The sequence below is a fragment of the Equus caballus genome, chromosome X (genome assembly GCF_041296265.1).
Source record: "Equus caballus isolate H_3958 breed thoroughbred chromosome X, TB-T2T, whole genome shotgun sequence".
In the NCBI taxonomy this organism is placed as follows: Eukaryota; Metazoa; Chordata; class Mammalia; order Perissodactyla; family Equidae; genus Equus; species Equus caballus.
In genome coordinates this window covers 1344503-1416591 of record NC_091715.1, presented here as the reverse complement: position 1 = coordinate 1416591, position 72089 = coordinate 1344503, and the positions used below count along the sequence as shown (strand labels likewise).

At 44.5% G+C, this 72089-nt stretch overlaps 1 protein-coding gene across 2 annotated transcripts; it reads left to right on the top strand.

The window, feature by feature from the left end:
- Window positions 1–30136: 30136 nt before the first annotated feature.
- On the top strand, window positions 30137–58673 carry MXRA5 (matrix remodeling associated 5). 2 transcript variants are annotated; one of them, XM_001500228.5, is made up of 7 exons: window positions 30137–30891; window positions 33142–33357; window positions 40386–40515; window positions 40736–41126; window positions 43490–48451; window positions 51242–52142; window positions 55663–58673. In XM_001500228.5, exons 1-7 carry the CDS (start codon window positions 30845–30847, stop codon window positions 57569–57571), a joined length of 8556 nt encoding a protein of 2851 aa, XP_001500278.2. In that variant the 5' UTR covers window positions 30137–30844; the 3' UTR covers window positions 57572–58673. The 2 variants fall into 2 exon arrangements, with proteins under 2 accessions (XP_001500278.2, XP_023489962.1); XM_023634194.2 differs by having other exon boundaries at window positions 30246–30414.
- Window positions 58674–72089: the final 13416 nt, after the last annotated feature.

The window sequence follows — 72089 nt, the reverse complement described above, 5'->3', positions numbered from 1 at the left end:
ATTTCGGCTCCATTCAACACAGAACAACTTGGGGTGTTATTAATGCCCACCGGCCAAAGCAAGGATTTTCAGTCTGGTGGACTTCGATTCTTGAGCAATTATTTTTATTAAACATCTTTGGATTTTGTTGGGCTTCAGACAGGATTCACTAAGATGCTGTATGCCAAGGACTGGCCCAAGTTATGCAGACAAATTATCCTCATATCTGTGTTTCCTAGGGTTGAGATGGTGCCCATTGCTGGATGCACTGAGTCTATCCTCATGTCACGGAGTTATATCCAAACCAAATATAGAGACGCCAGATGTTGATGGAATTCTGTACGCAAGTATAAATACACAAACCCTTTTTCACGTAGTGTGTCTTACCGGAGTCTTTAAAGCACTACCGTTGCAGCAACTGGGAAAATAAAACAGTAGTAACACATGACTTAGAGATGGAACCAGAAGGCAATGGTTGATCCAAGTATTTGCCTTTTCAAATTAATTATTTCACCCAAGGGGAGAAAGAATGCAGTTAGTGTTCGTTAACTGCCTCCCTCCCTACTAGGCATCTTGAGCCTGAGTCTTGGCATATTGAGAAAACAGATCAGAACAAGCTGCACAGCCTGAGGTCACAGACCAGAGAAAGCAGTTACTAGGATTAATACAATTTGAGACAAGAAATGCATCGAGAAGAGTCCTTATGCTTAGAATTCCGATGTTTGGAAATGAAACAAACATGAAGAGTAGAACATCATTACATTAAACGTGTTCCCAAGAGCTAAATAAAGACCATCTTTAGACATATTTATGAAAGGTACTGTGTGAGCTGCCCGAGGACAGTCTTTGCTTTTTAGAATCATCAGAAGGAGACAGAACTACGGCTCCTGAGGGATAGAGTTTCCTGTTTGACTTCCTCAGCCAAGACAGGCTCCCTGGTAGCTAACTCTTTAGATAGCTCGGTAGTGCAGTATTCATATCCCTTTGTGCATGGGTACTTGTTACTAGATGCAAGACACAGAGCTGGCGACGGGGATTGAGGAATGAACACAACCAGACAAACATGCTCGTGGAAGTCAGTGGAAGCAGATAGTAGTAAAAAGAAATCAAATAGTTGTATAATTACAGACTGTGGTAGGTGCTTGGATGGAAATGAAGGTGATGCTGGGAGAATGTATAGCAGAGCGAATGGTTGGTCCAGGAGGTCAGAGATGGAGCATCTGTGTTTCGGGGTCTTCCTAGAAGACGCAGGCGGTCCAAAGGATCTCCAGCAGGTGGAGGTGGAAGTGGGGAAAGCCAACACGGCTGGAGGCCATATGAAAAGGGGAGAGAGGTGAGAAATGAAACTAGACAGGGAGGGAGGGACCAGAGCATAGAGTATTATGCACCATGTCAAGGACATCAATCATTCATTCTAAGATCAATGGCAAGCAGTTAAAAGGTTGAAGGAGGCAGGACTTCCTTGAGTAGATGAGAATTTTGGAAAGGTCACCTTGGCAGCAGGGTGGAGAATAAGGATGGGAATAGGTCCATAGGGCAGTCTCTTAAGAAGCAGATAAAGTGTCTAGGTGAGAGATGATGGCACTTTCCACTAGACTGATGGTGATGGAGATGGAGAGATGCAGAGAAATGAGAGCCGTCTGTGAGGGTTGGCAACAGATCAGACAAGGGGGAATGAAGACTTTTAGGTTTCTGGCTCATGGAACTGGGCCTGCAAGGCTGGAACACAGGGTTCTGTTTTGGTCTTGATGAGTTTAATGTCCTTGAAGATATTGGAGATGAAGTGTTGGAGAAGAAATGAAATAGAGGGGTCTGGAATGTCTAGACAAGATCTAGGCTAGAAATGAAAGTTTGGAACTACAAGTCTAGAGATACTGATGGAAACCAAAGACATCTAATAAGAAAGCTTAGAAAGGTGAGTAGTACAAGAGAAAACAGCCTATGAGACATGCTGGAGGAGCTCCAACACAAGTGCCTAGTGCAGATGGTGAAGGTCAAACGCATTCCTTGGGTTAAGTGATGTTAACTGAATTATCATGAGCTCATTGAGAGTTATGGGGGTGGCTGGTCAGGGTCAATTTCAGATTATGGCTGAGAATGAACAGGGTGGAGAAATAAGACCTCGACTATCAACAACTCCAAGAATATTGTTCACTATACTTATTTAGCCATGCTCCCGCATCAGCATATATCATCTACTTATGATTCGTTATACCATCTCATACAAATAGAAATAAACCCTTTGCTGTTATTCCTCTTACCAGTACACAGGGTTTCAATTAAGCAGCAAACTGTGAATTATATTTCGCTGACAGAACCACAAACTTCACATCTCTTATCTCCCCTGAGATATTTTTCTTTAAAGTCTGAAATCCATAATATGCAAAAAGAGATAGCTTCCATTTCATGACATGGGCAATTTGCAAAAGGCAGTCTTTATTTATTTATTTTTTTGAAAGTTCCAAAAGCCACCAAGTCTATGAAAAGCAGAACACCATTCCTAAAAATATGTGTGTTCACAGTTTCAGGAAAGATGTATGATATGTTCCAGAAGAAGTCTGGAAAGTCAAAAAAAATCTGTTCAGTGGGAAACAGTTCTGTTTCCCTGGATGGAACTGCCTGGGTCAGCAGTTCTCTGCACGTCGGCTGAGCTACAAATATGGTTTCCATTCCTAGCCTGCTGACGAGGCTGGGCCGCTTTGGAGGACCTCTTGTCTGGATGCTTCACGCCAACCTCCCTGTGGTCAGTGTGTGGTCAGCAGCCAGTCCTCTTGGGGGGAAAAGAGACAGACAGCATGGTCTGGGAGGGGAGAGTGAGGAGATGGCACCCATCATCAGCCAGGGAAATCCCAGAGAAGGAGGTGAGATTCTCGTCTTCCCTAAAAGAACTCAAGGAGAATGCGATTTTTGCATCGTGGTCTCTTGGTCTCTCAGAGGCCACAGGAAATGTTGCGGGTGAAAATCTGGCTGCTGCTGGACAGAGCAAGCTTCTGGAGAGGAAACTGGCCTCCCACGCCGGGGATAAAGCACAGAAGGGAGAGATTCAGAAGCTCCGGGGATGGGCTGAGTAAACTTGAGAACTCTGGCAGCAGGAACAGAAAAGCTGTAGTCAAAGTCACCAGGGGGTTCCTCCATGCCTTTCTCTCTCTCCCCACTAGTGCCTCCTCTCCCCTGAAACCTCTTATTTCCCTCTCTTCCCTTTCTCTCCCTCCTTTCCACCTCCTCTGCTCTCTCCTCCCACACTCTGTGCTCGTCTTCCTTCCCTGTCCTTCCGTTCTCCACTCTCAGAGAATGACTTTGCACTCAGCCAACTGACAAGTCATCCTGGTTCATCCCTTTATCTCTTCCAGGGCACATTTCCTTTCAATACAAGACTATTAAACCCTGTGAACACAGGAGTCTTTCCTGGTGAAGTTTCAAGATGTGACAGTTGATTGGAGAGGGTGCGTAGAGCTGGAGAAACTTTCTGGGAGACATAAGTGAGCCCGGAGAGCAGTCCCCAAATTCGCCCAGACCCAGGCTGACTCTATGTGATGTTGACTAATCTCAGACAGACTTTTACATTATGTTGTGATGCATACATATGCTTCTGCAGGTCAATAAAGGGTTATGAGGATTAAATGATGAATCCCTCCAGAGCAAAGCCATCGCTCAGGGACCTTAACTCTGGGAGCAACCAATCTTAGTGGTTTAGAACATGGCTCTGAAATCCAACTTCCATGTGTGTATTAGTTTCAAGGGCTGTCTTAACAAAGCAACTCCATTTTCACCTTCTGCTAACCACAGACTGGGGGGCTCAAACAACAGACATGCATTTTCTCATACTTCTGGAGACTGGAAGTCCAACATCAAGGAGTCAGCAGGGCTGGTTGATCCTGAGGCCTCTCCTCTTGGCTTGTAGACACCATCTTCTCCCTGTGTCCTCACATGGTCATCCATCTCTGAGTGTCTCTGTCCTCATCTCCTCTTCTTACTAGGACATCAGTCTTATTGAGCTAAGGCTCACTCAAGCAACCTCATTCTACCTTGATCACATCTTTTAAAGACCCCCACCTCCAAATGATAGGTAAATATGAGCCAGTTGAGGACCAAACCTTTCTTTGGAATGTGTGAGGTTTGGACAACCCAGCCCTGCTGAGTTAACTCTTTACTGCACAGCCTCCCACAAGAGGTGCACGCCTCACGGAAGGTGGGATGCAAGCTTCAGGTAGAACCATCCACCAGCTAACTGGGGACTTCCCTGCCTTGCCCCTTCATCTCCTTCTCTGAAGCTCTGATGGGGGCTCTAAAGAGCAGCCAGCAGCTGGTGAATGAAGAGCCACAGCATCAGCCCCGTGACACGGCGTCCCTCAGCCAGCGAAGCATCAATCACAGACTGTGGTGGCCAGAGGGAATGTCGAAAGTGTTCTTCATAGTACACATGGGATTCTGTTCCAAACTGAGACTGTACTTTGTGACCTGAGATGTAAGGTGATGGTTGGGCTGTCCGTTACTTAAGGGTGAACAGAACAAAATTCATGGGGCCCGTTGAGTTTTTAGACAGCAACAGGGAAACGTTTCCTCCTCCTCAACTAAACAAATGGAAAAGAAATAGCAGAAGAGGAAAACGGAGTTGCCTTTTACCCCATTGTTATAGGCTGAATTATGTCCCCTACATTCATATGTTGGAGCCCTAACACCCAGGACCTCAGAAGATGGCTGTGTTAGGAGATGGGGTCTTTAAGGAGGTGATGAAGGTAGAATGAAGTCACTAGGGTAGGTTCTAATCCAGTAGGACTGAGGTCCTTATGAGAAGAGGAGATGAGCACACAGATGTGCACTGAGAGACAACCACGTGAGGACACAAGGAGAAGACGTGTCCACACACCAAGGAGAGAGGCCTCAGGAGGAACCAGCCCTGCCCACACCTGGGTCTTGGACGTCACGTCCAGCCTCCAGAACTATGAGAAGTACATGTGTGTTGTTTAAGCCCCCCAGTCTGGGGTATTTTGTCATGGCAGCCACAGAACACCAATGCACCTGTGCACTAGTCATACCTGTCTGTACCATCTGTACACCTGAGCGGGAGAGTGTCCCTCTTCCTAGGCCTTTATGATGCTGGTGAAAACCACGGTAACTCACATCACGGTATTTGGTTCACGTGTTTTTCCTCTTTCAGTTTAGATTCATTATCTTTCAATCACATCAAAGTTAATTTTCAAACAAAGACGGCTCATAGAATTTTTAAAATAGGGCAGAGAGAGTTCATGGCAATGAATTCAGACTTTTAGAGATTAATGTAATTGGTGCATCTCCCTTCCCACTAGCATGAAAGGCTGCCATTCATTAGTAATCTGTGAGGAGTATTTACTGAACCAATTCTCAGTAATAGCAAGTGCCCAGTCATGTAAAGAACTTAAGAGTAAATCAGAAAAGTTGAAGAGGAAAGATGATTCTCTTGATTAGGGCTATAGAAATTCCTAAGCCCTGAGCCCTTTTGAAATACAAGGAAAACTGAACATGGAAATGGTAGTATTCTTAGAGCATCCAATAAGTTCAAAATCGATCAAGTTCAAGCCATGTCTATGTTAATTTTTTGTCAAATAAACCCAACCATCCATATACGGGGAAACGTTTGTTAGGGCTAGAACAAGAGAGCAGGCGGATAGGACAAAACCCACATGAAAAAACTCAAAGCTTGAGGAGGTGTGCCATCTTAGGTCACAAATGAAATATCACAGCGATGGAATAATGTTCCTTGCTTCAAAAGAAGCCCTTGTAAGTGAGTTCACTGTGTCGACTGGAGGTGAGATAGGCCGGGTGTCATCTAGGGCCTTACGTTCACAGCTGGAATCGATTCAAAGATCCCACGCTTGGGTCTAATCAGCAATTATCTCCACGTCTAGACAGTGAGGTAGGCCTGGCAAGGGGTCAGGCTCGTATGCGCAGATAGAGTGGGCTGGCGTAGTCCGCCAGAGGTCTTCGGCGACAAAACCGAGACAGCTCTGCTGTACGACCAGTGAAATGACTTCCATTCCATGAATTGACTCTCTAAATTCCAATGGATGCAGTCGACATATTCGACTAATGACCTCCCACACATCATTTACCTAAAATGCTGCTGGCTGAGATCATTTTTGGCAAGAGCAATGGATTACAATAAATCATGATCTCCTAGTCTTCACGTTGCTGGTAATTTTCTTTTTTTTTTTTCATGTGTTATTCTATAATTCCCTGGGGGACATGCCCACATCCTAATGGCCCTACCTCCTTCTGTGCATGGATCTTAAATTATCTCACAGCTTCAGCACCCCGTCAGGAGGTGGCATGATTGGAATAGTAAGAAGTAAAATGAAGAGTGAATGGTTCGATTGGTGCAAAATCAAGAGAAACAGGGCAATGAACAGGCTTCTCCATTGTAAAGAAACAAAACTATGTTGTCATCACGATAACATCGATGAATGCTCCCTGTATGCTAGAGCCTCTGCTAATTGCTTCACAGACATTATCTTTCTGAAAGCAGCGAGTCAGGGCTATTAAGATTATCCAAGAGGGAGCTGGAGTCTGAACTCAGGGTTTGGCTTCAGTCTCTCAGACTTAACCACCAGTCTACACAACGGAGCATTTCAAGGCTCAGCATAACCATTATATGTGAAGTTCTTTATTTTTTCTTCTTTTCACATCAGGATCTTGGAGTTCGTTCAAAATATAAATAAATGGGGTTTTTTGTGTGAAACAGAAACGTTTTGCTAGAAATTTGTTTCTTGGCTTTTCTATTTAATCTCTCTCTAAGCAGAAGAATCTAACTGAAGAAAAATGGGGATTCCATTCAAGTAGGGATGGCTTATTATGGGTGAGAAGGTACTATGAATCCTTGTGACTTTGTTCCAACCAAAACCGGGAGTGGGGCTGGAGGAGGAACCGGCTCCCAGCCCCCTTCAATTTGTCTCTCGAGGCCCGTTTCGCTGGTGATTTCTATACGGTGCCAAAGGATATTCCTCAATGTGAAATTCCTCAACAGAGAATCTGTGCAAATCTGCTTCTCGTGTTCTCCTGAAGCCCTTGTAGCTGTGAAGAAGAAATCATTTATTTCTAGAATTACAGAGCTCTGGATGGCCCTGTGAGTTCCTTGAGCTGCTCAGTTGCAAAGAAACAACACAGGCTGAAGTTCTGTGCCCTCTTCTCTTTATCCCTGGCTGTCTTACCTCTCCTGAGTGGTGAGAAATCATCCGTCTCTCGGAGCTGCCTTCATGAGGAAGAAGAGTTCAGACAATCTCATAGGGCGCGTGCTGCCGGTAGGACTTCAGGCAGCATTTGTTCCAATGGTGCTTCAGGAACTGCATTTTGAAAAAACGCAAAACACGTTTAGCACTGATAATAGTGTCTTTCAGATGAAGTTGAGTGGGCGGGTCAAGGAATGCATATGGTGGTGGAAGGAGTGGGTGGTATCATCCGTGTGGATGTCTTGACTCCACAGGAGTGTCTCTTGTATAGACTGGAGCCCACTGCAGCCCTGACCAATTGCTTCTGTTGTCACCGTCTGTCTGTCTCTCATCTCTCCTCACCCACGCTCCTTGTTACCACCTGCCTTGCCATCATGTTGCCTCCTCCTGCTTTCCTCAGGGATGAAGAATGCCCTCTTCTCCCTTGGCAAGCGACATCAACACTCAAAAAGGAAAGGAAAGAATACAATTGTGACTGAATTTCCTCCACTCTTGAATTTGTAGCCCTTCAGCCATTAGTGATTGATTTGTTTTAAATCAATCAAAGTTCTTCAGATTGGGATACTAGGCTGGTAAAGAATCAGGTGCCCAAACCCTGGAATCAGGGAGTCAGTAGTTTCCATGGTTCCACTCTGTTGTCACATGAACTTGGCCAAGTTCAAAGAGCTTAGTCTCCTTTCTCGTCTTCTGGAAAACCCAGGCGTTTGTGTAAATCTGGGTTTTTCAACCCAGACTGCAGATTAACATTACCTGGGGAATTTAAGAGCAAATCCTACTGCAGGTTCTGCTCTTGGAGATTCTGACCTAATGAGTCTGCTACTCAAAGTCTGGTCTGGGGACCCACATCATCAGCATCACCTGCAAGCTGTTGCAAATGCAGAATTTTGCCTCCCCACCTGCTCCAGACCTGCTGAACCAGAATCTGCATTGTAACAACAGCCCCAGGTGAGTCATATGCACATTAAAGCTTTATAAGCACTGGTCTAGGAGAATTTCTCAGATCCTTATATTATGGGTTTCTCTTCTTGCAAAGTGTTAAACATGATGCCATATATACTGAAATTAGAAAGTACCAATTTTATATCAAGAAGCTTACCAAGCGCTCCATCCATAAAATGCTTTCCCCCTAGAACGCTCTTTGCAGGCCTAGCTATTACATGTACACTTTTAATTTCTTTTTTAGGCCTCTTTAATAGATGCTTGCTCTCACTACTCTTTAATTTAATGCAGGATAAATGATGAGCCAGAAAAGAACCTTAAACCTCTTTCAAAGTAAACAGTATTGAGAAAGAATTCTTCCATGGCTCATCATTTTTTTTTTTTTCTGACCAAAAGCTAAACCCGAAAACAGCATCTACTCCAATTCCAGGGCACCATGTGGAATCTGAGAAACAAATTATACGTTAACAATTTGCAGCCACAAATCCCCAGATGATCAGCAATTGGGAGAGTAGGCACAACTTACAAAGAATAAAGAAAAAATAGAGAAAAAAAAATGCAGACATTCTTTTAGCTAAGTCTTTATTTTTTAATTTGAAAATTGGCTTCCTTTTTGCATTTGTCATCCAAGATGTGGAGCAAGTCAGGAGATGGCCACTTGTCCTCTGCCTCATTCAATTTAAAACTCCTCTGATCGGGAAATGCAAATCAAAACTACACTAAGATATCACCTTATACCCGTTAGATTGGCAAAAACATCCAAAACCAAGAGCGACAAATGTTGGAGAGGTTGTGGAGAAAAAGGAACTCTCATACACTGTTGGTGAGAGTGCAAACTGGTGTAGCCACTATGGAAAACAGTATGGAGATTTCTCAAAAAGTTAAAAATAGAAATACCTTATGACCCAGCCATCCCACTATTGGGTATCTATCCTAAGAACCTGAAATCAGAAATCCCAAGAGTCCCTTGCACCCCTATGTTCATCGCAGCATTATTTACAATAGCCAAGACGTGGAACCAACCTAAATGCCCAGAAACTGATGATTGGATAAAGAAGATACGATATATATACACAATGGAATACTACTCAGCCATAAAAAAGGACAAAATTGGTCCATTCGCAGCAACATGGATGGACCTCGAGGGTATTATGTTAAGCGAAATAAGCCAGACAGAGAAAGACGAACTCTGTATGACTCCACTCATAGGTGGAAGTTAACATATTGACAAGGAGAACTGATCGGTGGTTACCAGGGAAAAGGGGGGGTGGGGGAGGGCACAAAGGGGGAAGTGGTGTACCCACAACATGACTAACAATAATGTACAACTGAAATCTCACAAGGTTGTAATGCATCATAATCTTAATTAATTAAAAAAAGAGAAAAAAAAGGAAGAAATAGAATTCCTTAATAAACCTATAATAGGTAAAAAAAAAAAAACAAAAAAAAACTCCTCTGATCTTATTATTTTTTTGACCACCACTTTTTCATTCTTGTAATCTACCTGCTTTGACAGGTAGTCGAATGACTGTTAAAATATGCATTTGCTTTAAGTGGCTGCAATTTTCAAGGTCTTCGTCAAAATCATAAAAGTAGATGCAGTTGTTTGTTTATTAAGTTAAAAAATGAATTCTTCAGGCACCGACACGCTATAAATCACAGTTCCTCTTCCTTTACATTAATCTGTCTTCTGCTTGTAATGAATATTCACCATTTTCACTATTCAGTTAAAATGTGCTACGTTTTGCATTTCTGTGTATTCTATTATAGTAAAATCATTGTAGATTTTTTTTTTTCCATGCTGTGGTCTCTGTAACAACAGTTCAAATAAAAATTGCTAAAAATGCCATATTTTTTTTTCCCTTTTGGATGCAGTTGGATTAAAGATCCAAAGGATTTCTTGGGTCTTTAAGCGTCAAGTAAAGAAATTCAAGTCTTTTGAACTGATGTCACTTTTATTTTCTGAATGCTAGTCATGTAATAGTTTGCAAATGCAAAAAACATATTTTAAAAACACCCAGAAGCACGAAGCTGAAAATGATCAAAGACGGATAGGATGAATACTTTAGTACCACATATGGAGATGCATTTTTAAAATACATTCAGTCTGCATTTCTACTTTCAAAGAAAAGTTGCTGTTTCCTGTGGGTTCAGCGCTTCATCTTTGCCTGTTAGCATCCTGACCCTGGGAAGGAAGACGAAAGAGCAGATGAACGAGACCGGCTTTGATTTTGGATGGGCATAAGAGCAAGTCCAAACTTGGTGTGATCTGAGGTAAACAGGGAAAATCTTGCATCAAAACAAATCAATATAATAGTAATAATAATAATTCTATTGGTGCTAAACAGTTAGATATTTGGTCTAACATCAAGCCACTTATTTTTTACTTCTTAAAAGGCAAATGGCCTGTGGTAGGGTTGCCAGATGCAACAAATAAAAATACAGGGTGCCCAGTGACAGTGAGTTTCAGGTTAGCAACTGATAATTTTTCAGTCTAAATGACCCACAAAATATGTTGCATATTCTTATACTTAAAAAAAAATTGTTGGGGCCAGCCTGGTGGCGCAGTGGTTAAGTTCACACGTTTGGCTTCGGTGGCCAGGAGTTCACCGGTTTCAATCCCGGGTGTGGACATGGCACCACTTGGCAAGCCATGCTGTGGTAGGCATCCCACATATAAAGTAGAGGAAGATGGGCATGGATATTAGCTCAGGGTCAGTCTTCCTCAGCAAAAAAGAGGAGGATTGGCAGCAGATGTTAGCTCAGGGCTAACCTTCCCCCCCCCCCCAAAAAAAAATTGCTCATCAGAAAATCAAATTGGACTGAAGTCTTATATTTAACCAGGCAATTCTACCATGTATACAGGGAACTCTGTATCATCAATGCCTCAGAAAGCAGGAGAATACAGGGTTGTGTCTTCTGGAAGGGGGCTGAGCAGCCATCTGGAGGGGTAGAGCTCCAGGAACAAGGTGCTGCCTGTGGGGATCGATTGCCACGAAAAAAGAGGGAGGCATTCTGGGAAACTCTGCCCAATTCATCACTTGACCCTGAGCCTAAGTTGCTGCTGGGACCATCACATCAGATCAGATTAACTTCTCTCCTCACTAAAAAACAGTGGCCATAGAATGAGATGTTACTATCTATTTCTTTGGTGGCTCCTAAGAACAAATGAATACTGATTAGAATACTGATGTCTAAAAACCCTCCTTCCCCCTAACCACTTGGCACTCACGTTGTCATTCAGAGCATTGTCATTGTCATTCCTTCTGTCACCTGATCCTGCCTCACCAACCCGTGTTCTTTAAGCTCTTGGTTATTTAGTAAAATAAAGTTAAGGAAAGAGAAGGCATCCATTCTTGTGAACACTCTTTCTCTGAGCTTTGTTTGGCTTCTCTTTGCCTGTGTCATCTCCTCCCTCTTCCTTTGTCTCGCAAATCTACAATACCAATGTCATGTAGATCCTGGCTTGTTTTGAGTGGAGATTTGCATAAATCAATGTAGGAGGATTTAATATGAAGTTGCGTCACACCCTGCCCCATTGTAGAGATTCCTTGATCTTCATGGAGCTCAGAAGTCCAATGGGGAGACACTTTTCTCTCTCTCACTGCATTGTGTGTAGTACTTGGCTGGCACGTGGCATTGCATTCTATGTTAATGGATATCTATCTATATCTATCAGTTGTCTATCTATCCATTCATCCATCCATCTATTTATATATTTTTCTATTCAATCTATCACCTATCAATCATTCTATCTATCTATATATCAGTGTATCTATCATTCTATCTATATCTATATATCTATCATTCTATCTATATTGATAAACAAATGGCAAGCAATAGGATATATTGGAGTATGTCTGGAAGACATTTGGTGTAAACCTAATTCAGCCTGACCTTGTTTTTCCAAAAGGGCCTGATGTGGCCGTTGAGCATGCATTGTATATCTGCTTGAAGCATTTTCTGTGTCCCGAAGACAAGAACAAATGGCCTTAAGATAGAGATGCAACTTCCCCCCACATGGCATTTCCTTAAGGATAAGCATCTCTCCCTAGGCTAGGAATTGATTGCTGCGCTCACCTGTGACCACCCAGCTCGAGACAGCAGATCTGCTACTTGCTAAGCTTGTCAATCGTGCTGACAGGGCAATCTTGTAACTATTGTAAAAGGGACATTTCAATCACATGTGATGCATGCTCTTTGACAGTATATAACAACTCTGTACACCCTCACTTCTTTGGAGAGCTCTGTTCCTTTGTGGAAGGATTCTCCTGGGCTACATGATCCTCAAATCTGGCTCATAATAAACACATCTCAATATTGATTTGTAGATTGATCATGGATTATTTGCATTGACAATATCTCTCATCTCTCATCTATCTATCTATCCATCTATTGTCTATCTATCCATCCATCTATCTTTCTATCATTCTATCTCTATCTATCTATCTATCTATCTATGCATCTACCTACCTACCCCTCTCTCTATCGATCTACCTATTTATCTATCTATCCACATAGACTCCCATGGGTGTATCCACCCTAATAGGTTCTGAGCTCCTTGAGACAATACTCATCTTCATATTTAAAGGGCACACATATTACTCTCCCTCAGCAAAACCACCCATACAATCCAAAAGTGCACATATATTCTGATCCTACTTTATTACTCAATTACATTTCTCATATAAGCTGGTTCAAACTCTCCGCTGAGTCCAGGTAGGTGGGAGCAATGTTCTTACCTCGTGTCATGTCAATTCTCAGTGCTAAGATTTCCATTTTAGTCTAGCATTCTTGATTACAGGAATCATCACATTTATTTCTCTTCTTCCTTTTTTTGACTTCTGAAATGGTCACCCAACGGCATCTTGGCCTGGGCTCCTCTGAAACAGCAGTTGTGAGCAGAAACTTTATTTGCCAAATGGTTCCAGGGCAAAGGGAGGAGGGACTGTGAGGGGGAACTGGGAAAAGGGCAAAAGGCAAACAAGATTGGGTTGCAGGGTTGGTCCTTGTTGCAGACGACTGGACCTTCAGAAGGGTGGCCTTGAGAAATGTGCCTCAGAACTGCGCACCCAAGGGATGGAAGGGTTAATTGTTTCTCCAGCAGCTTGTGACTCCCAGGAGGCGTTGTCTCCCCTGCACATCTAGGTCTTGCTTGCTTGCCTGCAAAAGGAGGAGAACCTGCAGAGAAGCATTGTGGCAGGAAGAGAAGGTGTGGCCCACACACCTGAGACTGGATGGTCAGGGGACAGCCCAGGAAGGGCGGCTGCAGTTTCTGGGAACTGGCCATTGCAGCAGCAACTGGAATAAGAGATGCAGCTTGGGGAGATTTGATGTGAAGCCCTAAAGACGTCCTATAGTGAAAGGGGCTTGTCAAGCAAATAAAGTAGGAATTGGAATATAAGAACATTTTGAACTTCAGATATTAATTTTATATCTCACCTTGGCTGGGCCACGGTACCCACATATTTGATCAGGCAATAGTCTAAATGCCATTGTGAAGGTAATTTTCATATGAGATTAACCTCTAAATCAGTAGACTTTGAGTAAAGCAGATTATCCTCCATAACGTGGGTGGGCCTCATCCAACGAGTTGAAGGCCTTAAGAGAAAAAAAGACAGAAGTCTCCAGAGGAAGAGGAAATTGTGCAGCAGATGGCCTTTGGCCTTGGGCTGCACCATCACCTCGTTCTTGGGTCTCCAGCCTGCTGGTCTATCCTACAGATTTTGGACTTGCCAAGCCTCCACAATCACGTGAGCCAATTTCTTAAAAAATAAATTCCTCTCTGTTTCTCTCTGTCTCTCTCTGTCTCTCTTTGCCTCTCTTTTTCTCTCTAATATCTATATCTATATCTATATCTATATATATACACACACACACACACACACAAAAACACTCACACACATACATCCCGTTGATCCCATTTCTCTGGAGAACCCTAATACATTAGGCAATGAATATAAGGCAAATTAACAGAGTAAATTCAGTCTTCCATGCACTGAAACTCTTACCAATCTGGTGAAATAGCACACTTCACAATTGTGGAACATACTAAATGTGAAGCGAACGTTAACATCTGTTATATAACCTCCTATGAACTGTGAGTAAGACCAGAAAAAGTCAAGCCAGTCACTGAGCTCTGGAGAATCTGCATCATGCAAGCCTATGGGACATTTCACACCCTCAAAGGTCAATAAATTCAAAATAATTAATGAAAGGTGTGAGCCATCAGAACTGCTCCAAGTTGGAGGGCAATTTGTAATTGTAGTGATCTCTTTGTTGGTCATCAATGTACCGATCTTGCCTTGTTCTTTGAAGAGCAGGAGGAGGCCTCCAGGAAGAGAAAACACAACAACACAGGGTAATAAAATGCAACTGAAAATGGGATATTGAGGAATACAGATTATAAATGAAGAATAGAAAACCAGGGTGATGGAATAGGTAAAAAATGGACCCACAAGGATGAACGTAGATTCTGATGCATCTGTGCTATCTGCCGGTCTAAATAAAGTAGGAACATAGTCCGACACAAGTTTCAACACTTAGGAGAAGGAAGTGTGACTGTGTTTAAGAGGAAGGAAATTGTTCCCTCCTACTGGAGTCCAGAAGAGACCACATTCTTGGGACTTTACATATGGCAGAGAGATGCATAAAGTGAACACGGCCCTTTCAAAGACTCCAGCAGCAGATCCAGTCACCAGTTTCATGTGGGTGTTTATCGGCACATCCCTCAACAGCAGTTGCTGGCAGCCCATGAAACCACAACGACCGAGGCATGGCAGTAATCAAATTATCTCCCCACTTCGGAAAGTGCTGATGCTGCAGCTACATCGGAGGATAGGATTTGGAGCGTGCAGAATCAGGGACGGATTATACGTAGACTGTCTTCCAAAAATAACACTCCTACTGGTTGATAAAAGAGCTTCTAGGCAGGCATCACAAGGCTAGAAGCTCTGGAGAGAACTGGATGCAAGTGAAGTATGTGCATTAGAAGCTGACCTACTGGTCCTAGTGCTGAAGTCTCATGCGAAATCTGGGCTGCCCAAACAGGACTCTTGACTGAATGAGAGACCAGGATTAAGATCAAACATCCTCACAGGCAAATAAAGAGGCAAGCAAGCTGCCATATTGTGAGTTGCCTGATGGAGAAATCCACATGCAAGACATGGAAGGATGCCTCTAGACAACAGCCAGTGAGGAATTGAATCCTGCCAACCACAATACGAGTAAGGATCCACCCCAAGACTTGAGATAAATGCAGCCCCCACCAACACCTTGACTGTGCCCTCCTGAGAACCTCAGCCACACGACCTGACTAAGCCATGCCAACTTGTTCTTAGATCCCTATCCCACAGAAACTACGAGGCATGTGTTGCTTTAAGCCACTCAGTTTTGGGGTAATTTGTTACAGAGCAATAGCTAACAGGGTTATGAATCGCCAAAAAGGGTAATACATCCAACATTTCTAAAGTGTATTTGATCACAAAATCCATGTTGAACAGAGCATGTTATAGGGTTAGGATGCTGTGGAGCAATGGGACCCATGGAGAAATGCTGCCCCAGAATGTGGATGAGGTCATTGCATCCTGGAAAAAAAAAAAGGGCATAAGCAGTAGTGACAAACCTCGAGTACCATTCATAGTAAGAAGGATAATAATTATTATTGCTGGTATTATCATTGTTTTAAGCACTCCAGAGGATCTGCTCTTTGGCAATCCATCAGACACTAGTTGTCCACCACATCAAACCCTCTTGAATCCTCTTCTCCCTCCAGCCACTACTGCTTCACCAGCTTCCCGAGAATCTAGCCCGGCTGCAGTCACTCAGCTGTCATGGAAATCTTTCCAGCTCTCTGGAATGCACTTTTAGAAGGGCAGGGGAGCCATCCTGGACCAATGGGGGATGCAGAGAGGTGGATAAATATGCTCTCCTTTCATCTCCTGGGTGCAGAGCCTTGAGATTATTTAAAATCTTCAGAAAGTCCTGCAGGTTGCCAGCATTGGTGGCTAATTCACTACCGTGTCCTCAAATTGGCTTTTCCTCCTTCTCTGTTTCATCCTCTCTTCCTGGACTCTTGGCTCTCCATTCCCAAATAAATGACTTGCACAGAAGCCTTGGCCTCAGTCTCTACTGTGAGCGATCCTCTGAGGATATGGTACCTACAAAAGAAACTCTTGGGTCACTAAGAGAATCAAATGAATGCACAGAGTCCTTTGAAATGAATCAACTTTGTTTTTCTAACACCTACAAAATAAGGTCATTTCAATTTAAAAATAGTTATGATGATCTTTCTGGGAACTCAATTCTTAATCAGTGCCAGATGAAAGTGATTGAAAGAAAAGAGCGTGTCAATGTGTTCTGGTTAAGAGTTTGAGTTTTGGTAAGAAGAAAAATATCTTAGAAACCAGACAGGAAATTACCTCTCCACACACACACACACACGGTGTCTCAACCTGACAAGGGGTTAATATCTAGAATATGCAAAGAATGCCTATTAATACAAAAAGGAAATCCAAGAGAAAGAAGAGGCTGTGGGTAGAGAGAGATAGTTGTTGGAAGGGAAAGCCCAAATAGTTTAACTGAAAGGAGTAGGCAGGATAATGCCTCCCCCAAAAGACATGCAATGCCCAGGGACTGTGAATATGTTATATTTTATGGCAAAGGAGAATTGAAGTGGCAGTTGTAACTAAGGTTGCTCATCAGGTGAGCTCAAATAAGGAGATGATCTTGGCTTATCCAAGTGGTCCCAATGGAATCACAAGAGTTCTTATAAGTGGAAGGAGAAGGCTGAAGAGAGAGAACCACAGAGCAGGCAGCACAAGAAGAGTTTGACCAACATTGCTGGCTCAGAAGATAGAGGAAGGGGTCACGTGCCAAGGAATGTGGGTGGATCCCAGAAACCAGAAGAAGCAAGAACACATTGTCCTTTAGAACCTCCAGAAAGAATGAGGTTCTACCTAGCCTAAAATATGTTGGTTTTAGCCCAGTGAGACCCACTTCAGGCTTCAGACCTCCAAAACGGTAAGATAATATATGTGTATTGTTTTCAGCCACTGAGTTTGTGGCTGAAGCAGTCACAGGAAACTCACGCAATGAATATGAGGAGATGCCCAAACTAAAACTGAAATAATGACATGTTACTTCATGCAATCAGGAGGAGGTTTAAAGGGAGGAATGAGGAAGAGAGAGAGGAGGAAATTTCCTGTTGCATTTTCCAGTCTTATTTAGTCAGTGCTTTTGGTATTCTACACGAGTGAATGTTGATATAGCAGAGTGTTATCCAACATGAGACAAACTAGACCTGTTTCAGCCTTTCAAACGGATGACAGGAAATATGGGGCAATCCTGGTTGGCTTAGCGACACACCGTCCTCCAACTGGGGCATGCCATTCCATTCAAAGGGTCTCTTTTATCACATCAAATGTTCACAGAAAGGTCTACTTCCTCTGTATCTGTGGCCTCAGAACCTCCAGAGATTGTCTATGAATACCTTTCAAAGAGTTCTTCCCATGCAGAGGCAACATATTCTTTTCCTTCACACTTCTCTTCTCTCCATAATCTTTCTCAGGGGAAGAACTGATGCAATGCTTCCTCTTGTTTGCAAAACCCTTGCTTGGCACATGTGAGATATTTCCTTCATAAGGTTCCACATATGAGCTTCACATATGCCCCTCAACTTCTCAATCTTCTCCTGGTACAGAGGTTGGTTGGAGACACAAGCTACCATTGTTTAGGGTCCAAATTTCTGTCTGGACTGTATCTCTTGGGGCGTTTCATGATTTTCTCAGTGGCTTCTGGGAATTAAATTACAGGCCTTCCTTAAGAAGGAATTGCATGGAAAATATATTTACCGTTGTCCTTGGGATCTAACGGGCAAATACTGCTTACCCACTCAATGTCCCCTTCACGACTTTCCATTTCATTCTTTACAATTATCTCGGACAATTAAAATTCTGCCAGTCCCCCCTTACGTCTGAACACACAGCCAAAACAGTAGGTTGGCTTCAAATAAAACAAAATTCCTTTTTTTCTGTAGGGAGGCATGTATATGTTTTACTTCAGAATATAAATTGATTGTATAGTGACTCAAGTCCTTGAGGTAGAGATAACCATGTACACATACACAGGCACACACTTGTGTACCTCTGGTTAAAAACTGAGTTTGTTTTACTCTACAGATGGAAAAATATGACCATGTTGATATTAAAGATCTACTTTTTCAGGGCTTTGCCATCTTCCCTGATCCCTTGTGGTCTCCCCTCCTACATCTTGAGCCATTTTCGTGTTCACTGTAATTGTGTTTCTACCTTGGGATCTGGGTATCACCGCATCCACATGTGGGTTGTTGGAATCACCTGGAGAAGATTTACCATCCCAGGGTTGAGACCACACCCAGGACCATCGAAGCTGGAATCTCTGGGCAGGACCACAGATACGGGTACTCTCCAAAGCTCACAGTGATGTCGCTATGCAGCTGAGCCTGAGAACCACGGGTTGAAGGAGGTTCACCCTACGGTTGGTGTCTCAGATCAAGGAGACACATCCAGTGGGTGGGTGTCTTCTAATCCTGGTTTCCCATAAGTGAGAGATGTGCTTCTGCTCTTTCCCTAAGAGAGCCTCAGGGCTCTCTCCACCCATCATTAGACCCTCTAACCTTGGCCCATGCTCATTGCTTTATCCAGTGGGTACTGACAGCTCCTGGCGCCATCTTACACACAGCAGTGAGTGACCACGCTGATGAGTCCATCGAGCTCACATTTCGGTGGGAGCAGTCAGGTACCATGTGATATATACCAAACTCAAGTATTAATGACTGTTTCCAAAAGTAAATCAGGGCAAAGGAAGAGGAGAAGTTTATTTTGGAAAGAAGAGAAGCAGGAAAGCCTTTCTGGGGAGTAATGCTGAGTAAACCATTTGGCATCTAGAGGAAGAGGTTTCCAAGCAAAGAGACCAGTGGGTGCAAAGGGCCTGAGCCCGATTTATCTTGTAGCATACGTTGAACGGAAGGATTCATATGCGCTACTCTCTTGGGATGCTATAACAGATGACCAGGCACTTAGCGGCTTCAAACAACGCGAATTTATTCTCTTGCCATTCTGCACATCATAGTCCTAAAATTAAGGTGTGGGTAGATCTGCGATTCTTCTGGAGGCTCTCCGGGAGAATTCCTTCTTGCCTTTTCCAGCTTCTAGAGGTTCCCACGTTCCTTGGCTCATGACCCCTTCTTCACATCACTCCCACCTGTGTTTTTCCTCATCACGTCTCCTTTTTTGAGCATTAAGCCTCTTGCCTCCCTGTTATGAGGACCCCTGTGGTGATGTTGTGCCCACCCGGAGGATCCAGGGGTCCTGACTATAGCCACGTCAGCATTGGCTATCTCTGCTCTATACCTGGTGGGCAGAGATGACTGAACAGCTCCAAAACCTGTTACAAATATCTACAACTGGCTAAACGTGAATCAGTCACGAGAAATACCTGCCCAGATCAAATGATGCAGTAGACATCCAGCTCTATCAGCTGAGAGGTAGCCACAGCCCTCTCACCTTGGCCCACCTGGATGCCATGGGTGCTGAGTGCTCTATTTTGAAAGGATACAGAAGAGCTAAGGATGGTGCAAGGACTGTTAACCATGCACGAGCACGTATTTATTCTAAAGAAAATAAAACCCAGGAAGCACAGGAATTGTTTTTTAAAAAACATTTGAAGGGCTGCCATAAAGGTGAAGTACCACAGATATCCCACGTGGCCCCTCGAGGTGTACACGTGACCCATGAAAGTTGCCAAGAGGTAGATTTAGGGGTAACAGAGCCGGCCAAATGTGGAACGCACCTGCCTCGAAAAGAATCAGGCTCCTATCTCTGGAGGGAGTTAACTCACTGAGCGTGGCCAGGCCGTTGGGAAGGATGTTATGGAATTAATTTAGCCATGGACGGGGTGACAAAGTTAGACGGGGAATATATAGCCAAAGGGGCAACTGCCCCCAGTGGATTTATTTCCTTTAAAAGCACAATGATACCTGTTACCTCAATTGTTCCTTAAGCAGCACTTCTGCGTTAAACACATCAGCCATAATTTCCTTCTTTTTCTTGTGCTCCTAAAGACTCAAGCCAGAGAAGGATGCAGATCTCATGACTTCTTCTGGAGCTGCGCACTTCCCCTTCCTGAAGGTTATACCCGCCTTTGCAGCAGTGTCTTTATCAGCAATTAATTTAGCCACCTGGATTATATACACAGACTACTGTTTCCATATGTGGAAAGTATGTAAATCGTATCTGCATTCCTTTAAGAAAAAAAGATAAAATTTTCCAGGTGTTTCAAAGGTGTTTGGCCCCAGGGTTAAGTTTATGTATGAACTTGTTACTAGCTGTTTACTTACTTCATAGTCATGAAATGTTTAATTTTTCTTGGGAACTGTTACATAACATCACTCCCGGTGTGTGTCAATTAAGGATATTTGGCTAAGGAAACAAAGTCATGTCCTCTTAGATACCTATGCAGGACACATGGGGAGACTCTGAGTGACTCATTTAGAACAGAGGTCTTATATTTTAAGGTTCGAATTCATGTGCACCTGGCACTTTTATCTAGGACCGGCAGCAGCAGGGGCTCAAAATCTGTTGTTAAATGCATGCACTTTAAAAAATTCAATTATGCAATCTAATTTGCAGCAAGTGGCTTAAGAAGCAATTTTAAAGAAAGCAAGTCTGAGGGTGAAAGTCACTAAAATAAAGATTGTGATAATCAGATTTATGTTGTCCTGTTGACAGCGTGGCCTCAGCTGAGGAGGAGGGCGGGAATATTCAGTTGGCAAACTGTCACCACGGTTCATAATTTCGGGTGATCAAGGCAGATGGGGAGAAGAAAACACAGGACACAAGCTTCACAACACTGGATTTAGCAATGATTTCTTGGGTGTGACACCAAAGACACAGGCTTCAAAAAAAAAAATAGACAGAGTGGATCTCGTGAAAGTAAGAAATTTTGTGCATCCAAAGACAGTATCAACAGATAAAAAGGCAACTCCCAGAATGGGAGAAAATATTTGCAATTCATAAATCTTATAAGGGATTGGCATCCATTATATATAGAGAATTTCTAGAATTCAACAACAAGAAAACAACCAACCTTATTCAAAAATGGGCAAAGGACTTGAATAGACATTTCTCCAAAGAGAACATAGAAATGGTCTACAGGCACTTGAAATGCTCAACATCACTAATCATCAGGGAAATGCAAATCAAAACCATAATGATAATGAGATGTGAGCTCACACCTGCTAGGATGGCTACTACAAACAAACAAAATAGAACTAAGTTTTGGCAAAGATGTGAGGAAATTAGAACCCTCTTGCACTGTTGGTGGGCATGTAAAATGGTGCGGCCACTGTGGAAGACAGAACGGAAGTTCCTCAATAATTTAAAAAACATTACTGTAATATGATCCAGCAATTCCACTTTCGGGTCTTTATTCAAAAGAACTGAAAGCAGGATCTCACTTTTTCATTTTTCCTGAGGAAGATTTCCCCTGAGTTAACATCGGTTGTCAGTTTTCCTCTTTTTCACTTGAGGAAGATTCACCCTAAGCTAACATCTGTGTCAATCTTCCTCTGTTTTGTATGTGGGTCATTGCCACAGCATGGCCACCAATGAGTGGTGTAGGTCTGCTCCTGGGAACCAAACTCAGGCCACCAAAGCAGAGCATGCCAAACTTAACCACTAGGCCATGGGGCTGACCCCAGGATCTCAATTTTTAAAGAATACAGAAATGCATTTCACTGTTACTTTATTTCAAAAGAAATCATTAGCCTCAAAATTTCAAGTGAACCTTTGGATAAGTCTATTTTTTAAATCAAATTAATGGAAATGGGTTGTGATCATTTATCTTAAGTAGAGGTAGGTGGATAGATGATGAATATATTATCTTACTATCTCCAGAAAAAAAATAGACCATGTTGAGAAGTAATAATAGACAAAACCCTACAGAATCCATACTTGCTGTGGTAACACTTTTTATACGAGGTTTTTATCATAACTTGAACACTCAAGGCTGTGGGCGGTCCAGTTCCATTGGGAGAACAGCAGACCAGATCTTGACTCCAAATGGATGTTCCATTGGACTGTTTCTCTGAATCTTTTCCAGGAATGAACACTTCACGTGTTAGGAGACCACACAATACACAGCAGTTTGCTCACATGCTCTCTGGGCTCAACAGGGGTTCCTGCACTCAGACGTCTTCTGAAGGATGCTGGAGGGAGAACCTCCCCATGTGCTAGTATGTCATTGTACCCAGTGTGCGAGAGTCTGGCGTTTGGACACGTTCAACTACAAGAAAATATACCTGGGCTCCTTCTCTTCTCTTGCTGATGTATATGGCAGAATAGCATGGAATTCCTTTGGATCCAGAATCAGGTCTCAGAGCTCTGAGTTGCGTCAAGGTTATTTGAGTGTGTACCCACTTTGGGATAGAATCAGTCTTATCCTATTCAGACCTTAGAGTCAACAAGGAGACCCAAGGCTCATCGGTGCGAACCCTGGTGGTCAAGGCCTAACCAACATAAAAGGTACTTTTACTTTAACAAATTACATCTAGCTTAAAATCTTAGCCAGCAGAAGAATGGCTGTGTGTGCTCTCATTCTCTATTCTTTGACTTGGAAAATGCTAAAATGCCCAGTGTTCGCTCCAGGCTATAGAGAAAAGTTTTCACACTGGGCATACTTTGCCAGCTCTTCTTAAATATAGTTTTACGGGTGCAAATTACAAGTTGAGATAATGATGGCACCTAGACAGGACATTCAGAGTCAGCTGCCTTTAATTAACTGCTGCTGAGCACAAGTCAGCAATACAATATGGCTATTAGATTTCAAAAAGATGGTTTCCATCAATAGTTCTATTGAATGATGCTGCACGTGAGTCCGAAAGATTTCTCACGACTTTCATCCCTTTGGAAGAAAGATAAATGGGGAGGAAGCTCACCTTTCCCCGGAGAAGTGCAAGAACTGTGGTTGCATGGTTATTCTCAGATCTTCTACATGTCATGGTCAGGGGTGGCTGTTTCTGGACATGCATAGCCCATGCCTGTTTCATCAGGTCTAAAATAGAGTCTGACATCTTTAGCTATTTTCTAAAAAGCATTACACTTAATTTTACCCACCCATCCATGGATGAACAGATTGACAGAATGTGGTCCATCATACAATGGAATATTACTCAGCGATGAAAAGGAACGAAGCACTGACACACGTTACAACATGGATAGAGGTTGAAAACAGGATGCTTAGTGAAAGAAGTCAGACACAAAAGACCACATACTGTATGCTTCCATTTATATTAAACCTCCCAAATAGGTGAATCCATAGAGATAGAAAACAAATTAGTGGTTGCCAGACCCTGGGAGAGGGGAGAATAAGGAGTGACTGGTTAATGGGTCTCCTTTGGTGACGATGAAAACGTGTTGGAACTAGATAGAGGTGATGGTTACACAACACTGTGAATGTGCTAAACACCACTGAATTGCACACATTAAAACAGTTAAAATAGTAAATTTTAGATAAAGTGAGTTTTACTTTAATAAAAGTGAAAGTGAAGGATTATTAAACCTCAGACAGATGTTTCATTTAAACAAGAACTATTTCTGCTCAAAAGATTATTCTAAGCAAAAAGAAAAAAAAAAAAAAAAAAAAAAAAAACCCAGACATTAAAAGCGTTATGTGCCCTGGGTCTTTTATAAGCTTAACCAGGATAACCTCATGCTCCTTAATGGCTTTACATTTAAACATCAAAACAATAAAACATTCAGCTGTCTTTTTATAAAAATGAGAAGACATTCCTAGAGCAAACAAAGCCTTCTTTATGGTTTAATACTAAAAATACATATGGTAAAAAAAGAGAAAAAAGCAGAGAATGCAAACATGTAACTTTTCTTTCTGGCTACTGCCTCTCGTCTTCCAGTCTTAAACATCAGGAGTGATCATTAGCAATTTCTTTTAACTTCTTGCAGAATTTTTATACACAGTCAGGCATGTATATATGAATGTGTGCCATTTAAAATATTTTAATTAATGAAAGAATAAACATAATGCATATGCCTACCTTTATAATGATTATGCCTGAGAAAGAAATGGGAAAAGACCAGTCATAAACCATTCCCTTAGCAATCATTTTCAGGAAAAAATGAAACTCCTGGATAAGTGACTATGCCTCATAATAATAATAAAATGGCATAATAATGAAAGCAAAGCAAATGCACATTCTTCCCTTCTATTTTATTACTAGTTTAGTACTGGTTTCACTGATTTAGAAAATGCTAAATCTTACATTATTGTTTGCCTAAATGATACATTTTTTAAAAAGAATATTGGGTTTACCTTTGAACCCTGATTGTTATATTGTTGAGAACTTTTTTTGTTGCAAGTAAGAAAAACTCAAGTCAAATTAAGAAAGCCATAAAGGTGTGTATTGGCTTAGTGGGTGCTAAGAAGTCTCCCAAATCAAAGGAAACCATGAAATCCCCAAGGACAATAATCTGAGACTCAAAGCGGCCGCCCACATCAACCTCCCTCTCCTCAGGTCCACTTGCCTCTGCTTGGCTCCAGAATGTGGAAAAATAAACCAAGAAAGAAGACTGGAAACTATAGGGGGAGTGGTCAGAGAAGGAGTTGCTGAAAGGGAATCACTGAGCAAACACCACAAGAAGGCATTGGCGGAAGCCAGAAAGGGAGCTAGGAGAAGAGCATTCCAGGCAGCAGAGGGTGTGTGCAAAGGTCCTGACATAGCAGCTGGTCTGGCTGAATCAACAGTAATGAGTGTGAGAGAGAGTCCCCATACACATACGCACACTCAGAACTTACAAAGGGTATTTCGGAGAAGAGGGTCTGCATTCTTGGAACTTCCCCACTATATCGAGGTATAAAAATTTATCAGAGAGTGGAGAAGCCTTTAGTGAAACTACTGCTTTTAAAAGATCTGCAGCCACGTTACTTTGTTCAATCCAGGAGGAAGTGAGCTCTAGCGGATGGCTCCCTTGGAGAATCGAAAGGTGTTACTGGCAGTTTGGGGACACTGGACTGGTGCCACCCACACACTTAGGGTTTGTTCTAGCAAGGAATGATCAGTTTTTTCCTTGAGGATCAGATAAGGCTGAGTTATTTGGTGTCCCAGCTTGAAAGAGCAAAGGGACTCCAGTGGCAATAGCGATAGATGGGGAGAGCGGAAGGCTGCCTGTCCGGGTGGTACTGAGCACAATAAATTGCATCATCTCCGGCACCTGCGATAAAGAAGAAGGGTCCCATCCACGGGTCTCCCTGGAGGACCTCCCAAAGGGCCCAGGAAGGAGACACCATGACACACCAGCCAGGGCCAGAGGGAGTGCACGTGGGATATCCGTTACCTCCCCAAAACTTCTTACCCTGAGCTGTTGCTGGGAACTGGGTAGCAGGTGCCAAAACAGAAGAGATGGAGGGGGAGCTAGGAGCCAAGTCAGAACCTGCTGTGCTTATACTGTCCTCAAAGATGGGCAGCAGGCAAGGAGGAGGTCTTAAAATGAGGGGAGGACATGAACGGGCTACATGTGGGTAGAGAGTGGAGGACTGGCAAATATCCAGGGCACGACTTACTCTCATTGCTGAGCTGAGACTGACCTTCAAGATTGAAAATGATCAAAGATAAGCCTGGCATGAGTCTCTTATTGCTGCTGTAACCATTGACTATAAACATCGTGACTTAAAGAACACAAACATCATCCTGCCGTTCTGCAGGTGAAAGTTCTGAAATGAGTCTGATGGGGCTAAAATCAAGGTGTCAACAGGGCTGGTTCCTTCTGGAGACTAGAGAAGAATCCATTTCTTGCCTTTTTCAGCTCTTGGAGATCTCCCACATTCCTTGGCTCATGGCCCCTTCCTCCATCTTCAAACCCAGCAATAGCAAGTCAAGTCCTTCTCTGACCTCATCCTTCTAACCTCCTCTCCTGCCTTGCTCTTCCATTCTTGAGGACCTCCGTGATGGCATGGGGCCCACCTGGATCATCTCTACACTGACCTTGAGCTCAGCTGATGATCAACTTTAACTCATCTGCAACCTTCATTCCCATTTGCCGTGTAGGGGAACATCTTCACAGGTTCCAGGGATCAAGATGTGGTCATCTTTGGGGGAGCCATTCATTATTCCTCCTGCCACAAACCTGTTACATAAAACTGAAGGAAAAGTCGGGAGGTTTTGTCCATATCCCATGGAAAAAGATCTCTCCTACAAACATTTTCTCAGTGACCAAAAATAGGTTTGATATCGATACTACTCAAGAACCTTGTGACCAGCACATAGAAGATCCCCGTTTTCTTTGTTAAGCAAAGGACCATGCCTTTATCTGCTGGTGTGTGGTTTTGAGGTCTCACACCAAGCAACCCTCTCTGGAGTTGCTCATGTCGCTATGTGATATGGAGGGAGGAGGGGGCAAATATTCCATGATCTCATCTCTCTACAGTTGGTTTTCTACCATGCAGAATTTGGAGACCCAGCGTGGAGGAGCACAGGTCTCCGACATTCACTGTTGCAGATAAGGGGCAGTGATGGATAAATAGCTTCCATTTTGCCCAGAAATCCCTCTCAATGTGTCCCCCACCACGGGTCAGATTGAGTTCATGTCTACACATGATGCTCTTTCCATAGGTGGCTGCGCTCCTGGCACAGCAGGATGTTGTCCAGTCTATTTTGCAGAAATAATTCAACAGTGCTTGGGAGATCTGGGGAGTTCCTCTGACACGTACCTCTAATTTTTTCTTCATGCTGTTCCATTTTAAAGTACGCTGCTGAAAAAATCTGGAAGCATTTTAGTAAAGGCAACAGAACAGGAGACTTCTACTGACCACGGTATGTAGAGATGAATCAAAACAAAACTACCCTCTCGATTTCAGCAAGATTGCCAGTAGCCTGGAGTATCATTCAGGGTTTACTCAAGACAGACCGGGGGCAGGCTTCACGTGGAACATTCCTGAAAGTCTGCTTCTGCTCAAGTCAAGATACATCCTCACTAGCTATTAGTCCACCCCCGGGATTTGCCAGCTATGCAAATAGATATTTCCTGCGTAGACTTTCTCTCTCTCTCTCCAGTCATCCTAGACTATTTAGGGTCAGCTCTTCCCCTGATTGTGGAGGCTGAGCAGCCGCGGGAGGCCAGCCACGTGACTCAGGCATTCCTTTTACAGTCCCTGTTAAGCAAAGAACACATAATTCCACAGTAATCCACAGCCTCCCTTAGAATATTAAACTCGTCCATTGGAGCTCCAAGCCCTTGAGAACTTCAGCTCGTACAAGAAACAGCCAATATATCCCCAGAGATCCTGCTTTGGGGTAGAATCAGATAAGAAGATGAAAGATGCAAGAATAGAGAAAAATAAGTGACTGTAGGTTCACTGGATCCTACGTATGAACTACAGATACGGTGCATGGACCGTGTTCCACTTTCTGTGTACGGGATTGCATCCTGTTGTCACACCAGCTCTGATAGGCAAACATCCCTGTCCTTATTTTATGTGTGGGAATGCTGATTTCAGGGAGGGTGAATAGTGTGTTTCTGGGCCATCCAGCCAAGAAATAGTAGGCAGGAGGAGGGAGTGGGTCCATCCCAGCCATCTGACTCAATTACCGATCGCTCTGCTGTTAACGGGGGCCGTACACTCGTCACAAGGAGAGTGGATCGGAGAGTCCTTATGATGAGGCAGAGCGATGATGGATCCCCCACAGCAGAGGACTGTAGGGGCTTCTGAGCTTTGAGTTTTTGCTATCCTCATGCCCCTAAAGAGAAGTCTGGTCAGGGGCTGGCAGATTTGGTTCTTGGAGGGGCCCTCTTCCTGACTTGCTGATGGCTACCTTCTCACTGTGTCCTCACACAATGGAGAGAGAGCTCTGGTCTCTTCTTATAAGGACACGAAGCCCATCATGGGGGCACCAGCCTCCTGACCTCATCTACCCTAATCACCTTCCAAAGGCCCCCCTCCTAATACCACCACTGTAAGGGCTAGGGTGAACATATGAATTTTGAGGTGATGCTATTCAGTCCATAACAAACATACTGTCAAAAGTCTGGTTCAAGAAAAGAGATGCTGCTGAAAATAAGAACATGGAAAAGCCATAGCTGATGAAATCAGTAGGTACTCCATCAAACGACGTGGTGTTTGGTTACTAGGAGGACTCAACCCGTTGTCAATATTCAGGTCAATATTACTTGTTTGCTCAAAGCACATAACTAGGTAGCTACAATTAGCTACAAGCTGTCCTGCCTTGCTGGCCTGTCCTCCATCCTTTCATTCCTCCTCAACCTCCACCTAGTGGAATTCTGACCAAACAGGTGAATTTCATTCAACCAACATGTATTTAAAACCTTCTGTATCCTAGGAATCTTGTTGTTGATTCTGGAGATTCAATGGTAATAAAACGTGGTTCCTCCCCCGGAGACAACCACCGAGGAAGCTGGCAGTGCTAGCGGGACAAATGACAAAACAAAAGGACTAAAGACACCAAAATACTGATTTTTTTTTAAAGTGAATCACTTGGGATCCATAATGCTATATTCATGGATTTGTCATACAAGTCATGTGCTGCAAAATTTTTAATCTACACGTTTCTTAGTAAAACTGACCCTCACTCACTCATTGATTCATTCACACATTGAATTGAGCGCCTAGTGTAAGCTAACCACCACGTTCGTGTCCAGGTTCCAGAAAGTTACCATATAACTTAGACCAGGGTAAGGAATTGGCCATAATGCAAGCAAAGGGCCGTATGGATGGGCAGGAATGTTGGGAAATGTTATGAGATGGAGGTTGAGGGGGCGACTATCAAGCAACAGCAGGAGAGGGGCAAAGAACTGACTACAACAAGAACCTCAAGATGAGGACATGCATGGACATTTAAAGAAGAAGAAGAAGGCACAGAGATCTGGTACCATTTCTCCAAAGCCAGACGTGTCAGCAGAAGCAAGGGCCCTGGGACAGGCTGGCATGACCCCGGCATGCCATGTGCCCCCCATGGTCAACTTCAGAGTTTGTCTTGAGGATGACCACAGCCCTTCATGTTTTGGTGACCCACTGGAGGTTGAGGAAAGAAGGAATTGGTGGAAGAAGAGACTGATAGATGTTAGGTCATGAGGATCCATATCATGGCAGTGAGAGATAGGGAGGGAAGAGGCCTTCGGGCCCAACATTCTTAGGAGTCAGAACCCCCAAGACTTGACGACCGGCTGACTGTGAGGCCACACAGGAGAGGCACGTGGGGAGGGTGACTTGAGTTTCCAGTTTCGCGGAGTAGCTGGATGGCAATGCCATTAATGCGGATAAGGAGATGACGTTCTGGGGACAAGTTTTGTATAAATTTAATCAATACGTTTTGGGCATTCCAAGAACGTGGATATCTCAAACTAGGAGAGAAATACATCCACACACGTTGTTTGAAAAGTAAAGCTGTTGAAGAAGTGAATCCACCCGTTTATGAACCAGTACCTATTGGTGATATGCCCGGTGGTCGCCACCTTGCATGAGGGGCAGGGAGGAATTCCTGCACACTTCTTAGGAGAAACTAAGGCAATCCCTCCATACTCCATGCACCAGAAGCAACTCATCTCAAGGCTCATTTCTGGCCACCTCCTTACAGCCCCTGGGTAGCATCCTGAGCATGCAGCAGGCTCAATCAGGACTCCTGGAATGGGCCTTTCTTGGCTGCTCCTCGTGCTTGGACATCCTCTTGTTTCTCTTCACAATGGCTCTGTCCTTTTGCCCTAGGAGGATTCTGCTGATAACTGTACTCACCTCAGCCATTCCCATCTGTCTCATGTCCGCTTCCTCCTGGAAGCCAGATGGCCTCCTTCTCTTCCCTCCCCTTCTGGGTCAGGGACACCCCATCCTCTCCAGCCTCTGTTTCTTGCCCTCCCCCTTGGTGGTCCCCACATCCCCCAGCTACTACCACCAGGCTCCCCAAAGTTTCCCCATCCTGGCCCTGCCTCCGCAGGCTCTCCAAGCGGGAGGAGAGCAGTTCCGTCTTTCAGGCTGGAGGACTCCGGCGGCGCGAGGGAGGCGGGCGGCCGGGAGCCACCGGAGAGGCGGGAGGGCGTGGCAGCGGCGCTCAAGTTGCAGCCGGGCCTGCAGCTCCGGGGATGCCGGCGGGGCGCTGCCGGCTGCTGCCTGCACACGGGTTCCGAGACACTGCCAGAGAAAACTCCATCCCGCCTGGAGCAGCGCGAATCTTGCTCCTACTCTCTTCTCCAAACGAAAGAAACCGTCTCCATCGCTGCAGGGAAGAGCGCTTTGTGTAAGGACTCTCCGCAGCAGCTCCCACCTCGCTCCCTGCTTCTCCCCCTCCCCTCGGGTCCCTGGACTTCCTCTCGAACCACGAATACTCGTTCCCAAAGCCGTGTGCGTTTGGCTCCTGCGCTTCTCCCAGCAGGAGTGGGCGAGGCGTGCCCACCCGGGACGAGGCACGATGAAGAGTCGAGAGGAGGGCTGAGCGCAGGGCGGCGCGGCCAGGGTCCCTCGGCTCGGGCGCGCGCCCCGTCTCCCCTGGGTGGGGCAGGGTGGGGGTGGGCCAAGGCGTGGACTCGGGGAAGTCTCTCGGCGACCGTAATAAAAGGGCGCCGGCTCGCCCTGCCGCGCTGGGAAGCCGTGCTGCCGCGCCCCCGGCCCCGGGAAGGGCATGGCCCCGGCGGACCCCCGGCGGTGACTTGCGCGCCCCGGCCCCGTGGATGCTCCGGGCGCACCGCTCCCGTTTTTGGCGGCTTCCGAAGGACAGGTGAGCACCGAGGGCAGCCTGGGCACCCGGGAGAGGGGGTGGCGGGGGAGATACTGGTTCTGTCTGCAACGGGTGAAAGGAATTGGGGGTGGCCAAGGGAAGACCACGGGGTGACAGCAAAGAGGCATCTTGAAGTGCTTCCAGGCACTGTGTTAAGGAGCTGAGGGGCCAGTTACCATTCAGGAGGGAAGCTGATGGAATTTTGAGGGACGATGCTTTGAATAGGTCTAATGAACTCCCGACCCTTTCTCCCTTCGTCCTTCCTCCCTCTCCCTAGCGGCCTGTCGCTCATCCTCCCCTGGTTTCTAGCGAGCCACCAAGGGGATCCCCAAGTGAAAGCGATCCCGCTCTTGCGTTGGTGGGGAAAACACGGTTGCGGATCCTCCTCCCTATTCCTCGGGGTCCGGGGTACTGAGGGTCTCCTCCCCCTCCTTGTCCTCCTCCTCCCCTGGAAAGGGGAAGACCGAAGGCCCCGCCGAGGGCTGAGCCCCACGGAAGCTGGAGAAGTCATCATCTGGGAGAGACGGCGTTTGGTGTCGGGGTCCCGGCAGCGGGGACCCGCGGGGCAACCCGAGCCGCGTTCCGGGAAAGCTTGTAATTCACCGCGCCGCCGGCGGGGCACGTCGGAGCGGGCGCTGGAAGGTGGCCAGGGGCGCAGGGCCTCGCGCCCGGCCGCTGCAGATTGTCCGCCTCCAGGGGGGCGAACGCGCACTGCCTCGCGACCCCCGCCCTGCTGCCTGGGGTTCCCCCTGGCAGCCCTGCAGGCTCAGGGTGGGTTCCCTTACAGCCCCAGGACTAGGGTTCCCTGGGGCGCGTTCCTTTGGTCTCCAGGGAGGACCTGGGTGGGAGGCAGGACGGAGAGCGAAGGCTGGGGAGGACGCATGGGGATGCTGGGGCCAGGTCTGCCTGCAGGCAAGGGGTTTGGGTCAGGATGCCCTTGGCAGAAGCCCAGAGCCGAGGTCAGGCGCGCAGGCGGGGGCGTGCGAGGCCTGGGCTCAGGCGAGCTGGCGAACTGCTCGCTGCAAAGCTTTAGGAGCCTGTTCTAGAACGCAGAGGTGGAGCCTGAACTTGCTTTCTGCAAAGTTGCCTGCATCGTCAGCTCTTTATGGGCGACTGAAAGGCGAGATGCACACGGGTTTAAGAAAGTATCCATTTCGAGGTCATGGAAAGGATGGAAAAGCTACGGACTGGGGATGTGTCTATGCTGTATGAGCGGATGTCGAGTTTGTTATTAGCGGTGAGCGCTTGCCCAGAGCAGGGACAAAGGCAGAGGCGCGTTTCTCTATTGTACTCTTTGCTGTCCACGCGTATTCCTATTTGTAAATAAACTTCATTCAAGAGATGACAAAAATATGAGATGCTGAAGACATGACGAATGCGTGAAAAAAATAATCACTGACATTCTGAAAGAGGTAGCTGATGAAACCTAATATTTGAAATATCTGACCATTCCCCCCCCCCTTTTTTGGTAAACTCCTTGATCTTTTTTGTGTGTGTGAACATATTTCATCAGGCTGTTCCTATCCTCTTTATCAAACGGCAGATTTTACAGAGGTTTTCGCAAACTTCCCCCTGCTAAACAAGGATACTGGACTGTAGCAACACTTTGGTCCTTCCCAGAAAAAAATTAAGTGTAGTAAACAGACCCACAAATAATGGATTAAATTTCGCTTTAGTGAACGCTTTTGAAGCACTTTAAGAAGATACAATGAAAACTTAAGGAATGTCATTAAAAGAAGGAAGTAATCCTAATCATAGTGACTTTCTTTAGAAGTTTTTTATTCAAATATATGCAGTGTCTATGGCTCAGAATTAACATTGGGGTCAGGCACATAATTATATTTTTATTATTTATTTTATTATTATAGAAACGGAAATGTACCTCTCCTTCTGTCTCTATGTATATATATGTATATACATATATATGCAAATACACATGCATATATATTTGTGTCTCTGTGTGTGTGTGTGTGTGTTCTGTACTTTCTCTCATAACATAACGAGACTTCCAAATTGTCGTATCGAAGTCAGGAATTAAGGCTCTGTTCTATAGTAACCATTAAAGTTAACAGCGAACGATTAAGACAATAAGTTTTGTGTTTCCTGACTCAAACATTTTGTGTCGTGAAAATAAATCATTTGAAGTCTTGGGAAGCTTAAAACCAGTATGCTCCATTCCAATAAAATTTGCTGAAAATAAGGGATTGCGACCTGATACTAAGTGAATCCCGTTTTGTGGTTCCACAACAGGTGTTCCAGGATGAGGCACCCCGACAAGATGCCAACGCGGTCGCACTGGCGAGTACTCTCCGTGGTGCTGATTCTGGTCTGGGGACATCCTCCAGCGGCACTCGCCTGCCCTCACCCTTGCGCCTGCTATGTTCCCAGCGAGGTCCACTGCACGTTTCGCTCCTTGGCTTCCGTGCCAGCTGGAATTTCTAAACATGTGGAAAGAATCAATTTGGGGTTTGTACCACATTCTTACTGAAAAACTTTGGCCTCTTTGCCTGCATGTTTATTCGCTTTTCCGTATATGTATGTGCATCTACATAAGTGCAAATGGATACTCCTTTATGTGTTGTTCCATCTAGCGTTACGTACTTCCATAGGGGCAGAATCCAGGTGACAGTTTTTAACTATACTAAATGCGATCCTTTTGGGATATTATCTAAATTCATCCATTGGCTGCAACTGCTATCATAAAGTTTAATAGCCACGTGTCATGAACAACTTAAGTTTGCTGAGAAATTTCCCTCGATAACAATTCTTAAATATATAGCAGATACGAATGCATATGACACACATGTAAATATACGGATATTGTTTAAACAGACCAGGAAATATTAAAAACATTAAATATTTTTATTTAAAAATAATAAAAAGAATCAATGGGACATCTCTGACCTTTTGCAAGTTATCTGGATGATGTAATTGTGACTTTGACACAATAAAAGAGTTCTTTCGGATGCCTATTAAAATATTAATATGTTTTCAAGAGATGAATTTCTGCAGCATCCCAGACAGAATTTTTATATTTTTAAATTTTGTTTTATATACATAAATATTAGTTGCTATGAATTACAGGTACTCGTGTACAATTTTAATAGTAGACAATCATTTGGACTTCTTCAACGAAATATATTAGCTATTTCCTCTCTCTCTCTTTTTTTAAAGACTGGCACCTGAGCTAACATCTGTTGCCAATCTTCTTTCTTCCTCCTCTTCTTCTCCTTCTCCGTCTCCTTCTCCTTCTTCTTCTTCTTCTTCTACTTCTTCTTCTTCTTCTCCTCCTCCTCCCCAGAGCCCCCTAGTAGTATATTTTAGCTGTATATTTTACCTATAGGTCCTTCTGGTTGTGCTATGTGGGATTCTGCCTTAGCACGGCCTGACAAGCCGTGCCATGTTGGCACCCAGGATCTGAGCCAGCGAAACCCTGGGCCGCCAAAGTGGAGTGTGCGAACTTAACCACTTGGCCATGGGGCCAACCCCTTCAACAAAATATATTAGCTATTTTCCACCATCTAGAAGACACTAAAATAATGTAGGGTTGATGAATATCCACTAAGGGGACATTGTAGTAAAATGAGATGGCCAAACCGAAGTCAATGAACAAAGAATTGTACATGTGCCTAGAAGCCTTAGCTTACAGAGTTAAATGTTTTTATTGCATTTATTGTCTATAAAGCCCAGTAGCAGAATAAGAAAATGTGAAGTTGAGACAATAAGATAGAAACTTCACTAATCTAAGGCAATAAACAACAAAATAGTCTTCTCAATAAAATCTTGGAATACCGTATGACTTGACTAACTAAACCCAACCGCAATGATGATAGCTCCATCGGGAAAACAATCTGGCTTTGCCAAAAGAGGGAATATTAATCATTAAACCAGTCTCCTTTTTTTGTACAATCTACAATTATAATTTATTGGGACAAACCACTTGCCTAGTGGGAGAAAGAGATAAGGAAGGGGAACTCGAGCTGACTGGAATCAGGATTGCATGAGCTATGCCAAGTTTGTAGACAGGAAAATGAACATGTCTATGATTTCCCTTCTTTCTCGCACCTCCTGGTGTGCAAAATGGCTCTGTCTTGGGATTGATCCATTTACGAATCATTTTTAGCATGTTGTCCCACTTGCTAGCATTAACCACCTGATCCCTCAAACTTGAGCTCTTGTCAGGGCACAGAGTTGGGGGTACTGTCAGACAAGCTTTGGAGGAGCCCCCTGGAAAGTGTGGGAATGGGAGTGCTCCAGGAGAGCTGTTTTCTGCTGCAGCTCCTGCGTGAACCATGAGTGCACTCCTGTCGTGTGATGGGGGTCTGAGCTGGCAGGTTGGACTTGAGTGGATAAGATCTGCATGCATCCCCCCCAAAAGATTAACTGGGAGGTGGTTTTAGACTGGCGACACTGATAGACTATTTTTTGTCAAGCTATTTGCATCTCATTGACAGTTTCTGGGATGTTTTTCTTCCATCCACTTTTAAATTGAAGTATTTTGTAAGAATGGAACTTAACTAACCTCTCAATTAGAACATAGCTTCTGGCGGTTTCATTTCAAACAACTAATGATAAAAACAGTGAATTATGGTGTCCTAAAGTCTTTGCCACTAGAACAAAGCAAAGATGCTTCCTTCTCCTTCAGATGCCAATAATCTCTTGGGATGAGTTTGTGTAATAGTAAAGATAAAAGAAAAACCACTGAGGAATAGTTTCACTGACCAATATATATTACTTCCATCTGGCTTAATTTGGAACATGAATCCATGTGCCACAGTTCTAAATTACACTTTTAATATTATAACACTGTTTCTGAAAATCAGTCTCAAAGTAGATAATGAGACTGGCAACGTGTAGTTTGTTGGAAAAAAAAAGAAACAAGAGCCATGTCTAATATATATAGAACTTGGGCTCAGATTTGTCTTTTTGGAGTCTGGAGAGAGTATAAAACTCTCAAGGAATGAGAGATTTTTGGCAGAGCACAAAGCACATTTTTCATTCCCACACAGATGTTTTTAGGGTTCTCAGTTAGCATTGAAAGAGAAAGCTCCTGTTTCCTGTTTGGCCAGCCCCAAAGCTTTTTAAAAAATTGCTTTCCAGATATTTTTGAGTAAACCAAAAATATCATCCACTTAGCATCTGATTTATAGACCGTTAAAGATTTTCTTCCCTTTAATTAAAAGACCAGTTTTGATGACATCTGTCTGGAACTTCCCAAATGCCCATACTGCTCTTTTTTATTTAAAATTTTGCTTTGGGATACTAATTGCTATTCATGAAGTAGTTTTACATATATTTCTTTTTTTTATTGAGATATAATTGACATAGAGCTTTATATCAGCTTCAGGTGTACAACAGATTGATTCAATATTTGTATGTATTGCGAAATGATCGTATATTTCTGATATAAAAAATCACTTCATTTAGGTGGTTATGTAGTCAGTTATTGTCAATCAACAGGTGAGGAAGATGCTCTGGAGAAGAGCATAAGTGGGCTCTCTCCAGGGTCATTTCAGTCTCCCATCAGATTCTCTTCTTTGAGTACCACACCAATTTCCCCATCTTCCTGCTGGTTTTCAGATGGATGCAAAGAGGATTCATCCACACCCACTGGGTGCTGTGAGGGCAGAAAGTGCCTCCTCTACTTGGCATTTAGGCAATTCCCTTGACTTTGTCTCTCCACCAAAAGTCTCGCCTTTCTTAGCTCTGCCACCAACAACACCTCCATCTGTAGCTTTTGATGGCTCTTAAAAACAAGCACCAAGAAGATGCTATAGTAAGACAGCTTCCTGAGATGATACATCTCCATCAAGGGCCTTGGGGGGATTTATTTAGGTGTGGAAAGAGTTCATGTTCCTCTGTACTCAACCATCTTCCTTCCCTTCACCTTCTCCACCTTGGTGTCCACCATTATAGTTGAATGCCAAGTTGGAAGTGAGAATTTTTGGCTACAAAGACAGGAGAGGAAGCCCTGGTGAGCATCGCACACCCTTAGGCTAAAATGTCCTGAGGAAGAGCAAACTCTTTCTGACCCATTTTAGAAGTTGAGCCTCTGACCCCCATCTCCTCCATCTCAAGATCTGCCTCCTCCTTCTGGCTTCTCTACTCTTCTTTCCCTTTGGCGTCTTCTCAGGTGATCTTATTAATTCCCAGGGCTTTGCTCCATTAGTCAGTTGGCCAAGGTCTCCTGAATGTGCACATCTTGGGTCTCTGTCTCAGTCCTGAGTACCACCCTCACCTTGGATTCTCACAAACACCTTCAAGATCACAAGACAAATATAACCTTGAATGATTTCCCCCACACCCATCGTTCTCCATCTCAGCCAATGGCACAATCCACCCATTTACTCACATCCAGGTAGAAGTTGTTCCTGTGATCTTTTCCTTGTTTGCAATTCCATCACTCAGTAAAGCCTGTTGGCTCTTCCTCCAAGCACCTCTGGAAGCTCTCCATGTACTTTTATCTCCACTGTCTCTACCTTAGCTAGGGACACCAGCACCTCCTTGGGATTCACTCCATCTCCTGTTTCCTCTCTTATCCATCTCCAACCCATTCTCCATGTAGTGGCCAGCATTGTTGTTTTAACACATAACTTAGTTCATGTCACTCCCCTCCTTAAAACCCTCAAGGGCTTCCCATTGAATCTGGAACCAAAAAGAGCCACACTCCTTCCCATGTCCTCCCAGCTTCTAGATTACCTGGTGCCTGCCAAGCATGCCTACCTCACATGAGACCATTCCCCACCTTACTTACTGTTTCTAGACAAACCTCAAGCTCCAAAAAATGGAAAAGAGTTTAAATGTTGCCATAAATTCCCATTTCCCAGACAGATTTAATTGTAGATTCCTAAATAATGATAGATGAATGAGGCAGCACATCAGCCCACAGGCTATTCCATCTTTGGTTGGAGCAGGATTTCTGAACGTCAGCATAATTGACATTTGGGACACAATTTCCATTTTGGACAGGATAATTCCTTGTTGTGGGGGTTGTCCTGTTCTTTGAAAGATGTTCAGCAGCATTCTTGAGCAGCAGAGAATGCCATGTCATCCAGAAGAGAGATGCTCTGTATAATCATCCATTGACTACATGACAACTCAAAATGATGAATAGAAGATAGGGTTATGTTTTGCTATATTTTCCCCTTGCACCATTTTGAATCCCTGCAGCATTATCCTAATAAGATGGGATGCATTTCATTCCATCACCTTTTCCCACTAGATGCCAGTAATACGCTCCCCCTTAGTTGTGGTCACCCAAAATGACCCCAGATATTGCCAAATGTCTCCTAGAGGCAAAATCACCCCGTTCAAGACCACTACTGTAGATAGATAGATGATAGGTAGATAAATGATAGGTAGATGATAGATACCTGATAGATGCATGATAGATAGAAGATAGAGGATACATGATTGATAGATGATAGGTAGATAGAGAGATAGATAGATAGATAGATAGACAGACAGATAATAGATAGGTAGGTAGATAGACAAACCAACAGACAGAATCTCTCATGCTAAGGCAGTTTCCAAAACTCGGCACTCTTGATATTTGGGGCTGGATAATTCTTTGTGGTGGGGGCTGTCCTGCACACTGTAGGATGTTCAGCAGCATCCCTGGTCTCCAACCATTAGATGCTAGTAACACTCTCCTACCCATTTGTGACATTCAAAAATGTCTGCAGACATTGTCCAGTACCCATGGCGGGCTATCTGTTAACTCTCTAAGATGTTTGCTGTTTGCCTTAGAGTTAGGGATCATGTGCCATCTTTGTGTCCCTTGGACTTGCTGAAGAAGTCCTGCTCTTGCCTCTGCTTTAGGGCACTTTCACTTGATTTGTTCTCTGCTGAGTCCTCTAATCAGTGTTTCCTAACTATGCCAATTCTTCTTAGTATTTTATCTCTTGTCACTGTTAAATAGAGCAGAGTAAGCCGACAAGACACTGGAGCAAAGCATTAAAGAGGAGGAGCAGGGAATGCCATGTCATCCAGAAGAGAGACACTCTATATAATCATCCATTGACGACACGACTCAAAATGATGAACAGGACATAGGATTATGTTCTACCATATTTTTCCCATGCACCATTTTGAATCCCTCTAGCATTATTCTAATAAGATGGGATGCATTTCATTCCATCCCGTGTTTTCTTTGCACAAGTTGGTCTTATAAAAGAATGCAATGATTAAAGTTGTTCTTCCAAGAGCTTGAAGCAACCAAGGTGAGTGGTTTGGGTGTTGGAGATTATTTTTCCCACACTCAAGAATTTAGAGTTGAAAGGTGCTTCCTAAGACTGGCTCTTAGGGGAGGAATTACCCAGATGTTGGCTTGGAGGTTGGGGTCTGGGTTTCGGCACACGTGTGTTTATAAGGAAGTTATACTTGGCTAGCACATGATGCATTTAGCTATAAGGTTGTCACCTGCATTTTCTACACATCTATTATCTTCTCTTTTTTTTGGTGAGGAAGATTTGCTCTGAGCTAACGTCTGTTGCCAATCTTCCTCTTTTTATTTTTTGCTTGAGGAAGGTTGGCCCTGAGCTAACATCTGTGCCAATCTTCCTGTTCTGTATGTGGGTCACTGCCACAGCGTGGCTCGACAAGTGGTGTAGATCGATGCCTGAGATCTGAACTGACAGGACCCCAAAGCAGAGCATGTTGGATTTAACCACTATGCCATGGGGCCGAGCCCTCTATTTCCTTTTATTTAGGTACTAAGGAGAAGCAATAAACAGTGTGAAGCTAAATGCATTATATTTCAGCTGACATGAGGTCACAGTCCTCCAACAGAGCAAGGCACAGATTCTCCCTTGTTTTATAATCCGTTCTCCATGGATTAACATTGAGGATTCCCTTGTGCTGTGAATAACGAAGCAATGAGGAATTTCCAGATTGGTCAAGGAAGCATCTTTGCCAATGTATATGCAAAAACCAAGACCAAAAAGCACCAAAATGTTTACAGATAACTTAGATAATCCATTGGAAATGACAACTTGTCCCTGTGAAATAAGAATCCATGTTTGGCTGTCAGCATTTTCACTTGGTCCTTTAGACCAGAGGACTCTCCCTCTCTTGTTATATGCAAAGCTCCCTCTGATGTTGTGTGTTTCTTTTCATTCATGCTGGCCACGTGTCATTCATCATTACTGCAACTTCAGAGTGAAATTTCCAACAAGGCCGATTGGACCAGCTTCCTTTAGAATTCTAACTCCTCCTAGTTTCCCTAAAAAGGCCTCTAATTACACTAGGATATTCCAAGTCAAAAGGCCCAGCCAATATTCCTTAATTGAATGAAAGCTAATAAAAAGGGTCAGTTTTCTTTTGACCCTAGAAATGAACAAGGGCACAAAGAGATGAATGTGCTTTGGGACTGACACCAATCCGACCTCAGAACCAACATTTTGCTAAGTGGGTCCTGGGCTGGCTGGGGAATCTTTCCCAGATGGGATTTATGTATTCACCATTTCTTTTTCTAATTATTATTTTTTTTTTAGATTTAATAGTATACAGGCTTTGTCAAAAACCTCATTTGCGGGACTGACCAAGTTGGAACTGCTTATGATTCATGGCAACAACATCCCCAGCATCCCTGATGGGGCTTTAAGAGACCTCAGCTCTCTACAGGTAAACCCTGGCATTTATGAGCATCACTAATTGCAGCTTCTACCACCAGTAATGAATAGTAGAGGTGATATAATGCTCCCTAATGATTAATAAAATTGCCATGTTGTTTTTACTTTGAAAACAAGCTTAATGTCATTACGCTCCTGCCCTTTGTTCTGTTTTTCCCTGGTTGTGGCTTTTTAAATTATAAACAGGATTTTCCAAACTTCTGTCTTTGCAGGTTTTCAAGTTCAGCTACAACAAGCTTCGAGTAATCACAGGACAGACGCTGCAGGGGCTCTGGAGCCTAATGAGGCTACACATTGACCATAACAAGATCGAGTTTATCCACCCACAAGCTTTCAATGGCTTAACATCACTAAGGCTGCTCCATTTAGAAGGAAACCTGCTCCACCAGCTACACCCCGGCACGTTCTCCACATTCACCTTCCTGGATTATTTCAGACTGTCCACTATAAGACACCTCTACTTAGCAGAGAACATGATTAGAACTCTTCCCACGGGGATGCTCCAGAACATGCCACTTCTGGAGAATCTTTACCTGCATGGGAATCCGTGGTCCTGTGATTGTGACATGAGATGGTTTCTAGAATGGGATGCGAAATCCAAAGGTGAGATGAGAGGAGAGCTGACGTGTCCTCTAGCTACACGTTCCTTATCTCCGTGATTCAAATGCATTTTTATTTTTTAGTAAAATTTAAAGTAATAATCATTTAATTGGTTATGTACAGTTGACTGTGGTGGTCGTGGAAGGGATATCTGGAGTGTCATGTTCAACCTTGGGCTGCAGCTAAATGTGGAATTTTCTGTGCATCCACATCCTATGAGGAAGTATTCAAGGATGCTTGGAAAAAATGAGACGGGAGGTGGCTATGAGATCATTCTCTTATGGATTGGGGAGAGAGACATTCTGCATTGACCCAGAGCACCAAAGAACAGGACCAATGCGTAGAAGTTGTAAGAAAGTAGATTTGATTCAAAATAAGGAAGACTTTTTCCTTTCTTTTTCTTTCTTTACCCGCTTCTCCAAGCCCCATCTTGGAATCCATCCTCAGATCTCATTGAGTTTACCATATCTTGGGTCTCCGTGCTCTTCTCCATCCTCACAGCCACCAGCCTTACGAGGAGTTCCTACACAATGATGCTTCCACCTATGACCCACCCTCCTGCAACGAGCTGGCCCCAGCGTTCCCCTCATGTGCTCAGTTCTGGCCACACTGCTCTCCTTTCTGTTCCTTGCACTTTCCAACTCAATGGCGTCAGACTTGCTCAACCTTCCTGCCAAGAATACTTTCCTGCTAGATGTTCAAGGGGCTGGCCTCTTCTCAGCATTCAGGTCTCTGTTAAAAGATCACCTCCTCTGAGAGGTCTTGCTGTCCTCAATTTCTACTTAGCCTCTTAAGCCTGTGTCCATCTAGGAACGTCCAGCACACCCACCTTATGTCACAATTTGATGGGAGTGCTTTCAGCTGCCAGGCTGCTTTCCTCCATGGATTCATTGAAGGACCCAGGTGCTTCCATCTGTGGCTCCATCTTAAATTTGGCATCAGATTTGCTTAATCAGGCAATGGATGAGTAAAGACAGATGTATACTCACTTCTTAATAGTCTTAGCTAGACAACACACTTGTCGCCTCCATTCATATTGCATTGGTGGGAACTAGTTCCCAAACCCCTCTGGGTGCAAGAGGGGCTGAAAATCCATTTAGATAGTCATTTCCAAGGAGTAAGGCTACACCATGGAAATGAAACCATAAAGCTTGGGCAGAGAGCCATCTTCGATATTCTGGACATACATGTGTGTGTCTTTGTGTGTGCGTGTGCATACATGTTTGTCTGGTGTATGTGTACATTTGTGTGTATGTGTTGGGGGAGGTATGTGAAACAATCATATTTGCATTTTGAGGTGTTTACTCTTAAATTCACATGGAGAAGTGTGTTCATGGAAGCAAAAGGAATTATAGTGAAACCAATTAGGAAGTTTATAATACTCCAAGTCATAGATGATGGCGCTTTGACTGGTGTATTCTCAGCGGGAATAGGAAGAAGTGGGAAGATGCCAAGAGGGCTGTCAAAAAGCATTCCTAGTCTTCTAGTTTCCCCAACAAGAGAGATTATGGTACCACTGAATGATATAGAAAAGGCATGAGGATCTAGGTTTTGAGCAGGGAGAAAACATAATTTGGTTCTGTCGATGTCAGTTCAAGGAGCCTTCGTGACCTCTAAATAGACATGTCAAGTAGGGAAGTGAGTGTGGAACTCCTAAGGGTTTGCTTGGACTGCAGAAGCACATATGGGAGTCATCACTGGCTAATGCATGGTAATGGAAACCATGCATGTGGGCGAGGACTCTGATGGGGCAGAGCAAGAAGGAAAAAGACTTAGACCAAGTCAAAGAATGCTCCATCACTAACGAGTTGGGCAGAGAAGGAGGAAACAGTGAAATAGACTGAGCGGTGGCCAGAAAAAGAGAAAATTCTGGAGGATTTGATGTCCAGGAAGCCAAGAACAGAATATGAATCCAAAAAGTAAACACTGCCTGAAATGAAAAATTACAGCAAGAGAAAAAAATGATAAGAGGTAGATAATGTGATTCATCTCAAAAGATGATCCTTTTATCCAGAAATATTTTCATGAGTTGCAATTATTTATGTAGATTCTTCTGGACCTTTATTGAAGGAAAATTGTACAGGGTATGTGATAGAGTTTTTTAACTTAGAAACATTTTTAAAAAGTACTTATTATCCATTGTCAAGTGGTTATAAAGTGCAGGTTAGTTACCACACACTGTGCTGAATTGATTTAAGGTTATAAGTGTTGCCACAGAGGCAAAGTGAGTGAGGTATTAAAAGCATTACAGAAACACGCCCAGGTGATAAAGATGTAAACAAAAGCTTTACCCTCTGGCCATGTGTAAGGCTTGCCATTCTTTGGTTCATTAACTTACAGCATGTTTCTTTGATTATTTGTCTTAGGGATTCTGAAGTGTAAGAAAGACAAAGCCTACGAAGGTGGTCAGTTATGTGCCATGTGCTCCAGTCCCAAGAAGATGTACAAACAAGAGATTCACAAACTGAAGGACATCACTTGTCAGAAGCCTTCCATAGAGTCCCCTCTGAGACAGAACAGGAGTCTTGAGGAAGAGCAGGACCAAGAGGAGGACAGCGACAGCCAGCTCTCCCTGGAAGGGTTCCAATTCCCCCCATGGAACATCTCTTTGAACATGACTGATGAGCACCAGAACACAGTGAACTTGGTTTGTGACATCAGGAAGCCAATGGATGTGTACAAAATTCACCTGAACCAAACGGATCCTCAAGAGATTGAGATAAATGCAACAGTTGCCTTGGACTTTGAGTGTCCGATGACCCGGGAAAACTATGAAAAGCTGTGGAAACTGATCGCCTATTATAGTGAGGTTCCTGTTAAGCTGCACCGAGAACTCACGCTCGGCACAGATCCCAAAGTCAGCTACCAATACAGGCAAGATGCTGATGATGATGCTCTTTACTACACTGGCGTCAGAGCCCATATTCTTGCAGAACCAGAATGGGTCATGCAGCCGTCCATAGATATCCAGCTGAACCGACGTCAGAGTACGGCCAAAAAGGTGTTCCTCTCCTATTCTTCCCACTATTCTTTAACAATGGCTGCCAAAGATGCAAGGCAGTCTCGGAGCAGAAGCTGGGTGATGATCGAGCCGAGCGGAGCCGTGCAAAGAGCTCAGACTGTCTTGGAAGGGAGTCCGTGCCAGCTGAGCTGCAACGTAAAGGCTTCTGAGAGTCCATCCATATTCTGGGTGCTCCCCGATGGCTCTGTCCTGAAAGCACCCATGGAGGACCAGGACAGCAAGTTCTCCATCCTCACCAGTGGCTGGCTGAAGATCAAGTCAACAGATCAGTTGGACTCTGGTTTGTACCAGTGCATTGCTCAGGTGAGGGATGAAATGGACCAAATGGTGTACAGGGTTCTCGTGCAGCCACCTGCCACTCAGCCACCTGATAGCCATACAGTAACTATTCAGAAGAACCCAGGGGAATCAGTGATGTTGCCTTGCACTGCACTGGCAATACCTGAAGCCCGGCTTAGCTGGATTCTTCCAAACAAAAGGATAATTAATGATTTGGCTAACACATCAGATGCGTACATGTTGGCAAATGGAACTCTTTCCATCCCAAAGGTCCAGGTCAGTGACAGTGGTCACTACAGATGTGTGGCCGTCAACCAGCAAGGGGTAGATCATTTCACTGTGGGAGTCACAGTGAGTAAGAAAGGATCTGGCAGGTCATCAAAAAGAGGCAGACGCCCAGGTGGGAAGGCTCGTTCCAGAGGGAGAGGAGATGTCGTGGAGGACGAAGGGGGCTCAGGCATGGGAGATGAAGATAACACTTCCAGGACAGTCCTACATCCAAAGGACCAAGAGATGTACATCAAAACAAAGGATGATGCCACCACTGGAGGTAAGAAAACTAAGAAAGGGAGAAGAAAACTGAAACTCTGGAAGAATTCTGAAAAGGAACCAGAGACAAACATCGCAGAGGGTCGCAGAGTGTTCGAGTCCAGACGAAGGATCAATATGGCTAGCAAACAAATTAATCCAGAGCACTGGGCAGATATTTTAGCCAGAGTGCGTGGGAAAAACCTCCCTAAGGGAACAGAAGTCCCCCGGGGCGTTAAAACCACCACTCCTCCATCAGTGAGTCCAGAAGAAACACCTCTTTTGCCTGTTCTTCCTCCCCCCTCAATATGGCCTGTGCAGACCACAACCAGTGCTGAAGAATCCTCAGCAGATATGTCTTTACTGGGTGAGGAAGAGCTGGTTTCCAGTACCGTTTCCTCAACCGAGATGCCACTAGAACATGGCCACGATGGAGTAATTCTTACTGAACCCAAAGTGACAAGCATGCACCTGGAGGAACTCACTGATGATGAATTTTCTGAGAAGACTGACGACACGTTTCCGACCGACATTGGCTCAAACTGGGCTACAGCCACTACACTGATATCTGCGCCTTACGAATCTTCTCCTACTCCACAGACCCTGGACACAGTCTATGAAGAGCCCACCAATGAAAACACAGCCACAGAGGGCTGGTCTACCCCAGATGTTGGAGCCATGTCAGAGCCTACATCAAATGAGTATGAGTCTCCGTTAGATGCCACCTCCTTAGCTGAGTCTGAGACTGTGCCATACGTGTACCCAGACTGGGAGACTAATTCACGACCTAATGAAGATAAGATGAATGAACTGACCTCCACACACTTGACTCCAACCCCTACCATGTGGGTTGCTGACTCTAAGACATCTGAGCCATTTGAAGACCTCATTTTAGAAGAACCAGGTGTCCCCACACAAGTCCCTCTACAGGAACAAACAGACAACTCCCAGCTTGTGAAAGGTAGTTTAGGCACTCAAGGCAATTCACTGATTAAAAAGAGCACAGAGGAGAATTTTCAGATACAATGGGAAGGAGATATGCTAGAGAGAGACCCCACAAACTCCAGAAGTCCTGAGAGTAAGAGACAGGGCATCGAATTCACCACTCTGCGTGACTCCACACCGGGAGTGACAGACAGCAAAGCTCTCTTCAAGCATCCTGGGGAAACCACACTTGGCTCTCTGTTTGACAAGGATACCTCCACAGTAGCAGTGATGATGCCAACCCAAAAGCCCACTTCACCATCAGTGCTGACCACTCACCCTTCTCGAAAGAGACAGAAGGGAAGGAAAAGATTACACCCCAACAGATTCCGACACCGGCATAAACAAACTCTGCCCACAACTCCCGCCCCAACGGAGACTTTCTTGACTCGACCAACTCAAGTACCTGAGGTGAAGATTCCATACCAAGTGGAGAGTTTGCTGGTTCCCACGTCTTGGGTTGATAGCACAGTTGGCACCCCAAAGCAGGTGGAAATGGGGAAGGATGCAGAACCAGTATCCAAAGGACCATCACGAAGGAAACATGGGAAGAGGCCAAATAAACATCGGTCTTCTACTTCTACGGTGAGGTCTCAACCTTCTGTGTCCAATTCCAATCCTTCTCCAGAAAGTCAACATAACAACGTTGTTAACCCCAGTACGGACACCGTACTTTTATCTACAATGGCTTCTCTGAGAACTGGGGCCCCACGTGAGATAACTAGAAAGGAAGATTATATAACAAGCACAAAAGTACATTTATCTCATGATAAATTGCAAGAGACAATTCCAGTCACATATAAACCCGTGTTAGGTGAAAATGAAAGTAAGAATGATGGTGTCACCAACATCAATGACCATACCACTGACAGTTTAGTCCCTGGTAAGTTCGTCACTGATGCTGTATCACCTTCTGGCTTCAAGGTCTCCACTGTGGGAGAATTTCAGGGAGAATTCTCTCCTTCCCGCTCTCCAGGAACGCCAAGCTGGAATCCCCCAAAGGCAGCCCAGCCTAGAGGGCTGCAGACAGACACACCTGTCACCAGCTCTTGGGAAACATTTACAGACACACCTTTTTTTAAAGAGTCAGAGGATCCAGATTTTCCTTCCGAGTTTTCACCTTCTGTTGCAGTCTCGACACTATTTCAGGTTGCGTCAACTACTCTCTCTAGCATGAAAGCAGAGTCGTCTTCAAGGAAGGCAGAAACCACCATCGGTGGTCAGGATCATCAGGAAACCAGTCCAGCTGAAATTGGACCACAGAATATCATCTCTACTCCTGCCCCCAGGAAGGAGCCAGCATCCTCAGTCCCCCCCACGACTCTCGTGTCTTTGGCAGAAACCACCACGAAGCCCATGCCTCTTACTTCAAGAACATCCCCAACATCAACAGGTTCCAAGGAAAAAATTTTCTTGAATTATGTGGGGATCTCGGAAACCAAAACACCCCCAGTGAATAATGAGGGAACTCAGCATATATGGAGGCCTAATGAATTATCCACCCCATCTTCCAACCAGGACCAATTTAACTTAACTCCCAAGCAGGAGTTAGAAAAGGAAGCATTTGATAGGAGGACCAAGGACATTCTTCCTCGCGGCCCAGATAGTCAGCATCAGGATGGGAGAGTCCAAGTTTTCCGTCAACCAGCCAGAGTTCCTGCCAAACCTATCCCACCAAGAGGGACAGTGAGGCCACCATATGTGGCCACACAAGCCTCCTCTGGATACATTGTAACTGTCCAGCCCCCTCGTCACTTCACCAACAAACCAGAAATAATTGCCTATCCTTCAAGGGTTTTGCCAAAGAATAAACACTTTACGACCCCAACGTTATCAAGTACAACAACCCCTGTTGTTCCATGGCACAGGCCCAAACCTGGCATTCCTAGTAAGTTAACCGACCAAGGAACTGACCGATTTAACGGCAACTCCAAAGTCGTTGGAAATAACAACATCCTTGATCTCAGAGACTCTGTTGGCAAGCCTCCAAGTTCAAGAGTTCCTCATTATCCCCATGGAAGATTCCCTTTCTTTTTCAACAAAACTCTTTCTTTCCCACAATTTGGAGTTACTCTGAAGCCCCAGATACCCACTTCTCCTGCCCCAGTGATGAGAGAGAGAAAAGTCAACCCAGCTCCCTACAATAGGATACATTCTCAGAGCATCATCCACGTGGACTTTGGACCCCCCGCCCCTCCATTATTGCACCCTCCCCGGACCACGGCACCACCCTCCATGAACTTACAGAACATCCCTCTGGTCTACTCCACCCGGAGCTCCATCCCCATCGTGACATCTTCTGGCCAGCCCTCCAGAAGCTTTCATCAGAGTAGCTCAAAGCTCTTCTCTCCTGTAGGACCACCTGCATCCAAATTCTGGACGCTTGGGGAAAAGCCCCAAATTATCACCAAATTCCCTCAGACTGTGTCCATCACTGCAGAGACAGATGCTATGATCCCATGTGAGGCAACAGGGAAACCCAAGCCTTTCATTACCTGGACAAAAGTTTCCACAGGTAGGGCGCTTAAGCATCTGTGTTTTAACTGGGGCTTGTGTAGGAGGAGGTTGACTGAGTCTGTGGCCCCGGGCAGAACCAGAGATTCTGGGAAAAGGCCAAGTTCATGGGATGGGAAAGAACTCCTGAAAACTTAGATACAAGCACGTTCCTTTATAGGGACAGGAAATAAGGACCTAGAATAGATGTACGATTTTAATGGGGCCATGGAAACATGTCACAGGCTCTTTGGATAGGGAACAACCTAGGCTTAGGAATATATCAGCTTCTTATCTTCTTCTAGTGAGGTCCAGTGCAAAAGTCTTCCACACTCCTGTTGGCAGGGAGTGGGGCTGAGGGGAATTGTGCAAATTCCCCTTGTCCTTCCACTGGCTTGAAAGGTAACTGCAGCCTTGTCTGAGCCCATCAGGGATTTCTTTGATTTCAACCTAGAGACACAGTTGTTTTCATTTGCTTAGGCTGCCATAGCAAAGGACCACACGCTGGGTGCCTTAAACCTCAAACATTGATGGTCTCACAGTCCTGGAGGCGGGAAGTCCGAGATGAAGGTGTGGGCAGGGCTGGTTCCTCCTGAGGCCTCTCTCCTTGGCATGTGGACACCATCTTCTCCCCGTGTCCTCACATGGTCGTCCCTCTGTCCCTCTGTGTGTCTGTGTCCTCATCTTCTCTTCTTATAAGGACACCAGTCCTCTTGGATCAGGACCCACCCTAATGACCTCATTTTACCTTAATCCCCTCTTTAAAGACCCATCTCCAAATACAGTCACCTTCTGAGGTCCTGGGAATTAAGACTTCAACATGTGAATTTTGGGGGTGATACAACTCAGCCCATGCAATAGTCTATACATTGGTCTATATTTGGAATCCTGGGAAGCTCAGAGAGCACTCAAATTCATAAACATGACCATCTCCTTTGTTTGAGTGGCAAAACAATTTCTAGGTGACAGAAGAAAGAAAAATCTAAAAAGCTACAACCTCTCCACAAAAGAAAGGCTCTCCCTGCTCCTCCTTCTCTTTACTTCCCTCTCAACACAGCTGGATCCTTCAGGCCTGGATTCTGACCTGAGGGTTTTTTTTTTTCCATTTGGTCTCCCTTTTGGTAATACAGGAATGATTTATGCTGATAGCCCTTGGGAGAGCTGGGCATTGTTTGCTCAGGTTTATCTCACAAATGTTGGATGTGTTCCAAAGGTTAGCAGAGGCTCTGAGTATAGCGAAATGACTGACTTCTTTGATCTGTAACCATCTGATGTCAGATGTTTCTGTAATGATTTAATAAGGAATTTTGCTTCAAGTAACAAGTGGAGAAGACCACAGGGTTTTCATTCTAAAAGTATCGTGCCTTTGAAGGAAAGCACATTCCTCTACTGGGAAATCCCATTTATATTCATCCTTAGGGTCTTCCACACCTTGTGCCCTTTCTGAGCATCGCTGGACCACAGCCCCTCACTAGACATTCATGCAAATTCTCCTACATTGTCAAGACTCAGCTTCTACTCCCGGCTGTAGCAGAAGAGCTTGTCAGAACTAAATGAGTAGCCCGTGATGGAAGCACGGACCAAGAAATCCAGTATGCGGGAGCAGAAGGGAGGACTCAAAATCAGGGTTTTCCAGTTTTTAAATATAGGATTTATTGTTCAGGTATGGTGAGGCCAACAGATCAGGAGATGACTGCCATTGAAAACATAGTTTTCTCCTCACAGTTCCCAAGAGGACGGGGCATGCTATGCCATACAGGGCCACACGGGGAGGCAGCAGGGCTGGTCAGGAGGCAGAGTCGGAGAGACAGGAAAATGTGGACAAGAACCTTTATTGTAGTTTCTGCAGGAAGGAATAGGCGAGGCAGAGTAGCTGTAGGACTGGCTGAGTTGAATAATATCAGTGGCCTGTGAGGCATAGGGACTGTCCCTAGTTGTCTGGTACCTGGTCCTGGGGAGAGGACAGGAGGCAGATGGTGGTGTGCACTGTGAGAGCACCATAGTGTAGGTGGCTGGAAGTGCGGGCTCTGGATTGGTCGGTTTGTGTTTGCAAGGTGCATCCTTTGCTCTCTCTAGGAATTGGCTATCCCTGGGAGGGCCAGTCCCTCCAGGGTCAGCAAGACCCAAGATGTCAAAGTATCAGAAACTCTTGGTTAATACAATCCCTGACTGTGGCAGAGCCCCTAGAAGGCAAGATAGAAAACATTGGTGGTATAGAGAGTGGGAAGAAAGAGGGGCACATGCCCCCTGGCTGTAGTGGTGGGGATGTCAAGTGCTGTTTGGAAAAATGACTTAGTGCTCAGTTCATCCAGACTGGGCAGAGAATGACCCGCTCAATCTAGTTGTCTTGTTGGACTCAAGAGGCTGTCTGGGCAGAGGTGGATGGTGACTGCAAGCTTGGGGTGTCCCTGCAACCAACTTGGAGACCTCAGGAGGTCAACCTGCACCAGTGAGGCAGGGGCTGACCCAATGGGGGCTGCGTCTACAGTAACTGAAGTGAACGAGGAGGCCAGCTTGAGAGGGCCTGGGGCTCATGAGGGCTTCCAGAACCTTCCATGAAACCCATGGTGGCTGCCCTTTGCTTGAAGGTGGCGTACGCCCTGATTCTGGGATTGATGTAAGAGTCAAGAAGGGCGAAAAAAATGTTCTCTCTTCCCCACATTGGAGGTGGAGGTGGTTGGGGGGCAAGTCTTTGCTTTTGCTGTTTAGGACACAAAGAGGAGAACTGATTACTTAACTAACAATCCTTGTTTGGGCCTATGGAAAGGGCACATTTAGGTTGAACCTGATGGTACGTATTTTCGATTTCCAGGAGCTATTATGACCCCGAACACCAGAGTACAACGGTTCGAAGTCCTCAAGAATGGCACCTTCGTCATCCGGAAGGTACAGGTGCAGGACCGTGGCCAGTACATGTGCACAGCCAAAAACTTGCACGGTGTGGACAGGATGGTGGTCCTGCTGTCTGTCACCGTGCAGCAGCCCCAAATCCTAGCCTCCCACTACCAGGACGTCACCGTCTACCTGGGAGACACAATTGCCATGGAGTGTCTAGCCAAGGGCACCCCAGCCCCCCAAATCTCCTGGATTTTCCCTGACGGGAGGGTGTGGCAGACCGTGTCCCCAGTGGAGGGTAGGGTCACACTTCACGAAAACCGCACCCTGTCCATCAAAGAGGCTTCCTTCTCAGACAGAGGTGTCTACAAGTGCGTGGCCAGCAACCCAGCCGGGGCGGACAGCCTGGCCATTCGCCTCCACGTGGCCGCCCTGCCTCCGGTCATCCACCAGGAGAAGACGGAGAACATCTCGCTGCCCCCAGGGCTCAGCATCCACATCCACTGCACAGCCAAGGCCGCGCCCCTGCCCAGCGTGCGCTGGGTGCTCAGGGATGGGACCCAGATCCGCCCTTCGCAGTTCATCAACGGGAACTTGTTTGTCTTCCCCAACGGGACGCTCTACATCCGCAACCTGGCGCCCAAGGACAGCGGGCGCTACGAGTGTGTGGCTGCCAACCTGGTGGGCTCGGCGCGCAGGACGGTCCAGCTGACCGTGCAGCGCGCGGCGGCCAATGCTCGCATCACCGGGACCTCTCCGCAGAGGACCGACGTCCGCTACGGCGGGACCCTCCGGCTGGACTGCAGCGCCTCGGGGGACCCCTGGCCACGCATCCTCTGGAGACTCCCGTCCAAGAGGATGATCGACGCACTCTTCAGGTATGTGGTGCTCCTGCTTCGCCATCAACCACTGGGCTCCTGCCACCGCCTCCCCTTTGGATGCTGGGAACAGTGTCTTGGGACATCTCTTCATGGAGTGTCCTTGTCTGGGATGAAGATGCACAGACATGCTCCTTATGTGCAGAGGCCAGGGGACACTTTTTCACACAATGCAATCTTGTCTTTATAAATGGGATCCAGAACAAACACCTAGCCTTTCCTCTTCTCCACCCTTCTCTCTCCTACAAAAGAAAAAAAACCAAATAACTTTTGTTTTAATGATTATCTTTGTAATTGTGTTTTAAACGATAGTATTAGATAAAGCAATTTAGGCTGCTTTCTATTTCTACTATCTAATGCCAACAAAACACACAGACGCTTCATACTTTGTTTTTAAGTGGCATTAGTGAGAGAGTGAAAGGACGTAAAACAAAAAATGTCAAGACATTATTTCAGCCTGAGGGTGGCATATGGGGAATTCTAAAAATGCGTTTTGGCTAGGAAGAAAGTCACCTTCTATTCCAGTGACTTCAATTCCCAGGTATGGGGGGGGGGAGGGTGATTTTGCCCCCAGGGTACATTTGGCAATGTTTGCAGACATTTTTAGTTGACGTGACTCTGGGAACAGGGGTTCCTACTGGCATCTAGTAGGTGGAGACCAGGGATGCTGCTCAACTCCCTACAATGAACAAGACAGCCCCACCGCACAGAGCGCTCTTGCTCAAATGTCAGTAGGAGTGAGGTTGAGACGCCCTCTCTTAGCATGAAGGACTATCATCTGTCTGTCATCTATCTATCTCTGATCTATCTATCTATCTATCTATATATCTGTGTTTCTATCTATATATCTATGTGTCTATCTATCTATCTATCATGTTTATATCTATCATTGATCTATCTGTTTTTATCTATAAACTATCTTTATCTATCTGTCTATCCAAGACAGTAGTTCTTAACTAGAAGATTGTGTTCCCAAGGGACACTCATCAATGTCTGAAGACATTTTTGGTTGGCACAACTGGGGGAGGGGGGTTGCTACTGCCTCATGGGTGGAGACCAGAGATGCTGCTCAATACCCTACAGCACACAGCACAGTCCCCACCACAGAGAATCATCTGGCCCCAAATGTCAACTGTGCTGAGGCTGAGAAACCCTCAACTAGCGGGAGAGACTGTCTGTGTATATCTATCTATCCGTCTATCATCTATCTATATATATCCATTCATCCATCTAGCCATCCATCTCTATCTGTCTGTCTATCTATCTATCTATCATCTATCTATCTGTGGCAGTTTTTCTCAACTAAAGGATTGTACCCCCAGGGAACACTCATCAATGTCTGGAGACATTTTTGGTTGTCACAACTAGTAGGCGAAAAGGTACTCCTGCCTAATGAATATAGACCAGGGATACTGCTCAACATCTCGCAATATACAGGACTCTCCCACCCCTGATAATTATCCATCCCCCATAGTGTCCAGGTTGAGAAACCCTAGGCTAGATCCAAAAGAACCAATATCTCTTTAATAAACATTTCAGCATACAGGGAAGGAGATAATGGTTGGCAACATGGCATCAAAGAAATTCCGCTGGTGCCGTGGTGGAGAACCCCTGACTTAGGATGTGTCTTCAGCATCCGCAGCCCAGCAGCTCAGGCAGGAATGCCTCTCCGTGTGGCTTCCTCCCCAGGACATGAGCAAAGCCAGCGTTCAAGGGTTCTGCACAGCTGCATCTGGCCTCCCCCGTCTCTTTCCGAAGCAAGGAAAGGACCAAGGCACTTTCCTCACCCCGTATTTTAATGTTAGCTGGCTGGGTGGTGCCCAGTGAACCTTGCACAATCCAGAATACCACGTACCCAATTTTCCCTGGAATATCTTCCAGCTGAGCAGATGTACTGCCATGTGGAGAACTGTTTTCAGTTGATTTTGGCAGGGCTGAGGCAGGGTTGAATGAATGACAGTAAAAGAGTGTCCTTCCAGCATGAATTTGAGCCATTCAATTCGTACCTCCCTGTAAATTATTGTCTCTGTGGCTTCATTCTTACTAAATTCTGACTAATAATCTTCTTAGTAAATAGTAATTAAACCACCCATGTGCGTTTTATAAAAGAGCGGGCTCTTTGCCCTGCCTACACATTGGGACTATTTCAAAATACAGATATTGGAGTTTCAATTCTTGAAGTCAGATCCCCCGTGATGCTTATATGCATGTGTATCTTTCAGAGTCGCTCATTTGGTTCTGATTATGACCCAGGCTAGGAATCCCTGTGCTAGAACTTTCAAAATATTTACAAACACAGGCTACTGTATGGATTTTTGGATTCAAACTCCAAGACACATTAAAGTATCTTTGTCTGCTTCACTCCTATTGAATGACCTACCTATTTATGTTGGCTTGATTCTCACTCACGGCCAACAAAACAGTTTGTTTGATCATTGTTCATAGTAGCTTTTATTAACCATAATCATGTTATCAGGTGGAATTCAATCACAGGCAGACTTTTTGTTTTTTAGATCTATGATGAAATTCCAGACATGCTATTCGAATAATGCAGTGTTTAGGAAATATTTCGAGATGAAAATTCAATGGCTCCCCCTGATGCCACCTCTATAAATTATGTGCAACTTAGATTTTCAATCTGGATACTTTTAAAGTAGGAACTTCCCAAATCTTTTCACCCCATTGGTCAAAACATCACTTCTGAATTGCCCCAGGGCACCCTCATATTGATAAAAATATCACATGCATAGTGAAGGTCTTTCAAAGCACTGTTTGCATGTTGCCCCTTTACGTTGAAAGACTTTTTGAATATTAACTTGGAAGTGCACGGGCTTAGGTCCAACAGTTGTCATTTCCTGCAGAGGAATGGGATGCCAGCATTGGGGTGCTAGCTGGCAAATGCCATTCAGCTCTGGTTACAGATTCAAGGGGAAGAAGCCTTTACATTGACATTGCCACATTTGGAAGAATTCAATTTTAGCATCGGAACTCTGGGTATAACCACCATTACAACATCCATCGTATAACTACTTTGCTGCCCATTACCTCATAATGAAATGCAATATTATAAAACATCGTCGAGAGTAAAAATAGCATTTGGAGCATTTTGTTCAGGAAGCACTTTGTCTCCTTATAAGGTTAGCTCAATTCATTCTCTCTCTGTCTGTAGCATCTTACCTGATTTTCTCATTACAATAAGCTCTGCGTTAACCGCCATGCAAATACTCGATCCACACACTCCCACACTAGCACAGCTGAAGTCCTCGACTGCTTTTCACATCCTGGAGTCAGTGGCCAGCCAAAGGTCAGACTCAACCAGAGAATTCTTATTTGCGGTAAATAAACCCTTTCCGCACTTGGACGCAGTCCCCCCAGGCTGCAAAAACCATCTGACATTTTGCAATAACAGTCGCCTGTCCTGATCATTCTCAGCACATGTTTTATTTCATTCCTATGACCTACAGATGGGGTAGAGCACTGGGCAGACTGACGTCTTATTCCTTTCCTTTTTCTCCAACAGTTTTGATACCAGAATCAAGGTGTTTGCCAATGGGACCCTGGTGGTGAAATCCGTCACAGACAAAGATGCCGGGGACTACCTGTGCGTCGCCCGGAACAAGGTCGGTGATGACTTTGTCGTGCTCAAGGTGAATGTCGTCATGAAACCAGCCAAGATCGAGCATAAAGAGGAGAACGACCACAGGGTGTTCTATGGGAGTGATCTGAAGGTTGACTGCGTGGCCACCGGGCTTCCCTACCCCGAGATCTCTTGGAGCCTCCCTGATGGGAGCCTGGTCAACTCCTTCATGCAGTCGGATGACAGTGGTGGGCGTACCAAGCGCTATGTGGTGTTCAACAACGGGACTCTCTACTTCAACGAAGTAGGCATGCGAGAGGAAGGGGACTACATCTGCTTTGCGGAAAACCAGGTGGGGAAGGATGAGATGAGAGTACGTGTCAAGGTGGTGACCGAGCCTGCCGCCATCCGGAATAAGACATACTCCATGGTCCAAGTCCCCTATGGGGATGTGGTCACTGTAGCATGTGAGGCCAAGGGGGAGCCCACACCCAGGGTGACGTGGCTTTCTCCAACCAATAGGCTGATCCCCACATCCTCGGATAAGTATCAGATATATCAGGATGGCACTCTCCTTATCCAGAAAGCTCAGCGGTCAGACAGCGGCAACTACACCTGCGTGGTCAGGAACAGTGCCGGGGAGGACAGGAAAATGGTCTGGATCCATGTCAATGTCCAGTCGCCCAAGATCAACGGGAACCCTGATGCCATCACCACCGTGCGGGAGATTGCCGCCGGGGGGAGTCGAAAACTCATTGACTGCCAAGCAGAAGGCATCCCCACGCCAAGAGTGCTGTGGGCCTTTCCCGAGGGCGTGGTTCTGCCGGCCCCCTACTATGGGAACCGGATCACTATCCATCGCAATGGCACCCTGGACATCAGGAGTCTGAGGAAGAGCGACTCCGTGCAGCTTGCGTGCATTGGCCGCAATGAGGGGGGTGAAGCCAGGTTGATTGTCCAGCTCACGGTCTTGGAGCCAGTGGAGAAGCCCATCTTCCATGACCCCGTCAGTGAGAAGATTACCGCCATGGCCGGCCACACCATCAGCCTCAACTGCTCAGCCGCAGGGACCCCAACACCCACGCTGCTGTGGGTCCTTCCCAATGGGACGGAGCTCCAGAGTGGCCAGCAGCTACAGAGATTCTACCACAAGGGCGACGGCATGCTGCACATCAGCGGTCTCTCCTCCATCGACGCCGGGGCCTACCGCTGCGTGGCCCGCAACTCCGCGGGCTACACCGAGAGGCTGGTCTCTCTGAAGGTGGGGCTGAAACCCGAAATGAGCAAGCAGTACCACAATCTGGTGAGCATCATCAACGGCGAGACCCTGCAGCTGCAATGCCTCCCTCCAGGGGGCCGGGAGGCACACTTCTCATGGACGCTCCCCAACGGCATGGTCCTGGAGGGCCCCCAAGCACAAGGACGCTTTTCCCTTGGGGAAAATGGCACCCTCACCGTGCGCGACGCCTCGGTGTTTGACAGGGGCACCTACGTGTGCAAGGCGGACACGGAGTATGGTCCTTCTGTCACGAACTTCCCAGTTATTGTGATCGCATATCCTCCCCGGATCACCAGCGAGCCAACGCCCGTCATCTACACCCGGCCCGGAAATACCGTCAAGATGAACTGCATGGCCATGGGGATTCCCAAAGCTGAAATCACCTGGGAGCTGCCTGACAAATCGCATCTGACTGCCGGGGCGCAGGCCCGTCTGTATGGGAACAGGTTCCTTCACCCACAAGGATCATTAACCATCCAGCAGGCCACACAGAGAGACGCCGGCTTCTACAAGTGCACCGCGAAGAATATCCTGGGCCGTGACTCCAAAACAACTTACATCCACGTCTACTGAAACACTTGCCGGAGAACGTGGACTCCACGGTCGTTGCTTAGGACCTTAGAACAAAGCCTCCTTTGCAAGGAAAGCCGGGGCAGAGATTCAGAGCCCTAAAAAGATGTGTCACGGGCGTGGTGGCGCCCCCTATGGGATTCAGGTTCACGTTGACTTTGACCTATGCTTGTTGGCGAAAGGAAGCAATCAGAGATTGGAAAGAGGGGTCTGCCTCTCTGGGGACTTTCTTTTCTATTTCCAGGATGCCATGCGCTCTTGTCTGGCGTTTCACAGACATGGGCACAAATCTGTGTTGCAAATAGCACCCTGATGCTTTAATGAGCGTCTGTAGGATCCCTAAGGAGCAGTCACTGAAAATAAACATAGAGATTAACTGTGCCTTGCCACCCTGTTGAAGATGCACCACCTAGTTAACCCATTGCTGTTTTAACATGATAGAACATTCTAGAATGAGTACCCATCTTTCAGTTATTGCCTCTGTCACTTCAAAACTCCAATTTGCCCAGTAAGGGCTTAGAACCAGAGTGATCGATCTTTTTTTTTTTTGTAATGTACAAGTTGCATACAATACAGCTACCATTTTATATGAAAGAACTCTTTTTCCCTGGAACTCACTTTTTTAATAGTTATATATATATATATATTTCTTTCTAATCAGACGATGAGACTGGAAAGAGAAAGAAATACTTTCTGTCTCGTTAAGAAATAATAAATTATTGGTCTTTACAAGACTTGGATACATTAAAGCAGGCATGGAAATGCAATTATAAAAACATTCGTCCCCAACTTCCTTCAAATTCAGTAACTGCTATTATATTACCATTCACAGGAACCCCACAGGGAGGGAGGCTGGAATCTTGGATTTCCTTGTTTATGAAGTTTATCTTGAGAGCTGTGGTAGGGGGAGAGGAGAGAAAGGAGAGAGCTAAGTCATCACCCCACAGAATGAATCCAGAGCCTTCCAGAAAAGTCCAGAAACATCTCTCTCCCTGTCAGTTTGTGCCCACAGAAAGTAGGAGGCCTGTCATTTCCATGACTGCTTTACTGTATTTTTAAGGTCAATATAATGTACATTTGATAATAAAATACTATTTTCCAAACAGCTGGGCGATGACGACAGTGATATTTTCAAGCACAAAAGCAAATTTGGGTTTAAATAACAGTGTTTGAAATCTGCTTTTATCCACCACCTTTGAATTATTCTGTCCCCTACAAGTTTTTAACAGGCGAGGAAGTAGTCTGAGGCAGTGGCTCCAACCTATTTGACAGACAGGAAGGCAGGGTAGGACCCCTTGGTCCCCTCTGTTGACAGTTCTAAGTTGAGGAGGAAGAAGTGGTGCCCCAGAAATCCTTCAGGAAATTTTCTTTAGGAAAGAGCCATCTGGGGTACATGTACCAGCATTCCTCAAAGATGCAAAAACTGCCATTCCTTTGCCTCCTCTGAGAGGAAGAAATTAAGCAAACTCAAGATAAATATTTGGGAAGAAGATGACTGCCAGCATTGAGAGAAACCCAGTGCTGTTGATCTTTAAAGGATATTGCTCACTGAAACAGAAGAATGCTTGGCTTTTCACAGCTGTGTGGGAAGTACACAGCCTCTACCACTGATTAATCCACTTATTTGCTTAAGTAGATCAACACAGTCCTTACCGTGTGCCAGGTACCAGGATGGGAGCTGGGAACACCCAGATGAGGAGGATACACGTGATGCTTGAGGAGTTCACGCTCCGTAGACAAGCCGTTCAGCTAGAGCAGGGTTCCCCAACATTAGCACTAGTGACATTGGGACTGGATGACTCTGTGGTGAAGGCTGTGCTGTGCATTGCAGGGTGTTGAGCAGCATCCCTGGGCCATACCTACTAGAGGCCGGTAGCATCCTCTCCTCCAGCTGTGACAATGAAAAAATGGCTCCAGATGTTGCCAAATGTCTCCCTTGGGGGGAGTGCAGAATCACCCCTACTTGAGAATCACTGCCATAGATGATAGATAAATGATAGGCAGATAGATGATGGAAAGGATAGACAGATAGGTAAATGATAGCTAGATAGATGGTAGATGAGATAGCTAAATGAGATTAGATAGGTGATAGATGATAGCTAGATAGCTAGATGATTGATAGATAGATAGTTATACACAGAGTCTCTCATGCTAGGTCAGGGCTTCTCAACCTCGACACTATGACATTTGGGGCTGGATGACTCTCTCTGGTGGGGTGTTCTGTGCACCGTAGGGTGTTGACCAGCATCCCCAGCTTCCACCCGCTCCATACCAGTATCCCATTCCACCCTCCTCCCCCTCAATTTGACAACGGAAAATGTATCCAGACATTGCCACATGCCCCCTGGAATGCAGAATCCTCCCTGGTGGGAAATCACTGTGCGAGATCAACAAATGCAGCAAGGAGTCTTAGAAACATGTCTGTTTGGACTGCCTGCCTCTGTGTATGGATGCAGAAAATGAAAGCCAGCGTGGTAGAGTAACCTAGGTGTACAGAAACCCTCTGTTAGATACTCCTCTGTGCAATTTCTCCTGGGAAAAAATAGTACATCATCTCATTGACCCATGGTTCTGGGTTCATGTAGGTTAAAGACTGACGACAAACGTTTGTGGGTGGACTCAATGTACATTCTTGAGGACCTGCCACGTCCTGATGTAGGCAAGGTAGCATGACATGAAGAGGCGTATGATGGTCTGTGTATACTGTCTTCTCAAAGGATGCAAAACAAGCATGCAAGTCTGGTTAATTCATGGCTGAGAACTTCAGAAGCATTAAAGTCTTTCAAGGAGTATTTTTGAGTTCCAGGGGAGTCAAAGTCCACATCAGACAGAAGGGTAAGGGATGTTTTTGCGACTGAGAAGGCATTTTTACTGGGGTGAGAAAGAGGGATTCCTGGGCAGAATGAGGTGGATAGGACGGAAAGACTGCTCCCTTGGCAGCAAAACACTGCAAGGAAAGTTCCAGCCTCAAGCAAGGAGACCTAGGGTCTAGTGACAGCTCAAAAGCAACAGGCATATTTGGACTAGAGTCAAAAAAAGAGTTTCCTAGTTGATTGAAAATGGTAAGATATTGTAGTTGGTTGAAGAGTGTCCTGGAAAAGAGTCTTGTTGACCTGGAGTCTCAGAATGTGACCTTATTTGGAAACAGGGTCTTTGCAGATGTGATGAAGTGAAGAATCTGAGGTGAGGTCACCCTGCATGAGACTGGCCCTGAATCCAATGACGGATGTCCTTATAAGAGACAAAAGAGGAGAGATGCAGACACAGAGGAGAAGCCACGTGAAGACGGAGGCAGAGACGGGAGGCATGCGGCCCTCAGCTAAGGGACGTCTGGAGCCCCAGAAGCGGAAGAGGCAGGAAGGACCCTCCCCGGGAGCCTCCAGAGGGAGCGTGGCCCTGCGACCCTTCATCCCAAACTCGGGGCTCCAGGATGTGGGAGGATGAATTCCTGCTGTTGCGGCCTCCCACTGTGGGGTAATTGGCTACAGCAGCCCTGATAAATGAATGCAAAGAGGTAAAATTTTCTAGTAGAGATAGTACCGAGGAGAGGCATTTAAGTACTTTGTGACACTAAGAGGCCTTTAAACCAGTTTGCTCAGAAGAGGGGCACATATGATCAGAGAAGATCATTAATTGGAATCACATATGGTTCTAGTATGATTTGTAAATAATATACTAACTAAAAGATAGTTTTCTTACCCCTTAGATCGCCAACTTCTAACACCTGGCCTATGCGCTTGTAAATCTTTGTGCACAAGCAGAATTTTTAGCTAGCAGTCAATTGTCGCTCTTTGATGGTTCCCAGGTCCTTACTGGAAAACAACACCCAGACCAGGCTATTCTCTATAAAATTTCGTTTGTCATTGCAAACACAGCTCTTATTCCAAGGAAGTTGGACTGGACTCTAGACCTCATGAGGGATGCCCCTACCCTGCTACTGATTTCAAAATGCAAGATGCTGCGTCCTGCAGCAGCTTTTTCTGCACTTTTTGTCATGTGAGACCAAAACGCGGACAGGCAGTGTGGTGAGTGCCTGGATGCCAGGAGGACCTGAGGTTGCACAGGAGGGTAGGGGGACCACAAAGGTCATTTAACTCCATCCTGAATGTCTAGCTGTTCAGCCTCCTTCGGGACAGTCTTCTTTAGTTTAACCTTGTTATGACATAATAGGCAGTGATTCTCGTCCTTGGCTTCATGTCGCAATTACCCAGGGAGATTAAAATTTTCTCATGTCCTGGTGTGTTCATTTCCTGCGGCCGCCATAACAAATTACCATAAACTAGGGTGCTTAAAACAATTGAAATTCATCCTCCCCCAGTTCTGGAGACCAGGTGTCTGAGATAAAGGCGTCGCAGGGCTGCGATCCCACCGGAAGCTCCAGAGGAGGGTCCTTCCTGCCTCTTCCAGCTTCTGGGGCTCCAGCCATCCCTTGGCTGGAGGCTGCGTCACTCCCATCTCTGCCTCTGTCTTCAGGTGGCTTCACCTCTGTGTCTGTGTCTTTCTCTCCTTCTGTCTCTTGTAAGGACACTGTCATTGGATTTAGGGCCACCCTCATCCAGGGTGATCTCATCTCAGATCCTTCACATCATTACATCTGCCAAAAGCCTTTTTCTAGACAAGGTCTCCTTTGCAGGTTCCCAGGGGTTAGGGTGTGGACATATATTTTGGGGGGCCACCATTCAACCCACTACACCAACCCATATCTCTGAGTAACTAAACCAGAATCTCTGAGACAGAAGCCCCAGTGATCTGCGTCAAGATCGAGATGCCCCAGAGGAGGGCTTAGTGCTGGCTCCCTCAGGTGGTTTGGCGAATCTATACCATGGTCCGCTGTGGGTTTCTTTATGGTTCGATGCTCTTTGGGGCAGCCTAATGTGCCGATTTCCACCATGTTGTAGGGCACCTTCCTAAACAGACATTAGGACCTTGGTGTATATTGTTTATGCTCTCTATGCCTCTGTTCCAAGACTTGGGAGACAGAGGAAACTTACTGCACACCCACCTCATAGGGTCATTGTGAAGACAGAGAATAAAGTGCCTAGAACGGAACCTGACCCACTCCATTAGTCTGCATTGCTGTTTCCACACTTATTGCTATTATTCTTCCAGCTTTTAAAATAGCTATGGTTTCCAGAGCACTTTCACATGCTCTCTCCGTTTAAGCTTCACAATCTCTTGGAAGAGTTGAATTCTGGGGATGGGTTCTTAGAGATGATACAGTCCGATCTTACACCATCCAACTTCAGCTGTGATTTGCCCATCCAAAGCCATGTAGCAGAATCAGAATCAACCTGTGTGCCACGACGGGCTCCGCTCAACCGTGAGGCTTGTTAGAATATGGCAGAGCAAACAAGGCTTGGAATAGATGAGATGTGGACTTGAATTTAGGTCCTGCCCCTTCACAGCTGTGGGAACCCATGTGTCATCTACATGAGCTTCCATTTCCTTATATATCACATGGCAACCACTCACCTTCTAGGATTACTGGGAGAACCACTGAGATAACATGTGGATGATGGGACCAAGGTCAAAGGTCCTATTTAAAAAGGCATGCATCTGTGCCCACCACCTATTAGGATGGCATAAATCACCTGAAAGATAGAGATCAGTTTTGTTGTAGAAAACTCTCCATGAGGCTTTTTGGTTATGTGAAAGGAATGTCTCCCCAGGCTGGACTGTCAGATAGGTATTGAGATAAGAGGGCAAAGTAGTGAGGCTGTAAACAGGAGAACAGAGTAGAGATAGAGAGATGATAGATACATAGATAAAGGAGTGGATAGATAGATATGATAGATAGAGAGGTAGACAGTAGATAGAAATGACAGAGAGATACATAGATTGATTGATAGATAATAGATAGAGATGATAGATGATAGACAGATGATAGATGATAAATAGATGGATGATAGATAAATAGATAAGTAAGTAAATAGAGGTAGATAGGTATAGTATATAATATATAAACATAAAATATATACAAATGAATACAAAATTTAAAATAATAATATTTTGCTTGGTACATCACTGTCATTGTAGCACACAAAAAATGTATTTTTAAAAAGAAATCTTACCGCACGGTAGCCTGGATCTAAATCTGGCTCCCAGTTACGGAGTCTCTCACCTGTGAAATGTTGCCACCAGTGGAATTTCACGGAAGCGGTTAGCCATCCCCCAGGCCTCACGCACCTGCTGCTGTGATGCAGAATGTTGGCAGGGCACAGCCTCCCAGGTGGAAACTACATTTCCCAGGCTCCTTTGCCTTGAGATGGGGTCATGTGGCCAATTATTACCAACGATGTGTGTACCTTCCTGGCTAAGATGGTGAAGAAGCAGAGATGCCTTTTCCATCTCTCTTTTCCCATCCCCCACCGAATACAGAGATTAAAAGGCACTAGGGGATGGGGAAGCTGCAAGATGGGAGGAACCTGAGTGCCTGAATCACCATGGATACAGAACACATGACGTGGGCTCCCTGTGGTCCTCTATTGTGCTACCGTCTCCTAACTTCTTTCTTCTTACGGCCACCATGGCTCTGGAAAACACTCTTGCTCTTGAAAATAGGAAACCAGTCTTTTGGTGTCACACTCCTGCAAGTCTGAGGCTTATTTTACCCACAGCTTAGTCTCACATGAGACATTAATCCGTGACCGCATTGTGATGTTTAAATGAGATAATACTTCTGAAGGACTTCTCATGGAAATGGAAAAAAAAAAAAAAATTAGTAGTAGTGTCTTGAGGAATGACAGCGTAACTCAAATTTTTACATGAGTTGTAATTTTCTAAATCTCTCATATATACTGCAATTTAAAATATAAAACAGGACTTTAAGTGTTAATTCTTTACTCTAAATCAAAGAACTAGAGCTCATGGGGTTTTCTGGCCACCCCTAGTTCTTCCCATGTGTAAGTGGCAGAGAAAGACTGCGTGAAGTCCAGCCCAATATTTCAGCTGGATTATTAAACATGGCATATGCTGAAATTTTCTACAATGCTCCCTTCCAGATGCCCACACTCCGAGGCCCTCTTTATCACGTAGGAGATAGAACGAGCAAAGTATATTTTAGTATTTAAAACGTCATAAAGAGGTTTGGGAGTTATGAAATGTTGTTAGTGAAAACTGCATTCAATTCTCTCTTATGAAAAAGAAAATGCAGACATGTCCCTTTAGAAGGAAAAAAACTGATTATTTTTCATTAAGGCTTGGCAACATGAAGTTAAAAGCAATAATAAAAAACAAAAAACCTAAGAGATTTCACATAGGACGTGAAGGTTCATGCAGTCCCTTCTTATTATTTTATGTTCTATAAGCTTTTGTGAAATATGTCAAAATACTTTAAGGATATATTTTCTGGGTCCAGATTTGAGATGTTGGAGTTGATAATCTGCTCCAGGATTTGGCTCGAAAGGATTATAAAAATAGATCACGTGTAAAAGCTCTTTTCTGTTTTTCTTTCCGGACGATGGTAGGAGGTAGAGGTCTATTTTAAATGAATAGCTAAAGAAAGAGACTACAAACACAATTTTCAGAGAACTGAATTAGTATCTACTGCAGTTTCATTTTCTTATTGTTGATTCTGGAAAACGACACTTTTGTGAAGCCAAGACTTAAACTAATAAAAAAAAATAATAACCACTGAGATTTTTTTCCTACAGAAAACACTGCATTTAGTACATTTCAAAATGGGGAAAAATAATCTTTCTTGACATCCTTCCAGCAGAAACCAGAAAAGTGCAGAAAAGGCCACCCACCATGAGGCCAGTTGCTGGAGTGACAGACGAATTGACCAGAAGGAAGGCGTATCAGGGGCCATTTGGGAGAGAAAGATCAAGTTTCTAATGTTTTCACACATAAAGCTTGTATTATATGAGTTTCCATAAAAACCTTTGTCTCATATTATAAATGTCGTAAATAACAAGATATAAGAAATATAGAAAAAAAGTGAATCAATGAAAATTATTCCCAATCCCGTTACTCAAAGATAAATACTCTGAATATGTTTAGCTTTTGGTAAGTGTATTTGCAAACATATACACATATGTAATTTCAGTCCTATTTATATGCCAAACCATATCGTTCAAAGCTCATTTATGTTCCACATAACAATATATGATTTGCATATTTCAATGCCATTTAGTCGGACTGAGATCCCATTAAAAGCATGTGCCATAAAGTGTTTAATCCTATCTTGGTGGACATCTAGATGGTTTCACATTTTTGGCCATCTCTGCAAAGAATCTGCCATAAATCTCTGAAGTTCTGAGGTGTATTATTGCTACAGTGAAGGGTGAGAACATGTTGAAGGCTTTTGCCAAACACTTTGGAAGGGCCTTCCAAAAAGAGATTCCCGTTTCTATTGCCACTACACTGGCATATGACAATACGAAACCGCCACACTTTCTGTCCAAGTATTCTATCATTTTAACAACTCCTAATTTGATACCCAGAGAGGGGTATGTCCTTTCTATCTTTTATGTGTTTTAATTAATAGTCAAACTACATCACTTGACTGTTTCATGAAGGAATTTTATTTATTAGCTTGTTTCCACATTTCTCTTGAGCTATTTAGAGTTCATTATTTGAGTAATAAGAATAATTTACATAACAAGAGATTAACACGTCCTAAAAATAGCCAATGCACAATAAGGCATTAATACTTGTCCAAAATATAGCAAATACTTTTTTTTTTTTTTACAGTCGTCACTTTTCTTTCCATTTTGTTTATAGAACTGCATTTTGGGGAAGTATGGAAGTTTTAAAACTGTAGCTGTGTCTCATTTTTCCACCCTTTTCCTGTTTGTAGCCAGCCTTTCTTTATTCCGAGACTACATATTCCCTTACTAGCGCTTATAATATTTTTCATTTTTAAATATTCAAACTCAGAACATTTGCAATTCACTTGGTATGAGGTGAAAAATCTCACTTTCTTGACCTGAATATTAAAACAATTAATCTAATATCATCTATTAATTCGTCATTTCCCCAGTGACAGAAATTCCACTTACGGTAAATACCTGAGTGGGTTTCTGTGTGGTGGCCTACTGTAGCATAATTTATTATGATGGTGCAAGATTCTTAATATATTCCATATGTCATATGTATTCTTACACAGTTTTTGCCTTGAAATAAACTTCACTTACTAAAATTTCATAACAAAAAGTCATTGATATTTCAACCGGAATTTTTTAAACATATGAATTAGTTTTGCAGTGTTTGTGCTTTATAAGATTGTGTCTTACCATGCAAGGACACGAGCTGACCTCCATCCTTCTACATCTATCAGAAACACTCTGATGTTTTCTTTGTAGAGGTCAGACCTCTGACCTTCAGAGAGGTCTCAAACACTTTTCCTAAATCTTCTCATGGAGGTCTCCTGTATCTATGTCCTTTTTAGCTGAGCTACTTAAGTGATCCTATTGTCTGTGGAAAACGATGGCTTATTCTCTTCTCCAATAGATGTATCTCTTATTTACTTTTCTTGTTCTATTGTACTGGCTATAGGCTCCAAAGCAATCGTGGGCAGCATTTCTGATTCTTACAGAAGAAAAATGTGTCTGGAGCAGCCTCTCTTAAGTAACTCTCAGAACTCTGGTGCTGCTTCTGGCAGATGCTCTAAGAAGAAACACAGGCTTTTCTACTGAAGAAAATCTGCACCGGGCAACATAAAGCGAATGTGCATCAGATTTACTAAGCTTGTTCCTTTGTTGAGAAGGGGTGTTTAAACTGATAAAGGCCTTTCCCACACAGTTCTGGATGAGCCATGCACTGGAGTGGCTCATCATGGCTCTGAGGAGCCGAATGTCAAATATCCAGGAAATCTTTGAGCCACCTGTTCAACCCTGGGTAGCTTGAAATCAACGATGGTGGAATATTTACACCGTGGAAATTGGAAGACACTACAAATCAGAGAGGTTTTTTTTGAGAACCGCTATGCTTTGCACCTCACTTATCATACATGTTATCTCATTCGTGCCTTCATTCAATAAATACTTTTGAGTATATTCTGCGTGCCATACAATGTGAAAAGAGCATAATAAAAGTGTCCAAAAGGGAGGCAAAAATTAAATAAAGAACTACATGATGATCAGCTTAAAACAGTTATGATAAGTTTTATAAAGAAAAGTGAGATGCTATCAGAGTTTGTGAAACAGATGTGTGCCAAACCTGGAATTCCAAGATTTCCCTAAGGAAATGGTGCATCAGCTTTGACCTCGTCACTTTCCAGGACTCTCAATCTACCCAAATATATAAACAATTGTTTCCTAACTGGGCAACCTACATCAAATAGAGAGAGGCTGCTTTTTATTTTTGGATAGCTTACCACAATAAACAGAATCCTCTTCGGTAAGAACATCCATGCCTCCGAATGGAATAACAAAGATTCACTCATATGGAAGAGATCTGAGATCAAAAGAACAGATACAGCGTTTATAGTGGAACATACAGTAGACCCTCAGAACCTACCATCTCTTCTGAAAGATTCTCCTCATCAAGGCTTCCCAGGTTCGCTTTCTCACAAGTCAACCTACCGCCAATTCTGGTTGTTTTGGTTTCCAGATAAATCATTCTTTCTGTGTAGCAGGCAGCTCCATGGAAAAGAAAACTAATGAGTTCCACATGGTTGGAAAAGAAACCAAACAAAAGCATAACTTGGAATAATTCACATTCTCTCACTTCCCACCCAAATTCTGCATCCATGTGTGTTTAGGTAGCAACAGGTTTTGCTTTATCAAGTACTGCTTATGTTAGCTTTATGGAACAGAAGTGCCCTTTTTATTGTGTTTGCTGTTAAAATAGCTGATGAAATATCAGGCCAACCTGTTTATGAATTGAGTTTTCTTTTGAGACCCAACCTTTACTCTTGGCTGCAGAGCTCCAAGGATAGTCAATCTTGTGTGGAGTTCTTAACAAGGAGAGATATGATAATTCAATGTTGTTATGCGTATATCGGTTTCATTCATTTACGTCATCCTATATTTAATAAAGACCTACTATTGAAAATGATTCATGGTTTAGTGGAGGAAATGAGACAGGCATTACAGTGACCCCAATGACACAGTAAACCACCTACTAAATTCTCATTAGCAGAGGTCATTAAGAGAGTTGTAAAAAGGGAATAGAGTCGGATGAGAAAAGACTCTTAGAAGAAGGACCATTCAAGGATGGTGACATTTGGTCAACCACAGATGGGAGCCCATGGTGCTGTGTTGTGACGTATGTTCCATATTGGGATAAATTGGACAGTCCATATGGAACAATTGTAGGGTTTTTTGTTTGTTTCTTTGTTTTCCACCACATACCATAGAGTATTTAACCAGTGAGGAATTTCATGAAAATTAATAGAGGCATGGTGAGTTGGATTGATGCTCAAGGGTAAAAATTAATTGGGCTCCCATTAGCTCAGAGGTGATTGTCATAATTTGTACAAGGATTATTGTCCAGTGAAGGTTAGATTTGTGAGGTCTGAGTGAAAATAGAAAGGGGGAAAGACAATTGGGAAATATGAGGCGAAGATTCTCTAGGATTTGGTGGGTGGTTGCCTATAAAGCAGGAACTATCAATATTAAAAAATACTTGGATCCAAGTGACTAAGCTTAACGCATCTCCTTCAACAAGAGTGAGGAAGTTAAAAGTTGATGCTGTTTTCTAGACGGTGAATGGAAAGTACTGGATAAATAGAAATAACTAGATGTGCTCTCAGTATCCCCAGATTCAGAAACAATTACATTTTTATAATTTATAAACTGTATCTATCCCATTATTTTAAGGTTTAACTCTTTTGGACCGTTAGCCCTTTATTAATATGCTCTAAGCAAAAGAGATAAAATGAAGGAATTGGTGGTAGGTTGACTTCTGAGAAAGCGGGAGTATCAGGGCAAAAATCAAACTGTAGCTGGCACAAGAAGAATGTGCAGATTCAGGGCGAGGCATCATTGGAGGTAAACCGGGAATTTTGATTTTGATTTGAGGAGACCATCCTTACCACCCCAAGGATGTGCTGGCTGCAGATCCGTGAAAGGTTTATTAGCCTCCTACAAAACCTCCGTTTCTCAGCCCAAATGGAGGCAATAAAGCACTAACGAAGAGAGCCTGCCCCTTGTAACAAGGCTTATAAAGTCTACCCAGAATTGTGGGCCAGGGGCAAGGTCCCAGCTGGCCGGCAAAGCTACGTGCTGGAATGTTGAAGACCCAGGGTGACTTGTTGCACATGTGGCTGCCCGGTGGAACCTGAGGGCATCCCTGCCCTCCACAGGGCTGCCCGAAAACAGAGCTTTCCCCCCACCAGGTGTCAGCAAGAAAGACTCTTAGAGGCATAAAGTCAACTCTGGGACGCAGACTTCCCTCTCAGCATGAGGCCGTGATTCAGGCGCTCAACTGCCACTGCTCTGAACCTCAGAAACCAGCCAGAGAAAATATGCGGGGGAGGGAAAAAAAAATCACATATTTCCTTTGCAAAACCAGGGCCCTGGGCAAGAGAGAGAAGACCCAGAATGGACGGTTTTAGTAGTCTCAAATGCTTGATGATCAATGAGGTGAATGGAATTCTCATTAGTCTAAAAGTTTAATTGATCTCGATACAGTCTTCCCGCCAACCTTACAATGGCCGACTGCCATCCGATTTGCCAGGATAAATAAAGAAAGCTGGGCCCGTCCAGGCTCGGTGAACAGCTTTGGTGCTGAGGGTGGAGCACATGAAAGCTTGCACTTCTACCGAAAGCTCACTAAAGCTCTTTCCACATGCCTATAGGATGAATCACGCTGGAGCCGAAACAGCAATAAACGCACCAGGAAAGTCAGGAGCAGGATGAATTATGCATGTAGGCAGTTGCAGTCTGTCGAATCTTTATTTTATTTTTCCGTGGCTGTAACCATGGCAACATGAAGGAAGGTCAGGCAGAACGAGAAGTCCTGCCATCAGTTTTGGAAAACCGTCCATTATAATTTTCTCATTTTATCATGAGAGTAGAATGATGAGTAATAACGGAAGCCACATCCACCAGGGACCCAGAAACATTTAAACAACAGTTGTGCAACAGAGCATGGACAGATTAACATGGGATAAGGGAGATGTTTGGAGTGATAGAGGGAATTCTGTGACTAAACTGATAGACTAGTATTAGTAAGACCAAAAAATAATAAAAAGAATACATATAAATACTTGCAAAGGTGTGTGTTCATGAAATTAAGATTGCAGTGTACGTTGTCGACTTTAAGGAGATGTTTGAAACCCAGATCAGTGCTGTATGTAATATTTTGTAACAAATCAAATAGTAGATTTATTCTTTGGGCAATGTAGAAATAAAGTTTTTTGTTCATTTGTAAATTGTATTCTTTGGAAGAGGCACTGACCAAAAAAGATCGGGACACAGAATATATTGCTTTTGGTCAAAGGTCATTGAAAAACCAGTAAGAACAATTAGCAAGAAGAGCAGAGTTATCAAATCAAGGAAATAGAAAGGCAACTCAAGAGCTGAGGGGCTGACACTGGGTGAACACCGTGCTAATGCTTGATCTAGATTTCCAGGAAAGCCTGGTGAAAGCGATATTGTTCGTCCATTTTCCAGGTGGGGATAAGGACTCTCAGAGGCCAGGTGATATACACAGCTGTCGAAAGCTGGCCATCTGGAATCAGACCTGCTACACCTCAGCTCTGCCACTACCCACGTTGGTGACATTGGTTCATTCCTGTCCAAGCTGCACAGCCATGAGCTGCACATCTTCAATCGGAACTGAGGTCCCAACAACTGCAGACTCTCTGCTCTCTTTCCTGCTCCATTATGTCCTCAGACAGGATCTGAAATGAAAACAGGAGAGTTAAAATACGGTCCTCAGCATTTTACTGGGGTCTAACATCAACTTGCAGCAGGTTTTCCCAAAGTTAATGCAGAGAGAATGTCGTGTGTCTGTCAGATCAAATTGAGTGGGCATGTGCTGGAATTTTCCTTATTATTACTAACAATATTAATCACTCTTTACTGAGTATCTTGGGCTTGGCTAGGTGCTGAGCTAGGCATTTTACATGAAATTCTATAATCCTCCAGATAGCACTGGAGATCTATATTAGCCACTTGACCCCAAGCCCAAGTTTGGGGAGAGGAAGCAACTAGCAGTAGGTTGAGCACCTCAGAAGAAGCAGAGCTGGATTTTGAACCCAAGAGGGCAGAAAGAAGATCTCCACTTTATATAGCAGTGTGCTATGTCTATTCTGTGGTGAACGATCATTAGCATTGCCTTGAGAACTTCTGCTGTGGTTCTTGGCATGTGGGTCATGATGGAAACAGCAACAACAAAATCGATGGCCATGTAGGTAAAACAGCATCTCAACTGGCCAGTAAAAATGGGAAACATTGGACCCATCATTGAGATGATTGACATGTGTGTCAACCAACAAATAGTCAGGAGAAACTTTCTATATCTGAGTTTTAAATCTGTCTATCTATCTATCTATCTGTCTGTCTGTCTGTCTGTCTGTCTGTCTGTCTATCTATCTACCTACCTACCTAAATATCCATCCATCCATCCA

Bases quoted from the DNA above. Each gene is read 5' to 3' on its own strand.
- MXRA5 (XM_023634194.2), top strand. From the start codon at position 30,260: ATGCCGGCGGGGCGCTGCCGGCTGCTGCCTGCACACGGGTTCCGAGAC. The intron at 33,358-40,385 runs GTTTGTACCACA...TTTTTTTTTTAG, and splicing joins GTGGAAAGAATCAATTTGGG to ATTTAATAGTATACAGGCTT. The intron at 40,516-40,735 runs GTAAACCCTGGC...CTGTCTTTGCAG, and splicing joins GAGACCTCAGCTCTCTACAG to GTTTTCAAGTTCAGCTACAA.